Source organism: Mobula birostris, chromosome 5, assembly GCF_030028105.1.
Source record: "Mobula birostris isolate sMobBir1 chromosome 5, sMobBir1.hap1, whole genome shotgun sequence".
NCBI lineage: Eukaryota > Metazoa > Chordata > Chondrichthyes > Myliobatiformes > Myliobatidae > Mobula > Mobula birostris.
Window position 1 is genome coordinate 176936873 of NC_092374.1, and position 58121 is coordinate 176994993.

Here is a 58121-nt window from a genome sequence, read left to right on the forward strand (position 1 = left end):
GACATCATTATCTATTCCCACTCTCATCAGGAGCACATCCAGCATGTCCAGAGAGTACTCAGATGCCTTCTTGAAAACGACCCGTATGCCAAGCCTGAAAAATGTGAATTCCATAAAGACTAGGTGTCATTTTTAGGCTATATACTTACCCCATCCAGTGTTCAAATGGACCCTAATAAAGTTCAGGCTGTTGCAGAATGGCCCAAACCGTCTACAGAGAAACAGGTACAGCCAACAGAAATGCAAGCACAGGTGACAGCCGTACAAGTGCCCATGCTACACCTTTTACTTGAAGGGAGGAGCCGAAGGAGAAGTTATTGAGAGAGAGGAACAGTTTCACTAGGTGGAGGAGAGTGGTGATGGAGGGGAACTGGTTGGGTCTGGTGTCCAGAAAGAAATAGAGAACTTTGAGGCCATTCTAGTGGGATGTGGAGGTGTATAGGGTTGGGTATCTACAGTGAAAATAAGATGATCAGGTCCAGTGAACTTGAAATTATTGAAAAGATCAAGAGGGTGTGAAGTGTCAAGGATGTAGGCGGTTAGGGACTGAATGGGGGTGGGGGTGGGGGGATAAAACTGAGTAGAGGTCTGCAGACATACGTTCAGTGGAGCAGGGACTAGCAGAAACAATAGGTCTACCTGGAGAGGCAGGGTTCTGGATCTTGGGCAGTTGGTAGAAACGGGCTGTACGGGGGCAGGAACTATGAGGTTGGTGGCAGTGGATGGGAGATCCCCAGAGTTAATAAGGTCAGTGATGGTATAGGAGACTGTTGACAATCTTCTGAGACCCTGGAGTGGGGGACTGTACTACAACAATTGAGGGGCTCTCTCAGTGAACCTGGCCACTCCCTGTCCAGTAGCGGAAGAACACTATTCTGTGATCATTCCCTAACCAGCCCTGTTTCATGAAGTATGACTGAATCAGCGGGTCAGGCTGCAGCTGTGGAGGGATCTGGACAGTGGACGTTTTGTGTCAACACTGCATTTCATAGGAAAAAAAACATAGAAAATAGGTGCAGGAGTAGGTCATTCAGCCCTTCGAGCCTGCACCGCCATTCAGTATAATCATGGCTGATCATCAACCTCAGAACCCTGTACCTACCTTCCCCCCATACCACCGATCCCTTTAGCCACAAGGGCCATATCTAACTCCCTCTTAAATATAGCCAATGAACTGGCCTTAACTGTTTCCTGTGGCAGAGAATTCCACCGATTAACCACTCTCTGTGTGAAGAAGTTTTTCCTCATCTCGGTCCTAAAAGGCGTCCCCTTTATCCTTAAACTGTGACCCCTCGTTCTGGACTTCCCCAACATTGGGAACAATCTTCCTGCATCTAGCCTGTCCAATCCCTTTAGAATTTTATACATTTCAATAAGATCCCCACTCAATCTTCTAAATTCCAGTGAGTATACGCCTAGTCGATCCCATCTTTCTTCATATGAAAGTCCTGCCATCCCAGGAATCAACCTGGTGAACCTTCTTTTTACTCCCGCTATGGCAAAATGTCTTTCCTCAGATTCGGGGACCAAAACTTCACCCAATAGTCCAGGTGTGGTGTCACCAAGGCCTTGTACAACTGCAGTAGAACCTCCCTGCTCCTGTACTCAAATCCTCTTGCTATGAATGCCAACATACCATTCGCCTTTTTCACCGCCTGCTGTACCTGCATGCCCACTTTCAATGACTCGTGTACAATGACACGCAGGTCTCGTTGCACCTTCCCTTTCCCTAATTGGCCACCAGTCAGATAATAATCTGTGTTCCTGTTCTTGCCACCAAAGTGGATAACCTCACATTTATCCACGTTAAATTGCATCTGCCATGAATTTGCCCACTCACCTAACCTATCCAAGTCACCCTGCATCCTCTTTGCATCCTCCTCACAGCTAACACTGCTGCCCAGCTTCGTGTCATCTGCAAACTTGAAGATGCTGCACTTAATTCCCTCTTCTAAATCATTAATATATATTGTAAACAACTGGGGTCCCAGTACTGAGCCTTGCGGTACCCCACTAGTCACTGCCTGCCATTCTGAAAAGCTCCTGTTTATTCCCACTCTTTGCTTCCTGTCTGCCAACCAATTCTCTATCCACATCAATACCATACTCCCAATACCATGTGCTTTAAGTTTGCATACTAATCTCCTGTGTGGGACCTTGTCAAAAGCCTTTTGAAAGTTCAAATATACCACATCCACTGGTTCTCCCCTATCCACTCTACTAATTACATCCTCAAAAAATTCTATAAGATTAGTCAGACATGATATTCCTTTCACAAATCCATGCTGACTTTGTCCGATGATTTCACTGCTTTCCAAATGTGCTGTTATCACATCTTTGATAACTGACTCTAGCATTTTCCCCACCTCCGATGCCAGGATAACCGGTCTATAATTCCCCAGTTTCTCTCTCCCTCCCTTTTTAAAAAGTGGGGTTACATTAGCCACCCTCCAATGCTCAGAAACTAATCCAGAATCTAAAGAGTTTTGAAAAATAATCACTAATGCATCCATTATCTCTTGGGCTACTTCCTTAAGCGCTCTGGGATGCAGACCATCCGGCCATGGGGATTTATCTGCCTTCAATCCCTTCAATTTACCTAACACCACTTCCCTACTAACATGTATTTCCCTCAGTTCCTCCATCTCACTTGACCCTCAGTCCCCCACAATTTCTGGAAGATTATTTATGTCCTCGTTAGTGAAGACAGAACGAAAGTAGTTATTCAATTGGTCTGCCATATCCTTGTTCCCCATGATCAATTCACCTGTTTCTGACTGTAAGGAACCTACATTTGTCTTAACCAATCTTTTTCTTTTCACATATCAATAAAAGTTTTTACAGTCAGTTTTTATGTTCCCTGCCAGCTTTCTCTCATATTCTTTTTTCCCTTTCCTAATTAAGCCCTTTGTCCACCTCTGCTGGACTCTGAATTTCTCCCAGTCCTCAGGTGTGCCGTTTTTTCTGGCTAATTTGTATGTTTCTTCTTTGGAATTGATACTATCCCTAATTTCCTTTGTCAGCCACGGGTGCACTACATTGCCTGGTTTATTCTTTTGTCAAACTGGGATGAACAATTGTTGTAGTTCATCCATGCAATCGTTAAATGCTTGCCATTGCATATCCACCGTCAACCCTTTAAGTATCATTTGCCAGTCTATCTTAGTTAATACACATCTTATACCTTCAAAGTTACCCTTCTTTAAGTTCAGAATCTTTGTTTCTGAATTAACTATGGCACTCTCCATCTTAATGAAGAATTCTACCATATTATGGTCACCCTTAACCAAGGGGCCTCGCACGACAAGATTGCTAACTAACTCTTCCTCATTGCTTAATACCCAGTCTAGAATGGCCTGCTCTCTAGTTGGTTCCTCGACATGTTGGTTCAGAAAACCATCCTGCATGCATTCCAAGAAATCCTCTTCCTCAGCACCCTTACCAATTTGGTTCACCCAACCTATATGTAGATTGAAGTCACCCATTATTACTTCTTTTCCTTTATTGCAATCATTTATAATTTCCTGTTATTGCCATCCTCAACCTCACTACTACTGTTAGGTGGCCTGTACACAACTCCCACCAGCGTTTTCTGCCCCTTAGTGTTATGCAGCTCTACCCATATTGATTCTGCATCCTCCAGGTTAAGGTCCTTTCTTTCTATTGCGTTAATCTCCTTTCTAACCAGCAACGATACCCCACTTCCTTTTCTTTCATGTCTATCCCTCCTGAATATTGAATATCCCTGAATGTTGAGCTCCCATCCTTGGTCACCCTCAAGCCATGTCTCTGTGATCCCAACTATATCATATTCATTAATAAATATCTGCACATTCAATTCATCCACCTTGTTATGAATGCTCCTTGCATTGACACACAAAGCCTTTAGGCTCTTTTTACAACACTCTTAGGCCTTACAACTATGTTGAAAAGTGGCCCTTTTTGATTTTTGCCCTGGATTTGCCTGCCTTTTCACCTTACTACTTTTTGCTTCTACCCTCATTTTACACCCCTCTGTCTCTCTGCACTTGTTCCCACCTCCCGCCACGTAAGTTTAAATCCTCCTGAAAAACAGTAGCAAACGCTCCCCCAGGACATTGGTTCCAGCCCAGCCCAGGTGCAGACCGTCCTGTTTGTACTGATCCCACCTCCTCCAGAGCTGGTTCCAATGCCCCAGAAATTTGAATCCCTCCCCCTTGCACCATTTTTCAATCCACGTATTCATCTGATATATTCTCCTATTTCTACTCTGACTAGCACGTGGCACTGGTAGTAATCCAGAGATTATTACCTTTGTAGTCCTACTTTTTAGTTTATCTCCTAACTTCCTAAATTCACCTTGTAGGACCCCAACAGAGCAGGCGATGTTGTAGTGGGCAACGGAGTAGAGGGAGACAGAGAAGGAAGGCTTTGCCTTGAGAGGCTTCGGCGAGCAGAGGCTGAGGACGAGCTTCACTCCAAGTGAGGTAAGGCTGGGTAAGTTCCTTTAAAAGGAGAACAGTCTGCAGTGGTATTTTATTTGAAGTAAGGAAGGTGGTGAGGCTGTAGCTCATTAAGTGAGCTAGGGTAGTAGCAATAGTTGTTTTAACAACTCTGAGGGAAAGAGTGGCACCACTGCGCAGATGCGTGATGTCAGCCGGGTGAGCACCGAGTGTTTTAAAAAAGAGGGCCTCCCTATCCTCCTCTACAGTAAAGTTGAAGCCACACTCAGGTTGGAGGAACAACGCCTTATATTCCATCTGGGTAGCCTCCAACCTGATGGCATGAACATTGACTTCTCAAACTTCCGCTAATGCCCCACCTCCTCCTCGTACCCCATCCGTTATTTATTTATATACACACATTCTTTCTCTCTCTCTCCTTTTTCTCCCTCTGTCCCTCTGCCCATACTCCTTGCCCATCCTCTGGGTTTCCCCCCCCACCCCCTTTTCCTTCTCCCTGGGCCTCCTGTCCCATGATCCTCTCATATCCCTTTTGCCATTCAGCTGTCCAGCTAAAACTCACAACACGCTGGAGGAACTCAGCAGGTCGGGCAGCATCCGTGGAAAAGATCGGTTGACGTTTTGGGCCGGAACTCTTCGTCAGGACTGTGGGGGGAAGGGGCAGAGGCCCTATAAAGAAGGTGGGGGGAGGGTGGGAAGGAGAAGGCTGGTAGGTTCCAGGTGAAAAACCAGTAAGGGGAAAGATAAAGGGGTGGGGGAAGGGAGGCAGGGAGGTGATAGGCAGGAAAGGTGAAGAAGGAATAGGGGAAAACACAATAGGTAGTAGAAGGAGGCGGAACCATCAGGGAGGTGGTAGGCAGCTGGGGGAGGGGGCAGGGTGACATAGGGATAGGGGAAGTGGGGGGAAGGAATTACAGGAAGTTGGAGAATTCTATGTTCATACCAAGGGGCTGGAGACTACCTAGATGGTATATGAGGTGTTGCTCCTACAACCTGAGTTTAGCCTCATCATGGCAGTAGAGAAGGCCATGTATGGACATATCTGAATGGGAATGGGAAGCAGAGTTGCAGTGGGTGGCTACTGGGAGATCCTGTCTGTTGTGGCGGACGGAGTGGTGGTGCTCGACGAAGCGGTCCCCGAATCTGCGTCGGGTTTCACCGATGTAGAGCAGGCCACACCGGGAGCACTGGATGCAATAGATGACCTCAACAGACTCACAAGTGAAGTGTTGTCTCACCTGGAAGTACTGTTTGGGGCCCTGAATGGTGGCAAGAGAGGAGGTGTAGGGACAGGTGTAGCACTTGCGCTTACAGGTCCAGCTCTTGGCTCCAATCCTCCCCCTCCTGTCTTATCCTATCATTTTGGATCTCCCCCTCCCACTTTCAAATCTCTTACTAGCTCTTCCTTCAGTTAGTCCTGACAAAGGATCTCGGCCCGAAACGTCGACTGTACCTCTTCCTATAGATGCTGCCTGGCCTGCTGCGTTCACCAGCAACTCTGATGTGTGTTGCTTGAATTTCCAGCATCTGCAGAATTCCTTGTGTTTGCGACCTCCCTATCTAGCGGGCAGCGGAGTGAGTGGTATCAGAGTGAAAGGGTTTTGGCTGAAGTGAGCAGACACTGAGGAGGAGCTTGCTTCCAGTGAGGCCAATACCACTCCCGAGGCAGTCGGCAATGTTCCACGTCCACATTTCAAAAGTTGAGGCAACGTAATGGGTAGGTCATGATAGCTGTGATCGGCCCCGTGGTTTGTTCATCCTGCAGCATGTGGGAAATCAGGGATACCTCCAGTGTCCCTGACGACTATGTGTGCAGGAAATGTGTCCAGCTGCAGCTTCTGGCTGACGGCATTGAGCGGCTGGAGCTGCGACTGGATTCATACTGGAGCATCCGCGATGCTGAGAAAGTCGTGAATAGCACGTTCAATGAGCTGGTCACACCGCAGGTAAAGGCTACACAGGCAGAAAGGGAATGGGTGGCCATTAGACAGCGTAGCAGCAGGTAGGTTGTGCAGGAGTCCCCTTGGGTCATCTTCCTCCTAAACAGATACAGTATACTGTTTTGGATACTGTTGGGGGAGATGTCTCATCAACTTCATTTCCCTTCACATTTGCTGCCTGGCCCGCCCAGTTCTTCCAGAAGTTTTGTCTTACCCAGTGATTGGAGAAGGTTTGTGCTGAGCAGCTTCCCTCGGGCTATTGGGAGGTTTCTGAAATTTACATTCGCCGGATTTGATGCAACACGACTGGAAGTGGTTTGGCTCCACTCCCACCCGCGATCAGCCGACACTCCGCTGCCCCCACAGTCCATTTCTGTAGAAGGATTTTCAGTTACTGGCTGCACCTGCACCTACTGGCCGCGTCTGTGAATCTGACTCCACCCTCAGCAGTTCACTGACTAACGATCAGTGTTCAGTCGATGCGAGGAGTCGTCGCAATGGAGAGCTGGACCGGACCGGTATCGCTCCTTGTCACCGCGTTATCTCTCTGCTCTGTCGCGGGAGACCAGGCAGGTGAGGCGAGGGTATGTGACGGCGATGGTCGGGGGTTGTGTCGGGAAATTCACCTTTAAATCTTTTGGAGTTCCTGGCTGTCGCTCCATTAGACGGCAGGACGAACTCATCGCACTCCTATGTTCTCATTTCACTCTTATCAAATTTCTGGAGTTGATGAACTCGGGGCAAAATGATCCTTGAATATGTTTCACAGGTGGATAGGAATTGTCGCCAGCTCCCAGAGGAAAGTCCCACAATCTTAACAGAGGCATCACATTAAAGCAATTAATCTGAGTTTAACTATCCCGTAACTGCCATATTACGTCAGTCTGTTTCACAATACCAGAGAAATGCCCCTGTTCTACCCATTCCTCTAGGGTCTGCACACACATAGCGGTCCGAGTGGCCTCTTTCTGTGCTTTATGTGTGAATGACTTCTCTGCTAACAAAAACTAACTTGATTTCTCTCATTCCAAGTTCTGACTCAGGCTCCCGAATCTGAAACATTCATTCTTTGTCTCCCGGCAGATGCTACCCGAACTATTGCAAGATTTCCATCTTGGCCATTAAACATTAGCCCTGTTTCTCTGTCCTTGCATGCTATCGGAACTGCGGAGCTTTCCGTCTTTATCTTGAGATATTAACAGTTCCTCTTTTCCCCCGATACTGCCTGGCCTGTTGACTATTGTCAGAACTTTTTCTTTCTATTTTCAAAGTGCAACAAGAGTTGGCTCTAAGTTTTGGCGATTGCTGTGGTAATAGATTGGCAGAACATTGATGCATGCTATGTACAAAGACTTCTGGGAGGTTTTGTAAAATCGCCAGGTTAACACCGCTCATGCCAAATGATGCAGCGGGAAGTGGAGGCAGTTGCCAGTGGACATGAGTGGCGATTTCATCAAAGCTCTGGTGTTGGGGTGGTTGGTCAGTATGTTTACACATGGCAGACTAAGGGAGAGTGTTCTGTGTCTGCACTGGCTGCTTACAGAAAATACAATGAAAAAGGAAGCAGAAGAAATAGAAGCCATAAATCACTAAGAACAATATTGCTCAGTTTCAGTTAATTTAGGTAGCCGGGAATTTAGGACGCTCAGGGAGGTTTTAGGTACGTTCAGTCCAATTCATCGTTATATGCATAAGAATGTTTTTTTTCTCAGTGCCATACTCTGCGACCACTTTTTCAAGTGGTTGTCTTTGGAGGAAAGATTCTATGAGTGGCCCCCCAAGTCCTTCTCACAGCGCAGTGTTCTTCTTACGAGGCCGAGTTGCGTACTCGACACACAACCCGGCACGGATGGAAAGTTCGAATGGCTCCGGAGTCCAGAGCTGATGTCACTGCGCCACCAGCCGGCCGATAAGAATGGTAAGATACAGATAAAATGAAAATCTCGCTTGCAGCAGCATTACATCAGGCATATTCAGGGAACACACAGAATGACAGTTACGCAAAGCTTATGCAAGTCAATGAACAAAAATAACTGCCGATTGAAACAGCAGAGCTAAAAAAAACACACACACACAATCAGAGATGGCCAGCTGCAACAGTACACGGGGAAGCAACAGTGGTTGTGCCTCTGGCACTGAGTCTGGCCCTGTGGCTCAGAAGGGTAGGGAATTAAGAGGACGGCAGCAGTAATAGGAGATTCTGTAGGCAGGGGGACAGATGGGTGATTCTGTAGAAGCAGAAAGGAAACACATGTAGGGTTCTCAGCAATACTAGATGGACTATTAACTGTTAATTGCTTATTACCAAAATGGCTTCTCTGAAGTGTTATACTAAAATGGCTTCTCGTACTGTAAACTGCTGAGACAGGGGTTCTCTGTAACCGCAAGTGTTGCTTAGTGAAAATGGAAATTGTATTCATTTGCTAGCCAATGGAAGTCATGTTATGTTATCTTGCATGTGTGTGCTGAGTTGAGGAGCGCGGGCTTTTTCGGGAGGCGAGAAGAGAGGACGGACGTGCGGGGAACGGACAGCGGTTCCAGGACGGCAGATACCGGACCTCGGGGGTTCGGATGGTGGCCGGAGTCTCGGAAGGAAGTTGTGAATGGAATCGGAGGTGTGAGCTCCAACGTATTAAAATATTATGTGCACAAGACTGACAAGTTACTTATGTGGCGCCTTTTCTTTTAGTTGTTGCCAAAACTTGCTATATAGTATAATTCGTTCCTCGCACTCGGTATATTGTTTGGTATTTGTGTCGTGGCTGATCATTGGGTGGCGGGGTCGACGCCTATTGACCCTAGGCAACGGGAGTCAGCTGGGGCAAAGACCATTACATTGTGGGGGCTCGACCCGCGGATTTCAATGCCGTCGGATAGTGTAAATCGCCCGAGTTAAATTAGAAGAGATGGATGCGTATAAGATTGAACCTTGGTGTGAGATCTAGGATGTCCCGGTTAATCATGCCTGCGTATTAAGTGGGGTGGATATACATACCCCGGACGATGTGTTAATTCGATATTTGAATATGGTCAGAGCTATCGGTAAGGTAGAGATTGTAAGCAGAAAGGTTGGTAAAACGGGAGACTCAGCTTTTGTGCTGATACGGGCTGGTGTTGAAGTCAAGGAATTGGGACTGTCCCAGTCTATCGGTGAGGTAGGTGAGGCGGGGCCATGGGGCGTGCAAACTGTCACGGAGGAAGGGTTTGAAGAGACACCAGAGAAGTTGCCCGAGGCTAGAGGCGGAGATTTTAGAGAGCGGGTCCATTGGTTTTTGAAGGATGAAGGAAGGGAGTGATCGGATTTGGAGAATGTAATTAGTTCTCATTCCCCAGGGAAGGCGGAGGGCTCTGAGTTGGCCTCAGCCATTAACTCTTTGGTGAACCGGGTGATGGGTCCGCGACCGAAGTTAAGAATTTTCTCAGGGAAGACCCCATCCCCGACGGGGAAGAGGATTATGAGTCCTGGATAGAACATACCTCTCAGCTGCTGGGTGAGTGGCAGTGTTCTGAGGAGGAGAAGCGACAAACATTGGGGGACAGTTTGAGAGGGGCGGCAGCTGAGGTGGTAAAAGGGGTGAGAGTTAACCAGCCCCTGGCTTCTTGGAAGGAGTGTCTAGCCGCCCTAGAGGAGGCGTTTGGGCTGACGGGAAGCACGGTGGAGCTTTTCGGTGGGGGTTGCGGGGGGCGGAATTCAGAATTTGCTTCAGGAGAAAGGGGAAAAGCCTTCTGAGCATCTTCTCCGACGAGAGCGTAGGCTAAATTGCTTGAGGCGACGGGGGGTCATTTGGGGAATGAGGTGGATCGGATAAGGATCGACCAGGTAGCCAGGGGCGCGCAGAGACATGATGTGATCATTACGACCCTCCGGCAGTCCCGTAAAGCGCGTCCCCACCTCCCCACGCCCCCCGCCCCGCTTTGGTTCAGTTGCTCAGAGAAGTAAGGGAGGAGGAGGACGAATTGGAAGCGGAACTGGGATCCGTTAACAAGGTACAAACCTCGGTAGTAGCTCCATGTGGTGTAATGACCGGGGTCAGCTCTACGCAGGAGATACAAAAGGAGGTCGCGGCAGGTGGGGACCCTCCGCAGGAGGAGACTAGCGGAGAAGGCCCCTCCCTGAAGGGACGGACGGCGCTGAGGCCAGGCGAAGGCCGGGGTCCCGCGAGGCGAGGCATGTGCTATAACTGCGGGGAAGAGGGGCACTTCAGGCGTGAATGTGAACGGCAGGGAGCCCCTCCGAGGGAGAGCCCCCGGGTGTCCCAGCAGGAAGGGGGGGGGTCGGGAAACTTAGAAGAGACGCAGTGAGGGAACGGACTGGAGTCTCTGGAAAAATACGTTCCCAACAATGTGCAGCGGGACCATCGAAAGGAAAAGACCTTATCCCATAGAACATAGAATAGTACAGCACAGTACAGGCCCTTCGGCCCACAATGTTGTGCTGACCTTCAAACCCTGCCTCCCATATAAGCCCCTACCTTAAATTCCTCCATATACCTGTCTGGTAGTCTCTTAAACTTCACCAGTGTATCTGCCTCCACCACTGACTCAGGCAGTGCATTCCAGTCACCAACCATTCTCTGAGTAAAAAACCTTCCTCTAATATCACCCTTGAACTTCCCACCCCTTACCTTAAAGCCATGCCCTCTTGTATTGAGCAGCGGTGCCCTGGGGAAGAGGTGCTGGCTATCCACTCTATCTATTCCTCTTATTATCTTGTACACCTCTATCATGTCTCCTCTCATTCTCCTTCTCTCCAAAGAGTAAAGCCCTAGCTCCCTTAATCTCTGATCATAATGCATACTCTCTAAACTAGGCAGCATCCTGGTAAATCTCTTCTGTACCATTTCCAGTGCTCCCACATCCTTCCTATAGTGAGGCAACCAGAAATGGACACGGTACTCCAAGTGTGGCCTAACCAGAGTTTTATAGAGTTGCATCATTACATCGTGACTCTTAAACTCTATCCCTCGACGTATGAAAGCTAACACCCCATAAGCTTTCTTAACTACCCTATCCACCTGTGAGGCAACTTTCAGGGATCTATGTACATGTACCCCCAGATCCCTCTGCTCCTCCACACTACCAAGTATCCTACCGTTTACTTTGTACTCTGCCTTGGAGTTTGTCCTTCCAAAGTGTACCACCTCACACTTCTCCAGGTTGAACTCCATCAGCCACTTCTCAGCCCACTTCTGCATCCTGTCGATGTCTCTCTGCAATCTTTGCCAATCCTCTGCACTATCTACAACACCACCAACCTTAGTGTTATCTGCAAACTTGCCAACCCACCCTTCTACTCCCATATCCAGGTCGTTTATAAAAATCACGAAAAGTAGAGGTCCCAGAACAGATCCTTGTGGGACACCACTAGTCACAATCCTCCAATCTGAATGTACTCCCTCCACCATGATCCTCTGCCTTCTGCAGGCAAGCCAATTCTAAATCCACCTGGCCAAACTTCCCTGGATCCCATGCCGTCTGACTTTCTGAATAAGTCTACTGTGTGGAACCTTGTCAAATACCTTACAAAAATCCACATAGATCACATCCATCGCACTACCCTCATCTATATGCCTGGTCACCTTCTCAAAGAACTCTATCAGGCTTGTTAGACATGATCTACCCTTCACAAAACCATGCTGACTGTCCCTGATCAGACCATGATTCTCTAAATGCCCAGAGATCCTATCTCTATGAATCTTTTCCAACAGCTTTCCCACCACAAACGTAAGGCTCACTGGTCTATAATTACCCAGACTATCCCTACTACGTTTTCTGAACAAGGGGACAACATTCGCCTCCCTCCAATCCCCCAGTACCATTCCTGTGGACAATGAGGACATAAAGATCTTAGCCAGAGGCTCAGCAATCTCTTCCCTTGCCTCGTGGAGCAGCCTGGGGAATATTCCGTCAGGCCCCGGGGACTTATCCATCCTAATGTATTTTAACAACTCCAACACCTCATCTTCCTTAATATCAACATGCTCCAGAACATCAACCCCACTCATATTGTCCTCACCATCAAGTTCCCTATCATTGGTGAATACCGAAGAGAAGTGTTCATTGAGGACCTCGCTCACTTCCACAGCCTCCAGGCACATCTTCCCACCTTTAGCTCTAATCAGTCCTACCTTCACTCCTCTCATCCTTTTTTTCTTCACATAATTGAAGAATGCCTTGGGGTTTTCCTTTACCCTACTTGCCAAGGCCTTCTCATGCCCCCTTCTTGCTCTTCTCAACCCCTCCTTTAGCTCCTTTCTTGCTTCCCTATATTCCTCAATAGACCCATCTGATCCTTGCTTCCTAAACCTCATGTATGCTGCCTTCTTCCACCTGACTAGATTTTCCACCTCACTTGACACCCATGGTTCCTTCACCCTACCATTCTTTATCTTCCTCACCGGGACAAGTTTATCCCTTACATCCTGCAAGAGATCTCTAAACATCGACCACATGTCCATAGTATATTTCCCTGCAAAAACATCATCCCAATTCACACCCGCAAGTTCTAGCCTTATAGCCTCATAATTTGCCCTTCCCCAATTAAAAATTTTCTTGTCCCCTCTGATCCTATCGTTTTCCATGATAATGCTAGAGGCCAGGGAGTGGTGGTCACTGTCCCCCAGATGCTCACCCACTGAGTGGTCTGTGAGCTGACCCGGTTCATTACCTAGTACTAGATCTAGTATGGCATTCCTCCTAGTCGGCCTGTCCACATACTGTGACAGGAATCCATCCTGGACACTCTTAACAATCTCTGCCCCATCTGAACCCTTGGAACTAATCAGGTGTCAATCAATATTAGGGAAGTTAAAGTCACCCATGATAACAACCCTGTTATTTTTGCACCTTTCCAAAATCTTCCTCCCAATCTGCTCCTCTGTATCTCTGCTGTTACCATGGGGCCTATAGTATACCCCCAATAGAGTAACTGCTCCCTTCCTGTTCCTGACTTCCACCCCTACTGACTCAAAAGAGGATCCTGCTACAGTACCCACCCTTTCTGTAGCTGTAATAGTATCCCTGACCAGTAATGCCACACCTCCTCCTCTTTTTCCACCCTCTCTATCCCTTATAAAGCACTGAAATCCAGGAATATTGAGAATCCATTCCTGCCCGGAAGGTTTGGTGGGACCCCGATCCAGCGTGTCGATCTGGATAGAAGGGATAGGTGCAAAAGCCATACTCGACACCGGGTCACAGGTCACATTACTGTACCGTCATTCTACAATCAGTATCTGGCGCATTTACCCCTGACACCTTTCAGTGCACTGGAAATTTGGGGTATCCGCGATGGTGATTACCCGTACGATGGCTATTTGTCTGTGAAATTGGAGTTCCTGGAAGCTGAGCTGGGGTGTCTGAGGCTCATGAGGCCCTGGTACTGGTTTGCCCAGATCCCAGTGAGACGCTAGGGGGGGGCTATCAATTCTGGTGGGGACCAATAGCCCTATTGTGTGGAGACTCCTGGAAGCCTAGAAGGAGAAGGCGGGTGAAGACTTTTTGGAGACCCTGTCAGTGCACCCAGTGTTCTGAGCTGCTTTTGAGGAAGTGTGGGGTCACCCTGGGCTGGACGCAGCGTGTGAACAAGGCACTGTGTGGTGTGCCCAGTCGAAGCCCAGGGTGGTGTGGCCGGGTGAAGTAGCAAGAGTGATGGGGATCCCTAGATTCCCAGGAGTGCTTGAGGGTGAAGCCCTTTTAGTGGACACCCCGGAAGATCTGAAGGGGGAGTCGAGATTCCCTGCTGGGGTGCTGTTGAAACACAAGTTGCAGAAGCTCTCGGTGGTACAGGCACGCAGGCTAGTGTGATCATCAGGAACACAACGGCACGGGAGGTCACCTTCAAGCGAGGAATGCCTCTGGTGCATTTGTTCCAGGTGACGGTGATGCACAGCGCCCCCGTGAAGCCAGTTGGGGGAGAGCTGTCGGGAAAAAGGTGTAAGTTAACCGCTGAAGCTTTTAACTTTGGGGCATCACCTGTGCCGGAGAGTTGGAAGCGGAGGCTGGTGGAGAAGATGTTGACGATGGCAGATGTTATTTCCCTTGACGAGTTTGATGTGGGTTGATCCAGGAGCACTCGCCACACCATATGGGTGACTGAGGATAGTCGTTTAGGGAACGATCACGGCGCCTGGCCCCTGCAGACGTGGAAGACGTGCGGCAGTATTTGTGTAAATTGAAGGAGGCTGGGATCATCACGGATTCCCGAAGCCCTTATGCGTCTCCTATCGTAGTGGCCCGAAAGAAGAATGGAAAGGTTCGTATGTGTGTGGACTATAGAATACTGAACAGGCGCACGGTCCCTGATCAGTACACAGTCAATAGACAATAGACAATAGGTGCAGGAGTAGGCCATTCAGCCCTTCGAGCCAGCACCACCATTCACTGTGATCATGGCTGATCATCCACAATCAGTACCTTTTCCCTGCCTTCTCCCCATATCCCTTCACTCCGCTATCTTTGAGAGCTCTATCTAACTCTTTTTTGAAAGAATCCAGGGAATTGGCCTCCACTGACTTCTGAGGCAAAGCATTCCACAGAACCACAACCCTCTGTGTGAAAAAGTTTTTCCTCTACTCCGTTCTAAATTGTCTGCCCCTTATTCTTAAACTGTGGCCTCTGGTTCTGGACTCCCCCAACATCAGGAACATGTTTCCTGCCTCTAACATACAAATCTTATATGTTTCAATCAGATCCCCTCTCATCCTTCTAAATTCCAGTGTATACAAACCCAGTTGCTCCAAGTCGCTTTCACAGTGTTGGACTTGAGGAGTGGGTATCACCAGATCCCGATGAGTGAGGCCAATAAGGAGAAGACGGCCTTTATATGCCCTCTGGGATTTTATCAGTTCGAAAGGATGCCCCAGGGCATATCGGGGGCCGCTGCCACTTTCCAGAAGGGTTACGGAGAAGACAGTTGGGGATATGCACCAACTCGAAGTGCTGGTATATTTGGATGACCTCATAGATTTGGATCCACCTTGGAAGAACATGAAGCGAGACTGATGAAGGTGCTCAACTGGCTGAAGCAGGAAGGGTTAAAACTTTCCCTGGACAAGTAACAGTTCTACCAGACATCTATTGGCTATGTTGGACACATCGTCTCGCAGAATTGGAGTAGCTGCAGACCCAGCTAAGAGCGAAGCGGTGACCTCCTGGTTGAGGCCCCAGACCATGAGTGCTCTGCTCTCGTTCCTGGAGTTCTGTGGGCACTATCGGAGGTTCGTGAAGGGCTACGCCAAGGTGAGTCATGTCTTGAATCAGCTTCTGCGTGGCTACCCACCACCCCCCCCCCCCGGGATAGAGGGGGAAAGGGAGGAAAGGACGGGAGTTTGGAGAATATTTCAACCAGTCAAAGCCCTTCGGACAGAGATGGGATGGCCAATGTGAAGCGGCTTTCCAGTCACTGAAGGAGATGCTGGCTCAGGCGCCAGTACTGGCTTCTGCGGACCCACGATTGCCCTACGTGCTACACACTGACACCAGACATGGGGGGTTAGGGGCTGTTTTATACCAGGATCAGGGAGCTGGCCTGAGGTTTGTGGCTTTTGTCAGTCAGGGTTTGTCACTCTGGGAGAGAAACTATCCCACTCAGAAGTTGGAGTTCCTGGCGTTGAAGTGGGTGGTGGTGGATAAGCTGAGAGACTATCTCTATGGGGCCAAGTTTGAGATGAGGACAGACAACAACCCACCTACATCCTGACCTCGGCGAAACTGGATGCCACAGACCATCGGTGGCTGGCTGCTTTGTCTGTATATGATTTCAGCCTGAAGTACCGGCTGGGGAGCTGGAATGCCAATGTGGGGCCATGAGGACCCGCGGAAGGACGAGGAGTGGGATAGTATCCCTGCATCTGGGGTGAAGGCAATGAGCCAGTTTGCTATCACCGTGCAGGCTGAGGAGAAGGAGAGGCCGGATCGAGCAGTGGACTCACTGGGGGCATCTGATGACACCCTGCCCCCAGATTACTGTGACCTGACTGCTCTGAAGACCATGCAGCTGCTGGGGTTGAGCCCTGGGGAAGTGGCTGCTGCTCAGCGAGATGACCCGGACATTAGCCCTGTCTGGCATGCCGTGGAAGAGGGGGATGTGACACGGGCGGAGAAGTCTAAGCACGACTCAGGGTCTCTGTTACTGAGTGAATGGCTTCCGTTGAGGTTGAAGAACCAAATGTTATACTGTACCGGGTAACGTCACCCCCGGATCGACCTCGGTGTTGGCAGCTGGTCCTGACGGAGAAGTATCGGAAGGTTGTTTTGAAGTCCCTCCATGATGACTCTGGACGTTGGGGATGGAAAAAACCTATGGTTTGCTCAAGGATCGATTTTACTGGCCCCGGATGAGGATGGAGGTTGAAGAGTACTGCAAGTCCTGCATTCGTTGCAAACGGCGGGAAGACGCTGCCCGGGCAGCTGCCCCTTTGTCCCAATTGCAGAGTGCGGGGCTTTTGGACCTGGTGTGTATGGATTTCCTGGCCATAGAACCCGATGCCAGCAACACAGAGAATGTCTTGGTCATCACGGGCCACTACACCAGGTATGCTCAAGCTTTTCCTACGGAGGATCAGAGGGCGATCACAGTGGCAAAAGTGCTATGGGAGAAGTATTTTGTGCATTATGGCCTTCCTCGGCAGACACATAGTGATCGGGACGAGATTTTCAGATTAAGCTCATCTATGAGTTACTGGGCATGCTGGGGGTTGAGAGATCGAGGACCACGCCCTATCATCTGCAGGGCGATCCCCAGCCGGAAAGATTCAATCGGACGCTGCTAGACATGCTCGGGACTCTGGAGATCAGCAAAAAGAATTGTTGGAGTCGACATATTGGGCATGTAGTTCACTGTTACAACTGTATACGTAATGAAGCTACTGGTTACTCTCCCTATTATCTTATGTTTGGGCGCGAGGCAAGGTTGCCCATTGACCTTTGTTTCGGGACTGATGCAGGTGAGGAATCACCGAAGCCTTACCTGAAGTTTGAGTCTGATATGAGGAAAGAGCGGAAAGGAGTTTACGATTTGGCCAAGGAGGCGGCCGCCCGGTAGAATCAGGGAAATAAGAGGAGGTATGACCAGAAAGTAAAGTTCTCTCAACTTCTACCGGGAGACCGAGTCCTCATCAGGAATCTGGGATTACCGGGAAAACGCAAATTGGCTGATCGCTGGGCACCCACGCCCTATGTTGTGCAGAGTCAGATGCCAAACCTACCGGTTGTCTGGGTGCAGCCCAAGCATGAAAAAGGGCCTGTCAAGATCCTCCATCTGAATCACCTGTTGCCCTTGGGGCAAGATTACAGGTAGAGCGAGAGCCTGATGGGCCGACTGCACCCAATACCAGGACTCTGCGTCCCCACAAGGTTGAGGACCGTGCCTACCCCGGGAGAGACAGGCCTGAGACCAGGTCCTGTGAGGGATACCAATTCGGAGGATGATGACTGGGATGGTTGGTACATTCTGCCATTCGCTGATGCTCCTGTGATGGAGGAAGAGACTCCTGGCCTTTCCCCCACTGGGTTAGACGGGGCTAGTGAGGGGCAGTCCGTGGTATGCAGGGCGCTGAACCAGAGATAGAGGGTTACGAGGTGTAGAGGGGCTTGGGTGACCGCACGGGGGAGGATTCGCCTCGTAGTTTTAAAGGGTCCCCTGTAGTGCCCGAAGCGGAAGGGTTAGAAGAGGGGGTACGTAGGTCTCGGAGAAGTCGGAAACCCCTAGAGAGGTTGGCCTATGTAGCACCCAGGGAACAAGGTGTGATCGCTACCGTTTTGGGGAGTCAGATCACTGCTTTCTGCACGTGGATTGGGCTGTGTGTTCTGCAGGAAGGGATGGTGAATTATCTGAGCGTCATGAGGGCATGAAATATTTCGGTGGGGGGAGAATGTAGGGTTCTCAGTAATACTAGACGGACAGTTAACTGTTAATTGCTTATTACCAAAGCGGCTTCTCTGAAGTGTGATGCTGAAATGGTTTCTCGTACTGTTAACTGCTGAGCCGGGGGTTCTCTGTAACCGCATGTTTGGGTTATACTTGGTGATAATGGAAATTGTATTCATTTGTTAGCCAATGGAAGTCATGTAATGTTAGCTTGTATGTTTGTACTGAGTTGAGGAGCGCGGGATTTTTCGGGAGGCGAGCAGAGAGGACGGACGTGTGGGGTACGGACAGCGGTTCCAGGGCGGCAGATACCGGACCTCGGGGGTTCGGATGGTGGCCGAAGTCTCGGAAGGAAGTTGTGGATGGAATCGGAGGCGTGAGCTCCAACGTATTAAAATATTATGTGCACTAGACTGATAAATTACTTATGTGGCGCCTTTTCTTTCAGTTGTTGCTACTAACCCATCACCAAAACTTGCTATAAAGTATATTTCTTTACTCGCACTTGGTATATTGTTTGATATTTGTGTCGTGGCTGATCATTGGGTGCCTTACACCGTATCCGCACCAAAGCATTTGCACTGTATGGCGGGGTCGATGGTTATTCACCCAGTTGGGGAGTCAGTTTAAGGCCGTTACACACAGATGGCTCCCAGGTGCCAGGGTCTGAGATGTTTCTGGGCGCGTCCACAATATCCTCAAAAGGGAGGGTGAGCAGAGAGAAGCCGTGGTACATATTGGTGTCAATGATTTAGGAAGGAAAAGGGACGAAGTCCTGAGAAAAGAATACAGGAGAAAGGAAAGAAGCTGAGGAGCAGGACCTCAGGAGTAGTAAAATCTCAGGATTGCTGCCTGTTCCACGTGGCAGTGAGGATAGGAATAGAATGAGGAGGGTTCCGGTGACGTCATCGTTCAGAATGGCAGCTGAAATCAACAGCTCCTCCGGAAAAACGGATATTTTGCCCCGTTAATGCATCAAATCTAAGATCTTTCGAACATATCTGAATTGATAAGGGGGGGGGGGGCAAGAATGGGGAGAAAGAATGGAGATTAAAAAGAAAGCCCCACTGCGGAGCCTATGGAAGAGAGAGGTACAGCCGGGCCTCGTGCAGGCGAAGCGGCAAATATGATGAAGATTCTGGAAGAGATAAGGGAAGTCCAAAATGATATAAAGCAGCAACTCAATGATATAAAGTCAGAGCTCGCCAACGTCAATCAGAAAATAGCGATGACAGAGACTCGAATTGAGAAGGTGGAAGATCGCGTGCAAAACGTGGAACAGATACGAAGTAAGACGATAAAAATATTAAATCATCAGGAAAGCAAATTACTTGACCAGGAGGGAAGATCGCGACGGAAAAATATCAGGATTTATAATGTTCCCGAAGGAGCGGACGGATTATCAATGATAGACTTTGTAGACCAGCTGCTGCGGAAAGCGCTGGAGATTCCCCCGCATATGGAGACGGAAATAGAAAGGGCACATCGTTCTCTCTCCCAGCGGCCTGCCGGAGACAGACAAAGCAAACCGCGATCCATTGTACTTAAATTTCTCCGAATCGAGAGCAAGGTGGAGATTCTACGAAGGGCCTGGGGTAAGAAGAGGGTTTTTTGGAACGGGAAGTTAACATACTTCGATCATGATTACCCCCTGGCGGTCCTATAGAAACGGAAGGAGTATTCCGAAGGGAAACGAATATTAAAGGCAGAAAAGATTGAGTTTCAAACCCCGTACCCTGCTAAACTGAGAGTATTTTACCAAGAAGGGATACGACTGTACCAGACGGTGGAAGAGGCGTCTACAGACGTGAACAACCGATGACTGTCTATTAGCGTGGTCAAACCAAGAGAAAGTCTGGCTGAGCAGTTGTCCCGAACTGCTTAGGAAATAGTAAGAGAACCAAGAAAGCAGGGGACAGGAACAGGACGAGAGAACGATATTAGGACAAGACTGTGAGTTCTCCGAAGACAACCCTCACCTCCTCCAGAAGAGCCATAAGGTTTGGCTAACATTGAAAGTGCTGATAAACTAAACAGAAGCAAAAATAGACGGTGATATACCTATCTCGAGAAATACGTGTTATAATGTGGTTTTTATATTACTCAATTTTTTAAAAAAATCATTTATTCATTCCTTTTTCCCCACCTAAATGAGAATATATACATGGGAGGGATACACAGGCAGATCATATCTGTGTAATGGACGTAGTTTTTTTTTGCTTACTATTATAGGTACTGCAGCAGGGCCCTCAACCCACAGGTAGGAGGGACTATACCCCACGGCTAGACTTTTCTTCTAGCCCAACCCAGAGTCATCTAGAGACCCCAGCCTTGGAAGCACAGCTTCGTTACCTTTTTATTATTCGCGTTTCTTGGCTCTTATTTGTTCAGGGAGTAGATCGATTAAGTTATATTCTGCAAATTTCAATTATACACTAACAGATAATTACACATGGCTAAGGACAAAGTAAAATTCATTTCTTTTAATGTCAATGGGCTGTTGAATCCAGTCAAGCACAGTAAAATTCTATCAAAAATGAAAAAAGAACAACCCCATGTAGTATATTTACAGGAAATTCACTTAAGTGATAATGAGCATGGAAAATTAAAGAGAGTGGGCTTCACTAATTTGTTTTTCTCCTCATATAAATCAGGACATAGAAGAAGAGTTGCTATTCTCATCTCAAGTAAGCTAAATTTCGAAGAAGTATTCAAAATGGGAGATAAGGAGGGCAGATATATTCTGGTAAGGGGAATATAGGTGGAAATCCAGTTACTTTATTGAATATATACACACCCTCAGGAATTGATACTAGTTTCTTCCAGAAAATTACTAATATTATGGTAACAGAAACAGAAGATCTCTTGATATGTGGGGGAGACTTAAATTTACAATTACAACCAAAGCTAGACTCTTCCAATAGGAAAACTTATGAAACAAAGTCCTTACATAAGAAAGTTAACACTGTTTTTGAGGATGTTGGACTAATTGATATATGGAGGGACCTTTTTGCCGCCAGAAGGGATTACATTCAATATTCTGCCCCCCCCCCCCAATTCCGTATATACAAGAATATACTATTTCATAACATTTGGAAAAGACAGAGACAAAATAATCACCTGTGGAATTGGGACAATAGATGTAAGTGACCATGCACCTATATATTTATCTGTTGATTTTGACCTACAACCAAAGAATACCATTTGGAAACTAAATTCAAGTCTACTCAATGATCCCTATTTTAAGGAACAAATTAAAAAAGAAATTGGTCTTTACTTAGAATTCAATGATAATGGAAAGGTTTCACCTCCCATTCTATGGGATACTCTGAAGGCTGTCTTAAGAGGGAAAATTATAGCGATATCTTCATATAAGAAAAAACAGGAATAGAACATTAGAGGAATTACAAAATAAGCTGAAGGAGCTAGAAAAAAACACAAATTGAGTTTGGCACAGGATATACTAGAGGCAATTAAGACATTAGGAATGAAATTAATAGTTTGGCTGCACAAGAAATTAGAAAAAAAATCTAATGTTTCTGAAACAGAGACACTACGAAAGTGGATCCAGATCTATGAAAATACTGGCGTGGAAACTGAAAAAACAGGGAGCAGAAAATACAATTCATAGAAGTAGGGAGTCAAGAACAAAAGTGATAAAAAAAAATAAGCTAAGTGAAATTCATGAAGCTTTTGAAATGTTTTACAAAACTCTATATTCCAAAGTTACAGGGGGAAACTTAACCCAAATTGACACCTTCCTGAATTCTTTAGAGTTATCCACTTTAAGCAAAGAACAAAATAGAAAGATGACTACTGACATAACTGAAGCTGAACTAAAAACTGCAATTAGTAGGCTTAAATTAAGCAAGGCACTGGGATCAGATGGATATACAGCAGAATGGTATGAAGAGTTTAGAAGTGAGTTAACCCCTGTTTTACTCCCCACGCTGAACTAGGCCCCAAGAAAAGCACAAATGCCACCCAGCTGGAAGAAGGCGATAAGCTCAACTATACAGAAAGAAGGCAAGGATAAAATAGAATGTGGGTCATTTAGACCAATACCTGTTCTTAATGTGGATTATAGAATATTTACCTCCATCACTGCCAAATGATTAGAAGAATTTCTACCCACACTGATACAAAATGATCAGACAGGTTTCATACAACAACGCCAAACACAAGACAATATACGAAGGACACTTCACATTATGAATCACGTAAAAAAATGAAATTGAAGCAATAGTGATAAGCATGGATGCTGAAAAGGCATTTGATTTGGTTAATTGGAATTTTCTCTATAGAGTTTTACATGGATTTGGTCTACATGACACAATTATTAAAACTATACAGGCACTATACAACAATCCTACTGCCAGGATTAAAATCGATGGATATTTATCTAATAGTTTTACCCAGAAAGGGGCACGAGACAGGGTTGTGCATAGTCACCGCTACTCTTTGCATTATATCTGGAACCATTAGCTCAATACATCAGACAAAATGAAGATATCAGGGGAATTACTATTAAAGGGACAGAGCATAAATTGGCCTGTTACATGTGTAGCCCCCCTGACCAACCTCATGTTCGCTTGGTTCGCTGTCGTCTAGGGAAACAGCCCTCTGCCCTGCCAATCTGGGTAATTAGTTTGTGTGGATGTTGTGTGATGTACCCAACCCCGCCCAAATAACAGACAAATATACCAGATACGATTAAATGATTTACAGTTTATAGATATTACTGGAACTATATAATTAATAGAGAATAAAATACAAAAGGAAAATAAAAGGCGCCACACTTATCAATGTTCAATCTCTTTGTGCACAAACAGTTGGAGCTCAGGACCCTTCTTCTTTACCCTGAAACCCCTCGGACCACCTCGACCGGCCGCCTGGGACCAACAATGGTGGTCAACCAAATGCTCCTCCACGAGTCCGTCTGGGTCTCCTCTCCTCTCCAAATGCCCCGCTCGGGGTCCGACCCCGTTAGCGGACATCACAGCACCTGGTCCATCCTCTGTCTCCCGCCTTCTCCTTCCAAAACCCCGCGCATACAAATCTTACAGATACCAAAAGCCTAACAACTATCCCAATTGTTTCGTAGCATCTTCTTATCACAATCTAACCCAAAACAAGCTGCTAGCGCAACAACTTGCTCAGTCTTTAACATAACAAAGAAGCATTCCCAAGTATAACATAACAAAGAAGCCATTTTAATTAGCCTACACAGTAACATAAAAGACGAAACCCCCATACACGTGGATGACATTTTGATCTATCTTGGGCAACCAACAGACTCTTTACCTAAATTGATGCAATCCTTTGAACAATATGGCCAATTATCAGGATACAAGATCAATATAGATAAAACCGAACTACTTTCATATAACTATAGTCCACCAAGGGAAATTGAAAGTAGATATACTTGGGCATGGCAAACAGAGTCCATCAAATATTTGGGCATCATTATGCCAAAAGGTTTGGCAAAAGTATCAGAATGCAATTATCAGCCAATATATAAAAAATTAAGGAAGATATAACAAGGTTGAACCTAATCCCTTTTCTTGGTCTCAGTTCAAGGATTGAATCTATTAAAATGAATATACTGCCCAGACTACTATATCTCTTTCAGACCCTACCAATAGAGATTAACCAAAATCAATTCAATGAGTGGAACAAGATGCTATTAAGATATATATGGCAAGGTAAAAGGCCTAGGGTTTGTCTCAAAACTTCGTAATTAGCCAAGGAAAAGGGGGACTGTGGCCTGCCTCTCATAGAGATTATTATTTTGCAGCACATTTGAGAGCTGCGATATGCTGGTGCAACCCATCATATGACACTCAAAGGAAAAACATTGAGGAGAGTATTCTTTCCATCTCCATACAGGCAATTTTGACTGACAACAACCTACAGTTACATAAATAATATTGACAACCCGTGGGTGAAATTGACTCTTAAAATATGGAAAACTATTATAAAAGAATGTAAACCGGATAGAGACATTGCAATCCTTAAATGGTGTGCATATGATTCGGATTTTACACCGAATAAACTGGATGCTAGATTTAAGGACTGGACAGCTAAAGGAATAACAGCTATTTGCAATATAATGAAAGAAGGAACACTGTTCAGTTTTGAAATGCTCAAAGAGAAACACGCGTTAGAAAAACAAGACTTTTACAGATGTGACAGCATGTTAATATGTTAATAAGATGGTTAAAAATGTAACCAAGGCAGGTGCATGTCTGATAGAGCTGTTTAGAAAAGCATATAATTCAGACAATGGTAGTATGATCATTTCAACCATGTATAAGGATTTGTCAAATCTTAAAACGCATTCAACTTCATACATTAAAACAAAATGGGAGAAGGAAGGAGGAATGATAGTATCTGAGGAAGACTGGACAATAATATGGAGGTATCAATGGAAGTGTACCAGTTCACAGAAATGGAGGGAGTCCGGGTGGAAAAACTTGATAAGATATTTTATTACACCCTCACAGAAACCCCATTATGATAACAACCTCCCTGTTTGCTGCAGAAATTGTGGAAATTAAAATGCAAGCCATTATCATATTTTCTGGGAATGCCCCGTTATCAAAGACTACTAGATTGGGATACATAATGCCCTGCAGGACATCTTTAAATGTGAAATACCCTTAGAGAGTAAGACCATATACTTTGGGTATATACCTCAAGAATGTTTGAAAAGAGATAAATATTTAATGAATGTACTGCTGGTAGCTGGTAAAAAGACTCTTACCAGGAAATGATTATCACAGGACAGCCCAACTCTAAATGTATGGATGGAAATTACAATGGACATTTACAAAATGGAGAAGATAACAGCATCTGTTAATCATAAGTTGGAACAATTTTATTCATGCTGGAAAAATTGGTTTAACTACATAACACATCATAAGCCTGGTATTATTCTCACGTTAATGAATATGTTGTAAAAAAAAAGATCACTCCCTACTATGTACATAGTTTTCTTCTTTCGATTATTCTTTCTTTCCTCTCTTTTCTGTAAGTGTATACCTCAGATAATTACTATGCGGAGATTTGTGACAAATATGATTATATGATATATATGTACAGTATCTGAAATACATCTTATAGAAATATTTGATGATGAAATTCAATAAAAAATAAATTACAAAAAAAAGGAGTAGAATGAGGAGGCAGGTAAAGATGTGGCTGAAGAATTGGAGCAGGGGAGAGGGATTCAGATTTCTGGATAATTGGGCCCTCTTCTGGGGCAGGTGAGACCTGTACAAAAAGGCCATGTTGCACTTGAATCCAAGGGGGACCAATATTCTTGCGGGCAAATTTACTGGATCTGTTGGGAGTGGTTTAAACGAATACTTTATACTTTTTGCTTTATTGTCGCCTAACAATTGGTACTAGAACATACAATCATCACAGCAATATTTGATTCTGCGCTTCATGCTCCCTAGATTACAAATATTAAATATTATAAATATTAAGATTTAAATTATAAATCATAAATAGAAAAATGGGAAGTAATGTAGTGCAAAAATACCGAGAGGCAGGTCCGGATATTTGGAGGGTACGGCCCAGATCCAGTCAGGATCCGTTCAGCAGTCTTATCACAGTTAGAAAGAAGCTGTTCCCAAATCTGGCCGTACGAGTCTTCAAGCTCCCGAACCTTCTCCCGGAGGGAAGAGGGACAAAAAGTGTGTTGGCTGGGTGGGTCGTGTCCTTGATTATCCTGGTAGCACTGCTCTGATGGCGTGCGGTACAAATTGAGTCCACAGACGGAAGATTGGTCTGTGTGATGTGCTGCGCTGTGTTCACAATCTTCTGCAGCTTCTTTCGGTCTTGCACAGGACAACTTCCATACCAGGTTGTGATGCACCTTGCTTTCTAAGGTGCATCTATAAAAATTAGTGAGGGTTTTAGGGGACAGGCCAAATTTCTTTAGTTTTCTCAGGAGGTAAAGGCACTGGTGGGCCTTCTTGGCAGTGAACTCTGCTTGGTTGGACCAAGTCAGGTCATTTGTGATATTGACCCCAAGGAACTTAAAGCTTTTGACCTGTTCCACTTGCGCACCACCGATGTAAATTGGGTCGTGCGGTCCGCTACTCCTTCTGAAGTCAACAACCAATTCCTTCGTCTTGCTGACGTTGAGGGATAGGTTATTGTCTTCGCACCATGCCACCAGGTTCTTAATTTCCTCTCAGTACTCAAACTCATCATTACCCGAGATATGGCCTACAATTGTTGTGTCATCAGCAAACTTATATATTGTGTTTGATGGAAACTTGGCTACACAATCATGGGTGTACAGTGAGTACAGCAGGGGGCTGAGTACACAGCCTTGTGGGGCACCGGTGCTCAGAGTGATTGTAGAGGAGAGCTTGTCCCCTATTTTTACAGCCTGGGTCCTGTGTGTGAGGAAGTTGAAGATCCAGCTGCAGATCTGAGTGCTAAAGCCCAGGTTCCGGAGCTTAGGAATCAGTTTATTTGGAATGATGGTATTAGAGGCAGAGCTGTAGTCAATGAAAATGAGCCTTACGTATGCGTCTTTATTCTCCAGGTGTTCTAAGGAGGAATGTAGGGCCAGAGAGATGACATCTGCCGTTGACCTGTTGCTCCGGTAGCTGGGATTATCCAGTATGGTCAGAGTGGAGCAACAAACATCAAATTTGCTGGTGAACGCAGCAGGCCAGGCAGCATCTCTAAGAAGAGGTATAGTCGATGTTTCAGGCGAGACCCTTCATCAGCAACTTTGATGTGCGTTGCTTGAATTTCCAGCATCTGCAGAATTCCTCTTGTTTGCATGGTTAGAGTGGAATTTGTTTAGATGTCACTGTTAGTAGGGGAAGTGCCCCTCATCTGGAGAGGGAAGCACTTCACGTCCTACCATTTGCTGTCTGGCAAATATGGTGGGTTCTGGTTAATTAGGGAGGGAGGGAGGGATCTGCACCTTGTAAGGCATGAAAATGCCCGATGCAGGCCTCAAGGTGTGAGTCAACGTTCACTCCCTGGTTAATTAGACCACCGGTTAATTGGGGCAGCCACGTACATGGGATAACTCTTAAAAGACAAAAATGCGTTGAGAAAATAGCTGGGATTCCCTTCATTTATTTGTGATATATCAGAGGGGAAGAGAACCGAGTAAAAATTTTGAATCACAAACCCTTCTTTCGGAACAGCCTCTCCACTTTATTAGTGGTGCAGCTAATTAATTCAGTACAGAACATAGAGGAAATTTGTATCTTATTGCTCATTAAGACTCATTATAACCCTGGGCTGTTATACCTTAATCCTGAACTATCTTCCAAGCCTTGTCAGCAGGTTACTGAACGTTAATAAAGTTCAAAAACAATCATAGGTCTTGGCAAAAGGTCTACAGTATATCTATTGTATCTCTGCCTTGCATAATTTCATACACCTCTGTCAGGCCGCCCCTCAACATCCGAGGCTCCAGAACAAAAAAAAAACTGGACTCTAACTTCTGTTTATAACCAGCAATTGCCGCGCCGCTCTGTTAGTTTCTATTTCTCAAACAGCAGGCGTCAAGACTGCCTGGTAACTGGTGATCAGACTTCCTTAAGCTTCTAATTGACTGCCTGTATAGGAAAAGCTTTTTTTTTTTTTTAACAGGCTTAGCACCGAGTACCCGGAAATGAAGCCGTAGAGTTGTGTGGATAAATTTGTTGGTTTTCATTTTATTTTTTATATAATTTTATTCTGTGTCCCGGCCGAGCATTAAGTTTGGGGAATGTTGCTGATACTCTGTGCCTTGTGTCTTTCCATTCGTCCGGTTTGCCCAGGTAACTGGTGATTTCATCAACCCAGCCTCCACTGTCGTCCCGGGAGACACACTTCGTTGATAATTTTAGACTATGATTAGGGTTTGAAAGGGGTGATATTTAATCCTTGCCCGATAAAGGACTCCAGTGAAGGATTCCTGTGTAACTTCCCTGACTAACAATAGGGCGTATGATTACAGAACCGGGGAGGTCATAAACGGGGAACAGACAACATTAAAATGATCCGTTTTAAATTGATTTCGGAACTACAGGAATAGGGGTGATCTGCACTCCTCCAGTATGGCTGAGCTCTACTGTTGTTGAGCCATGGCCCATCAGACATGCAGCGCACAGTGTGCTCTATGTGCCCCCTATTGCGGAGGATTGTCCCTCTCTATACTCTTTCCCGGAAGGGTGGAATCCCCCCGCCCCTCTAACTCCACAACTTTATAGAACTCCGTGTTTGGATCACTCCAGTCGATTTGCCTCAGGGCAAAATCATTAAAAAAAACTGTGGCTTGAAGGACTTAGAGGTGGTGCATCTGGTGGCATTGCTGTTTCCCTGCGCCGTCGGTCCAGTGATTGTACAGTTTTTATTTTATCAGCCTAATCCACCCAAGTTGTTGATTCTGTCCCAGATCTAATGTCTCAGCCCCCTGATATTTTTTCTGCTTCCTTTTAAGTTCTTCTCATCTGTAGACCTCCAAAAATGATTGTCAGATGTTCAAAGTTCAAAGTAAAATTTATTACTGTATCAGAGTACGTACATGGCACCACATACAACCCGGAGATTCTTTTTCTACGGGCATACAGAGCAAATCTATAAAACTGTAACTGTAAACGGGATCAATGAACAACAAACTCTGCAAATACAAACATAAATAGATAGCAGTAAATAACAAGCATGAAATAACAAGTTTAAGAATCCTTAAAGTGAGATCATCTGTTGTGGGAACAGCAGAGATAGAATGAGTGTAGTTATCCCCTTTTGTTCAAGAGTCTGATGATTGAGGGGTAATAATGGTAGTAACTGTTCTTGAACAGGGTGGTGTGAGTCCTGAGGCACTTATACCTTCTACCTGATGGCAGCAGCTAGAAAAGAGCACGGCCTGGGTGGTGAGGATGATGTTGATAGACGCAGCTTTTGTATGGCAATGTTTCATGATTTAGTGTGTTTTACTTGCAATGTAAAGGACCAAATCCACCTTTTGTAGATTTTCTGCTGAAAGGCATTGGTGTTCTCACACCAGGCCATAATGCCGCCAGTCAGCACAATTTCCACCACACATCTATAGAAGTTTGCCAAGGTTTTTGATGACATGCTGAATCTTCGCAGACTCCTGAGGAAGTGCTTTCTTCACAATAATACTTATATGATGGTTCCAGGACAGGTCCCCTGATATAGTGATTCACAGGAATTTAAAGTTACTGACCATCTTCACCTCTGGTCCTCCATGATTGCTGGCTCGTGGAGCTCTGGTTTCCCTCTCCTGACGTCCACGATCAGTGCCTCAGTACTGTTGACATTGAGTGAAAGGTTGTTGTTATTACACCACTCAGCCAAATTTTCAATCTCCCTCCTGTATGCAGATTCATCACCAGCTTTGATACAGCCCACAATAGTGGTATGATCAGCAAACTTGTATGTGGTATTGGAACTATACCAAGATACAGTGGGAAACTTTGTTTTGTATGTTATTATTTTAGATAATTTCAAAACATAAGTACATCAAAGTAGAACAAAGAGAAGAGGAATAAAATAATGCAGATTATAGTATTACGTTTTCAGAGAATAAGGTGCAAGTGCCATAACAAGGTAGGCTGTAAGGTTGATGGTTCAAATTTATTTTACTGCAGGTCTATTCAAGAGCTTTATGACAGCTGGACCAAAGCAGTCCTTAAAGCAGCTGGTTCCTGTTTTCAAGTTTTGAATCCTCTCCCAGTAGGAGTGGGGCGAACCAAAAATGATTTCGGTGCAAAGAGTTTGTTGTCTTCTTTCCTGAGGTAGGGGGAAATGTAGACAGAGTGATGGACTGTGCTGTGTACTCAGCTCCCTGCAATTTAGAACATAGAACATTCCTGGAGTAGATCCTTCGGCCTACAATGTTGTGTAAAATAATTAAATTGGCAATTAAATGCCTTACTAAATTCATCCCTACTGTGTAAATAAATTTGCCTTACACATCTCTTTTGAATTTACCCTCACTCCCATCTTAAATGTATGCCCTCTAGTATTAGACGTTTTAACAATGAAGATACTGGGTGCTTTCTGTATCTATGCCCCTGATAATTTTATCAGAATCAGGTTTAATATCATGGGCATATGTCATGAAATTTGTTATTTTGCAGCAGCAATACATTGCAATACATAATAAAAGAACTAAAAATTACAATAGTAAGTGTATAAGTATAAAATAAGTCATGGAAGAAGTTAGGGAAGAATGACTGTGGTAGTGTTTGTGGGCTGAGTGTCCATTCAGAAATCTGATGGCAGAGGAGAAGAAGCTGATCTGGAAACATTGGGTGTGTGCCTTCAGGCTGCTGTACCTCATCCTTGATGGTAGCCATGAGAAGAGGGCATGTGATGGCATAACGATGGATGCCACCTCCTTGAGTCATCTCTCTTTGAAGGTATTCTGGATACAGGGGAGGCTGGTGACCACAGTGGAGCTGGCTGAGTTGACAACTTCCTGCAGCTTTTATCGATCCTGCGCAGTGGAGCCGCCGTACCAGATGATGAGGCAACAGGTTAGAATGCTCTCCACGGTACATCTGTAGAAATTTGTGAGTGTCTTTGGTGACATACCAATGCCATCATTAAGCACGCCCACCAGCCATCACATGTCCTCTTCTCATTGTACAGAAGCCTGAAGGCACACACTCAATGATTGAGGAACAGCTTCTTCCCCTCTGTCATCCAATTTCTGAATGGATATTGAACCCATGAACACTATCTCACCACTTTTTTGTTTCTATTTCTGCACTATTTATTTAATATAACTATATATATATATATATATAAATTTGTATTGTAGTCTGCAGCAAAGTTAACAATTTCATGACACATGCCAGAAGTGTTAAACCTGATTTTGATTCTGATTCTCCTCAATCTCCTAATGAAATATAACCACTGCTGTGCCTTTGTAATTACATCAATATTTTAGGCCTAGGATAGATCCTCAAAGATGTTAACACTCAGGAACTTGAAACTGTTCGTCCCTTCCACTTCTAATCCCTCACAGAGAAATGGTGTTTGTTCCCTCAATTTCCCCTCCGGAAGTTCACAGTTAGTTCCTTGGTCTTATTAGCTTCGAGTGCAAGTTTGTTGCCATGACACCACTCAATCGGCTGATCTGTCTCACCCCTATACACCTTCTCGTCACCAGCTGAAATTCTTCCAACAATATTTGTATTGTCAGCATATTTATAGATGGGTTTGAGCTGTGCCTCAGCACACAATCATGGGTGAGAAGATGTTACTTCTGATCCTCACAGGAACTCAAGGATACAGATGCAGAAGGAGGTACAGAGGCCCAGGTTTTGTAACTTGTTGGTTAGAACTGATTGTGTTGAACGCTGAGCTGTAGTCAAGTCCAAGCAGAGAGCCGGTGAGATTGCACCACTGTGGACATATTGCAGCAGGTCCAGGTCCTTGCAAAGGCAGGAGTTGATTTTAGCCATGACCAATCTCAAAAAGCACTTTATCACAGTAGATGTGAGTGCCAGTGGCTGATAGCTTTTGGGGCAGCTCACCCTGCTGTTCTTGAGCACTGGTATGATTGTCACCCTTTTGAAACTGGTGTGAACCTCTGACTGCAGTAATGAGAGATTGAAAATGTCTTTGAATACTCCCACCAATTGGTTGGCACAAGTTTTCAGAACTCTACCAGGTACACCACCAGGTCCTTGTGAGAGTTCACCCTCTTGAAAGATGTTCTAACACCGATCTCCAAGACAGGGATCACAGGGTCATCAGATGCTGCAGGGATCCACACAGGTGTAGTTTTATTCTTCCATTCAAAGCATGAATAAAAGCATTGATCTCATCTGGGAGTGAAATTCACAGCCATACATGATATTAGGTTTCGCTTTTTAGGAAGTAATGGTCTGCAAGCCCTACCAGATTCCATCTCCAACTCCATCTCTAACCACAATGGAAATTGGGGTTTTTTTTGCCCTTAAAATATTCTTCCATAAGTCATACCTGGACATTTTTTTATAGTTATGGACACACCACAGCCTCTGCAACTCCAGAGAATAAAACAGCACAAGTTTGACCAACCTCTCCATACAACAGATGCCCTCTGATACAGGCAGCAGCTCGGTGAACCTCTACTGCACTCTCTCTAAAGCTTTCTCATCCTTCTTGTAATGGGGCAGCCAGGACCGAATGAAATATTCCAAATAACCAGAGTTTTATAAAGCTGCAACATAACTTCCTGACTCTTGACCTCAGAAATTCCACTAATGAAGGCAAGCATGAATATACTTTACTTACCAACATATCAACCTGTGTTGCCACTTTCTGGGAGCTATAGACATGGACCCCAACTCCCTCTGTACATCAATACTGCTAAGAGTCTTGCCATTAATAGTGTAATTACTCTTGTGGTCTTCGGCAGAGTGGTTACAATCTGTGATCACACACAAAATGCTGAAGGAACTCAGCAGGCCAGGCCGCATCTATGGAAAAGAATACAGTCAATGTTTTGGGCCGAGACCCTTCAGCAGGACTGGAGTGAAAAAGCTGAGGATAAGATTTAAGAAGTGTCGGGAGGGGAGAGAGAAACACAAGGTGATAGGTGAAAGTAAAGAGCTGGCAATTTGATGGTGAAAGAGATACGGGGCTGGAGGAGGTGGAAGTAGGATAGATGAAGACAGAAGGCCATAGAAGAAAGAAAAGGTGGGGGGTGGGGAGGTGAACCAGAGGGAGGTGATAGGTGGACAAGTAGATAAGGTGACAGATGGAAAAGAGAAAGGGGATGGGGAATGGTGAAGGCGGGGCAGTACTGTAAGTTCAAGAAATCGATGTTTATGCCATCAGGTTGGAGGCCATGCAGATGGAATATAAGGTGTTGTTCCTCCAACCTAAGTGTGGCCTCATCATGAATTATGGGAATGGGAATGGGAAGTGGAATGAAAATGGGTGGCCACTGGGAGATCCTGCTTTTTCTGGCGCACGGAGCACAGGTACTCAGCGAAGCGGTCTCCCAATCTACGTCAGGTCACCAATATACAGGATTTCTCAACCTTCCAGTAATGCCCCCCCTTCACCATCCCCCATCCCCTTTTCCCTCCCTCACCTTACCTCCTTGCCCACCCAGCGCCTCACTCTGGATCTCCTTCCCTTTTCTGTTCTTCTGTTGCTCACTATCTCTTTCACCAATTAACTTCCCAGATCTTTACTCTTCAGTTTTCACCTATCATCTTGTGTTTTTCTCTCCCCTCCCCTCCCCCCACCTTTTAAATCTACTCCTCAGCTTTTTCTCGCCAGTCCTGCTGAAGGGTCTCGGCCCAAAACTTCAACTGCACTCTTTTCGATAGACGCTGCCTGGCCTGCTGAGTTCCTCCAGCATTTTGTGTGTGTTGCTCAGATTTCCAGCATCTGCAGATTTTCTCTTGTTTGTGTCTGAATAGGATGCAACTTTACAATAGCACAATGATTCAGCAAGGAGAACAGTGCAACCATGAAGTGGCCTGGATTCCGTGTAGCGACTGGTATTCCCGGACCTACAAGCCACAGTTCTAGCCTTTAAGAGGGACTTGACCTCATAATTCATCCGCGGGGGGATGGGAACCAGGATGATAGAGCTGAGGATGAGCCAGCAGGTTTACAAGAAGATGATGGGTGTAACATGTATGTAAGGAAGGACAAGCCAATGCAGACAGAGCAAAGAGTTAAATTGTACCACAGAGGCAAAATTCAAAAGGGCGAAGAATGGAGGACTGAAGGTGCTGTATTTGGAATAAGGTGGATGAACTCATGGCGCAGTTAAAGATTGGTCTGTATGACATTGTGGGGATCACAGAGCTGTGGCTGAAGAAAGTCCAAAGCTGGGAGCTTCACATCAAGGGTGTTGTAGATTGAATTGAATTGAATTGACTATTACTTACATCCTTCATAATCTTTACGTTACGTCTCCATGTAAGTGTGCAATGTGTAATTTATAGTAACTTGTAATAAATATTATGTACAACAGGATAGACAATATTATCATAGAAATTCAGTTGTGTCAGCATGAATTAAGCAGTCTGATGGCCGAGTGCAAGAAGCTGTCCCTCTTGGTCCTGGCTTTTATGTTGTGGTACCATTTCCCAAATGGTAGCAGCTGGAACATTTTGTAGTTGGGGTGACTCAGGTCCCTAATGATCCTTCGGGCCCTTTTTACACACCTGTCTTTGTAACTGTCCTGATTAGTGGGAAGTTGGCATCTACAGGTATACTGTAATAACCCAGATCTTATTAGGGAGCTGAACATAAAGGATTCCTTAGGAGACAGTGATCAAAATATGATTGAATTCATTCTGCAATTTGAGAGGGAGAAGCATAACTCACATGTATCGGTATCACAATGGAATAAAGGGAATGACAGAGGCATGAGAGAGGAGCTTGAAGGAGATTGGAGGATTGAAGGAGAATACTAGTGGGGATGACATCAGAGCTGAAGTTTCTGGAATAGTTCACAAGGCGCAGGATAGATATGCGCCAAAGAGGAAGAAGTTCTCAAATGGCAGGGCTGGACAACCGTGGCTGGCAAAGAAAGTTAAGGACTGCATAAAAGTCAAGGAAACAGCATATAAGGTAACAAATGTGAGTGGGAAGTTGGATGATTGGGCAGCTTTTAAAATCCAACAAAAACTAACTAAAAAGGCTATAAGAAGGGAAAAGATGAAACATGAGGGCTGACTAGCCAATAATATGAAGCAGGACACCAAAAGTTTTTTCAGTTATATAAAGAGTAAAAGGGAAGTGAGAGTTGATATTAGACCACTAGAGGATGATGCTGGTGAGGTAGTAATGCGGGACAAAGAATTGTCAAAGGAACTTAATGGGTACTTTGCAGCTGTCTTCACTGTGGAAGACACTAGCAGTGTGCCAGAGGTCCGTGAGTGTCAGAGAGCAGGAGTGGGTGCTTTGCTGTTACAAAGGAAAAAGTGCTAGCCAACTTCAAAGGTCTTAAGGTGGATAAGTCACCTGAGCCAGATGGACTACGTCCCAGAGACTTGAGAGAGGTTGCTGAAGAGATAACAGATGCATTGGACATGATCTTTCAAGAAAAGCCTGGAAATAATAATAAGACACTAATCAGTCCACACTTAAAGCATTGTGAACAGCTTTGAGCCCCATATCTCAGAAAGGATGTGTTATCATCGGAGATAATACAGAGGAGGTTCAGGAGGATGATTCTGGGAATGAAAGGTTTAATGTATGAGGAGTGTTTGGCAGCTTTGGACCTGTAACCATATAACCATATAACAATTATAGCATGGAAACAGGCCATCTCGGCCCTTCTAGTCCATGCCAAACTTCTACACTCACCTAGTCCCACCGACCTGCACTCGGTCCATAACCCTCCATTCCCTTCCTGTCCATATATCTATCCAATTTAACTTTAAACATCAACATCGAACCTGCCTCAACCACTTCTGCTGGATGCTCGTTCCACACAGCTACCACTCTCTGAGTAAAAAAGATCCCCCTCATGTTACCCCTAAACTTTTGCCCTCTAACTCTCAACTCATGTCCTCTTGTTTGAATCTCCCCCACTGTCAATGGAAAAACCCTATCCACATCAACTCTATCAATCCCCCTCGTAATTTTAAACACCTCTATCAAGTCCCCTCTCAACCTTCTATGCTCCAAAGAATAAAGACCTAACTTGTTCAACCTTTCTCTGTAACTTAGGAGATGAAACCCAGGCAACATTTTAGTAACCCTCCTCTGTACTCTCTCAATTTTATTGACATCTTTCCTATAATTCGGTGACCAGAACTGCACACAATACTCCAAATTTGGCCTTACTAATGCTTTATATAATTTCAACATTACATCCCAACTCCTATACTCAATGCTCTGATTAATAAAGGCCAGCATACAAACAGCTTTCTTCACCACCCTAACAACATGAGATTCCACCTTCAGGGAACTATGCACCATTATTCCTAGATCCCTCTGTTCTACAGCATTCTTCAATGCCCTACCATTTACCACGTATGTCCTATTTTGATTAGTCCTACCAAAATGTAGCACTTCACATTTTTCAGTCTTAAACTCCATCGGCTATCTTTCAGACCACTCTTCTAACTGGCCTAAATCTCTCTGCAAGCTTTGAAAACCTACTTCCTTATCCACAACGCCACCTATCTTAGTATCATCTGCATACTTACTAATCCAATTTACCACCCCATCATCCAGATCATTAGTATATATGACAAACAACACTGGACCCAGTACAGATCCCTGAGGCACACTGCTACACACCGTCCTCCAATCTGACACACAGTTATACACCACTACTCTCTGGCGTCTTCCACCCAGCCACTGCTGAATCCATTTTACTACTTCGATATTAGTGCCTAAAGATTCAACCTTCCTAACTAACCTTCCCTGTGGATCCTTGTCAAAGGCCTTACTGAAGTCCATATAGACAACATCCACCGCTTTACCCTCGTCAACTTTCCTAGTAACGTCATCAGAAAATTCAATGAGATTTGTCAAACATGCATAAATCCATGTTGACTGTTCTTAATCAGACCCTGTCTATCCAGATAATTATATATACCATCTCTAAGAATACTTTCCATCAATTTACCCACCACTGATGTCAAACTCACAGGCCGATAATTGCTAGGTTTACTCTTAGAACCCTGTTTAAATAATGGAGCCACATGAGCAATACGCCAATCCTCCGTCACCATCCCCGTTTCTAATGACATTTGAAATATTTCTGTCAGAGCCCCTGCTATTTCCACACTAACTTCTCTCAAGGTCCTAGGGAATACTCGGAGACTTATCCACTTTTATATTCCTTAAAAGCACCAGTACTTCCTCTTCTTTAATCATCATACTTTCCATAACTACCTTTCTTGTTTCCTTTACCTTAACACAATTCAATATCCTTCTCCTTAGTGAATACCGAAGAAAAGAAATTGTTCAAAATCTCCCCCATCTCTTTTGGCTCCGTACATAGCCATCCACTCTGATTCTCTAAGGGACCAATCTTATCCCTCACTATCCTTTTACTATTTATATAACTGTAGAAACCCTTAGGATTTATTTTCACCTTACTTGCTAAAGCTGCCTCATATCTTCTTTTAGCTTTTCTAATTTCTTTCTTAAGATTCTTTTTACATTCTTTATATTCCTTGAGCACCTCATTAACTCCAAGCTGCCTATATTTATTGTAAATCCCTCTCTTTTTCCAAACCAAGTTTCCTATATCCCTTGAAAACCATGGCTCTCTCAAACTTTTAACCTTTCCTTCCAACCTAACAGGAACATAAAGATCCTGTACTCTCAAAATTTCAACTTTAACTGACCTCCATTCCTCTATTACATACTTCCCATAAAACAAATTGTCCCAATCCACTCCTTCTAAATCCCTTCACATCTCTTCAAAGTTAGCCTTTCTCCAATCAAAAATCTCAACTCTGGGTCCAGTACTATCCTTCTCCATAATTATATGGTCCAGTACTATCCTTCTCCATAATTATATGGTCCAGTACTATCCTTCTCCATAATTATATTGAAACTAATGGTATTGTGATCACTGGACCCGAAGTGCTCCCCAACACATACCTCTGTCACCTGCCCTATCTCATTCCCTAGCAGGAGATCCAACACTTCCCCTTCTCTAGATGGTACCTCTATGTATTGCTGCAAAAAACTATCTTGCACACATTTGACAAACTCCAAACCATCCAGCCCTTTTACAGAATGGGCTTCCCAGTCTATGTGTGTAAAATTAAAATCTCCCACAATCACAACCTTGTGCTTACTACAAATATCTGCCACCTCCTTACAAATTTGCTCCTCCAGTTCTCGGTCCCCATTAGGTGGTCTATAATACACCCCTATAAGCCTCACTACACCTTTCCCATTCCTCAATTCCACCCAAATAGCCTCCCTGGATGAGTCCACTAATCAATCCTGCCAGAGCACCGCTGTTATATTTTCTCTGACAAGCAATGCAACACCTTCCCCTCTTGCCCCTCCTATTCTATCACACCTGAAGCAACAAAATCCTGGAATATTTAGTTGCCAATCACACCCCTCCTGCAACCACGTTTCACTAATAGCTACAACATCGTATTTCCAGGTATCAATCCATGCTCTACACTCATCCACCTTTCTTACAATGCTCCTAGCATTAAAATAGATGCATTTAAGAAACTCTCCACCTCTTACTCTCTTTTTATCATTAATGGAGCAAACAGATTTGTTTCCTTTTTCTTCCTTGTCCCCTACATCTTTGGTCTGAGTGCTCCTGATCTCTGTCCCCTGCCTATCCTCCCTCACACACTGTCTACTAGCTTTCTCTATTTGTGAACTAACCTCTTCTCTCCTAGTCTCTTTAATTTGATTCCTACCCACCAACCATTCCAGTTTAAAGTCAACCCATAGCCCTCGCAAATCTCCCCGCCAGGATATTGGTCCCCCTAGGATTCAAGTGTAACCCGTCCTTTTTGTACAGGTCACACCTGTGCCAAAAGAGGTCCCAATGATCCAAAAACTTGAATCCCTACCCCTTGCTCCAATCCCTCAGCCACACATTTATCCTCCACCTCATTGCATTCCTACTCTCACTGTCACGTAGCAGAGGCAGTAATCCCGAGATTACTAGCTTTGCGGTCCTTTTTCTCAACTCCCTATATTCTCCTTTCAGGACCTCTCCCCTTTTCCTACCTATGTCATTGGTACCTATATGTACCACGACCTCTGGCTCACTGGAGTTTAGAAAAATGTGGAGTGATCTCATTAAAACCTGCTGAAGGTTGAGAGGACTTGTTGGGGTGGATGTGGAGAGGATGTTTCCAACAGTGGAGTATCCAGAACTAGAGAGCTCAGCCTCGAAATTGAGGGGTGGCCCTTCAGAACAGAGGTAAGGAGGAATTTTTTTTCACCAGAGAGAATTAAATCTGTAGAATGCTCTGCCACAGACTGCCAAGTCAGTGCATATATTTAAGGCGGAAGTTGATCGTGATATGACCAGAATGCAGGTGTATGGGGTTGAGTGGGATCTGGATTCAGCCATGATGGAATGCGTAACAGTCTCGACAGGCTGATTAGCCTAATTCTGCTCCTATGTCTTATGGTCTGAAAGGTGCAAGAGGCAGTCTGTAGTGGTTCATTGCTGTTGCAGGGTTAGGATTGTGCAGGTTGGTTCAAGAACTGATGTCTGTAGGAAAGCAGCTGTTGCTGAACCTGATGTTGTGGGATGTCAGTCTTCCGTCCCTCCTGCCCGACAGTAGCAGCAAGAAGACTGCACGATGCGAATGATGGGAATCCTTGATGGTAGATGCTGCGTTCTTGAAGCAGTGCCTCCTGTAGATACTGCTAGTGTTGGAGTAGGATGTGCCCATGGTGGATCAGGCTGTGTCCACCATTCTCTGAGCTCTTGTATTGCCGTCTATTGTAGATTCTGTCCCAGGTTTTGATGTAGCTAGTCAGTAATGTTAAGATTTTAAAGAAAGTGATTCTCCTGCAGAGTCAGTACTGTCCTCCTGGGTCCATCAACCACCCATTTACACTCATCTAATCTTATTCTTCCCTCATTCGCATCAACACCTTCCCAGATGCCACCACTCACACACACCTCAGGGGTGATTTACAGCAGCCAATTAGCCCACCAATCCACCCATCTCTGGGGTGTGTGAGGAAATCAGAGCAACCAGGGGAATCCTATGATATCTTTCTCTGAGATGACAACACCGGGCAGTGCAGAACTGGGATATGCCCTTCAGCCCAAGATGTTGTATCAAATTAATTAAACCGGTAACTAAATGCGTAACTAATCTAAACCCTTCTGCCAATGTCCATATCCTTCCATTCTCTGCAATTCATGAGCCTTTCTAAGTGTTTCTTAAATACCTCTATTGTATTTGCCTCCACCACCAGCCCTCACAGCTGATTCCAGACACTGACCACTCTGTAAAATAAACATTGGCCTACAAATATCCTCTGAATTTATTCCCTTTCACTTGAAATATATGCCCTCTACTGTTAGATATTTTGACCTGGGATGCTCTTGTAATCTTATAAACGTTTATCAGATCTTCCCTCAGTCTCTGTCACCCCAGAGAACAACTCCTCCTCCGCATACACATCACCGAGGATCTCAAATGGTTTGCACATACCAGCTGTGTGGTGAAAAAGGCATAACAGCATCTCCTTCACCTCAGACGGTTGAAGAAGTTTGGTATGGCCCCCCTCCAAATTCTAAGAACTTTCTACAGGGGCACGAATGAGAGCATCATGACTAGCTGCATCACTGCCTGGTACGGGAACCGTACCTCCCTTAATCGCAGGACTCGGCAGAGAGTGGTGAGGACAGCCCTGCTCATTTGTAGATGTGATCTTCCCACTATTCAGGATATTTACAAGGACAGATGTGTAAAAATGGCCTGAAGGATCATTGGAGACCCAAGTCAATCCAACTACAGACTGTTCCAGCTGCTATCATCTGGGAAATGGTACCGCAGCATAAAAGCCAGGACCAACAGGCTCCGGGACAGCTTCTTCCATCAGACTGTTTAGTTCATGCTGATGCAACTGTATTTCTATATTATATTGACTATCCTGTTGTACATAATATTTATTATAAATTACTATAATTCTACATTGCACACTTGAACGGAGACATAATGTAAAGATTTTTACTCCTCTTGTATATGAAGAATGTAAGTAATAAAATCAATTCAATTCAATTCAGTTCAATTCTTATGTCCTCTAATCCAGGACTCATTCTGGAAAATCTCTTCTGCACTTGGATACCTGGAACAGTCTTGTTACCATAAGACCATAAGATATAGGAGCAGAATTAGGCCATTTGGCCTATCAAGTCGGCTCTGCCATTTCATCCAATTTTACTCTCAGCTCCAATCTGTTGCCTTCTCCCTGTATCCCTCCATGTCCTGACCAGTCAAGAATCTATCAGCCTCTGCCGTAAATATACATAACGGCTTTGCCTCCACTGCTGCTAAGTTGCCTGTGGCAAAGGATCCCACAGATTCACCATTCTCTGGCTAAAAAAAATTCCTCCTCATCTCTGTTCTAAAAGGACACCTCTCTATTCTGAAACTGTGTCCTCTGGTCTTCGACTCTCCCACCATAGAAAACATCCTCTCCACATTCACTCTATCAAGGGCTTTCACCATGTGACCGGTTTCAATTAGGTCCCACCTCATCCTTCTGAATTCTAGTGAACACTGGCCTAGAACCATCAAATGCTCTTTATGTGACAAACCTTTCAATCCCGGAATCATTTCCATGAACCTTCTTTGAACCCACTCCAGTTTCAGCACATCCTTCCTAAGGGGCCCAGAATTGCTCACAATACTCCACATGAGGTCTCACCAGTGCTTTATGAAATCTTAACATCACACCTTTGCTTTTATATTCTAGTCCTCTTGAAATGACTGCTAACTTTCAATCCCACTTGGGCTACATCACTCAGCTTCTTTCCTTTGACATTGATCACTGCATTGGTGCTTCTCCCCACATTCAGACAGAACTGGAAATTATTATTTTCCTTGCTCCCAATTCTTAGCCTGTTCTCCTCATACAAGGCATATCTAAGTCCTTCCTACCTTCACTGCATTCACAAATGTTCTTTCAACCTACAGACTCCAACAACTATCTTTACTTTTAATCTTCCCACTCTGCATCTTGTGGCACTCCACTACCTCTTTTCCATCCTCTTTCTCTGTCACCTTTGCTGCGATGATCAGAATTTCTGCACAGGTGCCCCGGAAATGTCTTCTGCTTCTCCTTGAATCTTGGCTTCCTCTCTATCATGGTGGACTTATGTTCCAGTATGTTTGCCTCTGATTTAGAAGCAACCCTATAGTGGGAGTTGGTGCTCCTGTTTGCCTGCTGCCCTTGACCTCCTTTGTGTTGGGGTTTGGGTCATTCTGTTGGATTGGCTTCGGTGAGTATTTGCTTCAGATTTTGTTAACAGCCAGAGCAGTGAAGCAAGTTTTCGTAATGTTGGTTGCTCGTGTTTGGGGAGCTAATAAAGAGGGGTGGAAGTGCTGCCTGATCCAATAGGATGTCTGTTTGGATGTGTATTAATCCATTCAAGTGGCGAGTATGTCATCAAACTCCTGAGTTGTGCCTTATAAATTGTGAGCATCCTTTGTTGTTTTCTGACACTCCTCTCTCTCTGTCCTTTTACTCAGGCTCACACAGCTTGATGTATTACTACTTCCAATCCATCAGCATTCCTGAAATGCCAGCTTTCTTCAGGATTGGGATGCTCGATGACTTGCAGATAAACTACTACGACAGCACACTCCATGAAGTAGGAGTCAAGTACCAGTGGATCACAGATGGCTTACCGATCGACTACTGGAAAAAACAGAAAGAAATAACCGATCAGCTTCATGAGCTCCTCTCGATATATCTGAACCCACTCTCCTCATTGATTAGTGAGTGTCTTTGATCTGCACTACCCTTTGAGTATCACAGTAACTTGCATATTGCCAATACCTTGATCTTCTATTAGATCCGATTCTGCTGTATCAAGTTTAAAGCCCTTCACTCTTTCAAATCTCTCAAATCTCCATTCTGCTCTCTACCTTCCTTAACTCCAATTACAAGAATTCCACCCTAATCAACTGGGTAAGTTCTGACCCTTCAAAATAAACTGATTATCCAGTCCTCATTCCCCACGGACCTCTTCAGAGAACTAGTGAAAATCAAACCCACTGTCCATCCAGGCTATGTCTGGCTCAAACCCTAATCCTAAGCCTACTCCCCAACTCCAGACTTGGGGATGCTTCAGTCTAGGATGGTTGGAACTAAGGCATCCATGGTTCTTATCTAGTCACCTGCCACAATGATGCTTTCCAGATCTAATTCGGTGCAGGGACTCCGTGCATTAGAACATAGAACACTACAACACAGGAACAGGCTCTTTGGCCCACAATGTTCTGTTGAACTAATTATGTTAATAATCAAATGCCAAACTAATCTCATCCTTTCTGCCTATACAATGTCCATGTCCTGCTCCCCTAAGCTTCTTGAACACCCTCTTTGTAGCTGCTACTACCACAACCCCTGGAAGCACAATTTAGGAACCCGCCATTCTGCAAAAGACTTACCCTGCACATCTCCATTGAACATATCCCCTTTTCCATGCCCTCTTGTATTAGACATTTCAACAGAGGGAAAAATGATGCCAGCTGTCAACTTTAAAACAGAGAAAACAGCCCAAGTTGGTCAAATCTCTTGTTATTGCACATGCTGTCCAATCCAGGCAGCATCTGGTAAGCATCTTCTGCACCTTCTCCAAAGCCTCACCGTCACAGAGTGACCAGAACTGCTGTGTTGCACACTCTGTGCTTATTGACACTGAATACAAACACGTTGCTTTCACAATTCTCCGCCGTAACTCTCTGCAGTGGACGTGGTTCAGCGCAGACTGTACAGCGCAGTCTCTCACTGTGAGCCCCTGCTCCGACCCACATGTTGACAGAGTACTTCAATGTGCCCCCTGCTTTGTATGTAGAGTACTGTGCACTGCACAGTGTTTCAACGTGATCTCTGTACTGTGCACTCCGCATAAGTTCAAGCTCAAGTTCATTTCTGAACATAGGCTGATATACACAGGGTACAAATGCCATAAAATTACTGTCTTACAGCAGCAGCATGGTATATTACAGGACATGTTAGCATGGAGTCAATTTTAAATAAATATGTACAACCTGCACATGTACAAAGTAGTAGTAGTCGTAGCAGTAGTAGTAGTAGTAGTCGTAGTTCTAGTAGTAGTAATCATACTTTATTGATCCCGGGGGAAATTGGTTAATTGGAAATTGGAAAAAGGTATACAACAAAATAAATGTAACAATATCTGTGCAAGATTAAGAGCGAAGAATATAATCTAGGGTCTCGTTAAGGCTTTTCTGGTTGGTTAAAGAACCTGGTGGTATTGGGCATGGAGCTCTTGTTGGAGCCTGGGGTGTTGGTCCTTAGGCCTCTGTCCCTCCTTCCTAGTGGTAGCATCAAGAAGAGAGTATGTCCTGGATGATAGGGAGGGTGTGGCTCCTGATGATGGATGTTGTCTTTTTGGGAAATTGCCTTCCGCAGATGTCCTCAAAGATGGGGAGAGCTGTACCTGTGATGGGCCTGGTTGAGCCCAGCACCCCCGCAGCCTTTTGTCTTTCAGAGCTTTGGAGTTTACCTACCAGCTGTGATGTAACCAATCCGAATGCTTTTCACTGCACGTTTGAAAATGTTGTCATTCTTTGATGACAAATTGAATCTCTTTAAACTTTCCCCTCCCACCTTGCTGTGTAGACAGTTGCTCACATTGATTACTGATTCCACCAGACCTTGTGATCTGTGCCACACACTGACAAATGTTCTATATAGTACACTTCACCCCAAGCTCTTGGCCTTAACTGTACACAGTCGCTCGCCGTGACCCACCACTTTGTGCACCTCTTAGTCACGTAGCATTTACGTATTTACCAGACCATTATCTAGTATTGGAAGCTTCAGCCATTAATGTTAATTAATCTGTTGGTAATTTACAGGCATCAGCTACATACAGGCATGCTGGGGCTGCACACAATCTGGAGATACGGTCAACGCGATTCTAAAAATCAACTTCCCGGATATCGGAGAGTTGAGCTGTGATTTGAACACATTGAAATGCACTGGCACTGGTTTCCTAGCAATGTTAAATAATCACTTGAGCCAACTCAGTTTCACTGACATGACTGCATTGAAGAGTAACTGCACTTGGTATTTGCAAAGGGCTGTTCAGCTTGGAAAAGAAGCATTGGAAAGGCAAGGCAAGTGGAACATCCTGCGATGGTGAAGGAACTCCCAATTCAGCAACATAAAGGATACCCCAGTCTGAGACGATTATGGGGCTCTGAGACCGAGATGGTGTGGGCTGTCATGATTCAGGATACTGAAGGATTTGATGATCTAACAAATTTATGGTGTTCCCAATCTGGGACAGAGAAGGATCTCCAGATCTGGATAGTAAGGAAGCTTCCAATCAGAGATGCAGAGGGATCTCCTCATACGGGAAAGAGAGAGAGCTCCCAAAACAAAATGGTTAGGGGTTTCCCAATCTGCAGTAATGAGGGATCTCCTAATTTGAAACAATGAGTTGGTTGGAGTGTACGGCCTACAGGCCTGGAGGTGGACTGTGAGCCCATGATTGGCTCCATTGCTTCTCTCTGACTGAGGCGTTGAGCAAGGTTGAAGTGGACGAGGCCAAGTGCGGAAGCCAGGCTGGTGTTTGGCACCATCTGCCGCGTTTGCCTGGTATTGCTCTCCCTTTTACTAGCTGCTGTTGGAGGAAAGTGCAGGAGGCTTGGGTTCCACATTGCAGGGATTGATCGGTGAGGCTCGTGGTTGTGACTCTTTTTGGGGGACTTTAGGGTTCATGTATTTCTGGATTCTGGTTACCCTTTGTTTGCTGTTTCTAAGTGGTTTGATCAGCGTGCATCAGTGCGCACTGGGCACTTCAGCAAAGACTGATTCTGCAGCCTGCATTTGGCTAGTGGCAAGGCACTGAACTAAACTGAGTACATCTAGACTTGATAAAACCATAAGATATAGAAGCAGAATGGGGCCATTTGGCCCATTGAGTCTGCTCCGCCATTTCATCATGCTGGTCCATTATCCCTCACAGCTCCAATGTCCTGCCTTCTCCCTGTATCCCTTCATGTCGTGACTATACAGAATCTATCAATCTCTGCTTTAAATATACTAAAGATGTGGCCTCCACAGCTACCAAGTTGCCTGTAACAACAAATTCCACAGATGTACTGCTCTCTGGCTAAAGAAATACTTCCTGATCTCCATCTTAAGAGGATGCTCCTCTACCCGGAGTGTCACAGAAATTTACTATTGCTGATTAAACAAGGACACAGACCCCAGTATTCAGTTTAATTACTTACTTACATGACCATGGAGAGCCCACTAAAAGGCTCTGCTAAAGTGAGCACAAGCATGGTCTTTTACACCTTAAAATACATGCAATTCAGCAGTTCTCAGGAGTCAGGAGTTCCTGCATAGACCTTATTGACAAGATTCAGGATGCTTCCATACCTTACACAAACTTAGATACTCTACACTCAGCCCCCTTCTTCCAGATCGTTAACATATATCGTAAACAGTTGCAGGCCCAGCACAGACTCCAGTGGCACATCACTCACCACTGACTGCCAACCAGGGAAACACCCAGGCATCCCAACTCTCTTCTTTCTATTAGTCAACCAATCCTCTATCCCTATTGTTCTATTTTGGTAAATTATCACCAAAGCCTCTGCTATAACTTCTGCCATTTCTTTCAGTACCCTGGGACTTATCTATCTTCCGGCCCACACGTTTGCTCAGCACTACCTCTTTAGTGATAGCTATTGTATCAGGTTCTTGCCTCCCATTGCATCCATAACATCTGTCTTTGGCATGTTAGACGTGTCCTCCACCTCCACTGTGAAGACCGACACAACGTAGATCTAAAGCCTCTGCCATTTCCTCATTCCCCAATATTAATTCCCCTTCTCGTCTTCCAAGGGACTGATGTTCACTTAAGCCACCCTTTTCTGCTTTATATAATTATAACTTTCACAATCTGTTTTTATATTTTGTACTAGTTTATTTTCATAGTCTATCTTCCCTTCCTCCAATGCTCGTTCAGTGGTTCTATGTTGCTTTTTAATGTTTTCTCAATCTTGCATTTTCCCACTTCTCTTGGCAAATTTGTACAAACGAGCTTTTAGTTTGATGCTTTCTTTCATTTCCCACCCTTGCTTACTTACTTGCTCCCCACTTTTAACTGGAACATACTTCTGTTGAACACCGTGAAAAATCTCTTTTAAAGTCTTCCACTGTTCCTCAACCGTCCCGCCATGTGGTCTGTGTTCCCAGTCTACACAAGCCAAGTCCTCCCTCATCCCATTGTAGTCTCCACTGTTTAGGCATACAGTAATACACTAGTTTTCTATCGAACTATTGCACCCTCCATTTGTACGAGAAACTCAATCACACTGTGATCACTCTTTCCAAGAGGATCCCTAACTACAAGATCACTTATTTTACCTGATCATTGCACAGGACCGGATCTAAGATTTGTAGGTTTAGTGACATGCTGTTCAAGAAAGCCATCATGGATGCATTCTATGAAATCCTCCTTAAGACTGCCTTCATCAACTTGATTCACCCAATCTATACCCAAGTTAAAGTCCCCCACGATAACCTCTGTTCCATTCTTACATGCCACAGATATTTGTCTGTTGATTGCCTGTGCCACCATAATGTTATAATTCAGTGGTCGATAGACAACTTCTACCAGTGATTTTTTCCCTTTTCTATTCCTGATCTCTACCCAGATGGATTCAAAATTCTGCTCATTAGATCTTATATCGTCTTTCACGATCACCCTGATCTCATCCTTAATTAAGACCGCTAACCCACCTCCCTTACATTCTTGTCTATCCTTCCATATTACTTGATATTCTTGGATATTCACTTCCCAATCCTCTCCACCCTGCAACCACAATTCTGTAATGCCCTTGAAATCATACATCTTTGTAGTGATTTGTGCCAAAAGTTCACTGACCTTATTTTGAATACTACGGGCATTCAGATAAAGTGCCATTTCACTCATTGTGCTTTTAAAATCTTGTAATCTTTTTCTCTTTTGCACTTGTCTTTTCTTTACTCCACCCTTACTTTTCTCTTTTTTATCTTTTGATTTTTCATTATCTTTTTCCACAGTTTTCTCTTTTACTTTATCTATACATTTCTAATCTGTTGAACGCATTTCCCCTACTAAACCCATCCCCTACAATTTAGTTTAAAGCCCTATGCACAGACCTGGTTATGCGATTCACGAGCATCCAGGTCCCATCACAGTTCAGCTGGAGCCTGTCCCATTGGTACAGCTCCCTCCTTCCCCAACATTGGTGCCAATTTCCTATGAAATCAAGCCTACTCCTCCCACACCAATCCTTCAGCCATGCATATAACTCTCTAATCTTCTAAACCCCATGCCAGTTTGCTCATGGCTCAGTAGTAATCCAGAGATTACCACCTTTTCTGTTCTGCTTTTTAATTTGGTCCCTAGTTGCTCAAATTCACTCAGTAGAACCTCTCTCCTTGTTCTACCTATGTCACAACTTGTCAAAGGCCTTCTGAAAGTCCAAGTACACAACATCCACTGATTCTCCTTTGTCTATCCAGCTTGTTATTTTTTCAAAGAATTCCAACATGCCGACTACGTCCTATTTTATCATGTGCCTCCAAGTACCCCAAAATCCCATGTTGAACAATCAACTCCAAACAACTGAGGTCAGACGAAATGGCCTATGATTTCCTTGCTTCTGTGTCTCTCCCTGCTTGAAGACTGGAGAGATATTTGCAATTTTCCAATATTCCAGAACCATTCCAGAATCTAAAGATTCTTGAAAGATTATCACTAATGCCTCCATAATCTTTTCAGCCACCTCTTGCAGAATCTTAGCAGGTACACCATCTGTCCAGGTGACCTAAAGACCCTTCATTTTCCCAAGAAACATCTGTCTAGTAATGGCAACTTAACACACACCTGCTCCCCTGACACTCTCAAGCTTCCAGCATACTGCTAGTGCCTTCCTCATTTCATCCACTATTTCGTTGCCCCCGTTACTACATCTCCAGCATCATTTTACAGCAGTCCGAAATCCAATCTCACCTCTCTTTGACACTTCATCTATCCGTACAAACTTTTTGCATCCTCTTTATTATTGGCTAGCTTACTCTCATATTCCATCTTATCCTTCTTAATGATTTTTTCAGTTGCCTTCTGCTGGGTTTTAAAAGTTTCCCAATTCTCTAACTTCCCACTAATTTTTGCTCCATTATATGCCATCTCTTTGGCTTTTATGTTGGGTTTGACTTCTCGTTAGCCACCCACCTTGTGTCATCTCACCTTTAGAATACATCTTCCTCTATTGGTTGTACATACCCTGCGCCTTCTGAATTGCTTCCAGAAACTCCATCCATTTATGTTCTGCCACCATCCCTTTCAGTGTTATTTTCAAATCAATTCTGGCCAGCTCCTCTCTCATGCCTCTGTAATTATCTTTACTCCACTGTAATCCTGATACATCTGACTTTAGCTCTCCTTCTCAAATTGCATGGTGAATTCTATTATATTATGATCACTTACCCCTAAGAATACCTTTATCTTAAGCTCTCTAAACAATTCTGGTTCATTGCACAACACTCAATCCAGAATAGCTGATACCCCAGTGGACTCAACCATGAGCTGCTTTAAAAAGCCATCCCGCAAGCATTATAGTAATTCCACTTCTTGGGATCCAACACAAAACTGATTTTTCCAATCTACCTGCATATTTAAATTCCCCACGACTATTGTAACATTACCCATTTGGCATGCATTTTCTATCTCCCATTGTAATTTGTAGACCACATCCTTACTACAGTTTAGGGGTCTGTATATAACTCACATCAGTGTCTTTTTACCCTTGAAGTTCCTTAGCTCTACCCACAATGATTCAATATCCTCTGACCCTACATCACCTTTCTAATAATTTGATTTCATTTTTTACCAACAGAGCAATGCCTCCACATCTCCCTACCCTTTTGATACAATGTGTATCCTCAAATGCAAATACAAACAAAATCATAAATGCCAGTCTGTAATTGTGCTACAAGTTCATCAACCTTATTCTGTATACTGCACACATTCAAATATAACATCTTTAGTCCGGTATTCACCATTTTTGATTTTGTCCACTTTTTACATTGCAACTCATCCTGTTGATTACAATTGTGCTCTATCATCAGCCTCTCCTTGCTAGGAGTCCCATTACACACTGCCTCCATTTGTAAACCAACTACCTCATCCTCAGCACTATCACTCAGGCTCCTATCCCCATGTCAAATTAGTTTAATCCCTCCTGAACAACTCTAGCAAACCTGCATGCAAGGATATTGTGCCCCCTTGGGTTCAGGTGTAACCTGTCCCTTTTGTACAGGCCATACCCAGAAGAGAACCCCTGCCCTCTCCACTAATTCGTTGGCCACACATACACCTGCCAAATCATACTATTCTTACCCTCACTGGCACGTGGCACGGGCAGAAATCCAGTGATTACTACACTGGGGTCCTGTTTTACAGCTTTCTACACAGCTCCCTCAAATCTCTCTTCAGGACCTCCTCAACTTATCAACCCATCTCATTGGTGCCAAGATGCACCAAGATTTCTGACTGCTCACCCTCCCTCCTGAAAATGCAATGGACCTGATCCGAGACATCCGTGATCCAGGCAACTGGGAGGCAACATACCACCTGGGTGTCTCCATCGTGCCCACAGAATCTTGTCTCTGTTCTTCTGCCTATGGAATCTCCTAACAACACTGCAGTCTTCTTCACCTCTCTGCTCTTCTGAGCCACAGCATCAGATTCAGTGCCAGAGAGGAGGTCACTGTGGTTACCCCCGGTAGGTTGTCCCCCTCAACAGTATCTAAAGTGGTACATTTATATTGAGGGGTATGACCACAGGTGTACTCTGCACTGGCTGAGCATCTCCCCTCCTTCTCCTGACAGTCACCTATTTACCAATCTCCTGCAACCTACGGTGACTACTTCCCTGTAGCTCCTATCTATCACTTCCTCTTTCTCCCATATGAAGCTAAGGTCAGTGAGCTGCAGCTCCAGTTCCTTAACACATTCTCTGAGGAGCCGCAGCTTGACGAACCTGGTGCAGATGTGTTTATCCGAGAGACTGGATGTCTCCCAGAATACTCACATCTCACACACAGTATGAGACACTGCCCCTGGAGTCATTCTCACTACACTATGATGCCCTAACAGATAAGGAATGGACAATTAAGAACAAAAATACCCCTGCTTGGATGTTTGATATTCTCTGTGTTGCTAGCTCACTTTTTGCTGTTTGTTCAATCTGTTCTCTCTCTGCATGTTGGGTGTTTGATATTTTCTTTGAACGAGTTCCTTGGTGCCTCTTTGTTCCTTTGCTGCATCAGAGGATAAACCTCAGAGTTGTATTTTGTATAAACAATTTGGAAATTAATCTACTTTGAATCTTTGAGTGAGGGCGCTCCCAAATGGAGACATTGACTGATCTCCCGGTCTGGGGCAGTGAGGGACCTTCTGATCACCGCTGCTGTGCTGAGGTCATTCTCCATCTTGCAGTTTGAGGATGATCTAAATTTGGGATATTGCATGACAGTTGGACTGGGAACAGTGCCTGTGACCTTGATATGGACCTGTCCGATGAATGAACGTATTCTCTGTCTGTAGTCTGCATGAGCTTAGGCTGGGGAGGCTGATTTGAGATTAGATGGTGAGTGTAATAGTGAGGCAGATCAGGTTCTGAGGCAGTGAAGGATGTGAGAGTAATCCCAACATTGAACACTGTAACTTCAGTCTGTAACGATAAGGTAACATCAGCCTGTGTTGAGGTGGTGACATAATTTTTCATTCTTCCCCAGTTACTCCAGAGGTTCAGGTGTTGACAAGGAGGCCAACAGCTACTGAAGGCGAGAGTCTCTCGTGCATCATCAGTCCCTTCTACCCTCGTGCTATCAACGCCACTTGGCTGAAGAATGGGCAGGTTGTCTCTGAGGGCTACAAGGTGACGGTGCTACCAAACTACAATGATACATACTGGATGGAACTAGTCATTGAGCTGCAGGGCAACGACCCAAACATCTGTACTTGTCATGTCGAATACAGCAGCCTGCCAAAGGCCCTGATGGTGAAGGGAGGTAGGTCATCGTACTGTACAGAATTTGCTTCATTCTGCCTGTGGTGGCTCATGGACTCATGCAGCAGAGAAGGAGGCTCTTCAGCCTGTCTGATTCATGCAAACCCTCTAGTTCTGAAAAACACTTGGCCCGTCCCCTTCGTTAACTTGATGATTCAACTGCTCATCTAGGAACGTCTTGAAAATTATGACGGTTTCTGCCTCCACTATCTCCTCAGGCAGTCTATTCCCAACTCCAACACCCCCTTGATGAAAGTATGCTTCTGTAGATTCCCTATAAACCTCTTAGTCATTATCTTAAACCTACCTCGAGTTATAGGCACCTTTATCATGGGGAAGGGTTTACTACTGTTCAGGCAAACACATGAAGTGAAAGCATAAACTGCAGCAAGTAAAACCTGTAGCACTCTTCAGAATCAGAATCAGGTTTATTGTTGCTGGCATCTGTTGTGAAATTTGTTAACTTAGCAGCAGCAGAACAATGCAATGCATGATAATATAGAAAAAATATAAAACAAGTAAGTAAATCAACTACAGTAATTATATATATGTATATTGAACAGATTTTTAAGTAGTGCAAAAACAGAAATAATATATATTTTAAAAAAATCTTCCAACATTTTCTTTGTATTTCCTATCTACACCCCTAATAATTCTGTATAACTCCATCAGGTCCACCCTCAGTCTCCTCCCATCTAAAGAAAACAAAACCAGCGTATCCATTCTCTCTTCCCATTTCATCTGAGCCACATTCCGGCGAATCTCCTCTGCACTCTGTCCAATGCAATCACATCTCTCCTCTGCTCTGGTGACCAGAACTGTAAACAATACTCAGAACGTAGCCTCACTGATGTTTTATAAAGCTGTACCATAATTTCCATGCCCTTGTATTCTATGCACTGATAATTGGCATCTCATACACTTCCTTCACCACCCTATTTACCTCTTTGAAAGACCTAATCAAGAATCTCCACCATAAAGCTGCACCATAAGTTCCCTTCTCTTGAATTCTGTGCCTTGATCAATGAAATCCAGCATCCTGTAGGCTATCTTCACCACCTTGTGCTCTACTTTGAACGACTTGCTCAAGTAGCCCCACTCCTTTTCACACACCTCTGAAAATTTCTTAATTCCAAGAACATATCCCATTTCCATTTTGGAAGTTATTATTTACCGTGCTCTTTTATCACTCGAATTAAATCTGTTCCTTCTGCTCACCAGATGTTACAGAAGCAGTTGAGCTGTTGGTCAAAGAAATATAGTAAGAACTCAACAGAAAGAACAACTAAGAAGCAATTGGGACTGTGGGGAAGACCTGACTGTCAAGTGGTCACTGTCTGGCTGTTGGGTGTTTGATTGTCATAGATTCGTAGAATAATGCAGCAGAGAAATAGACCCTTCAGCCCAACACGCCTTTGTCAATCAAGATTTGCATTCAAAGAAGTCCCATTTATCCTGGCCCATATATCCCTAAACCCTTTAGACTCATGTACTGGTGGATGTATCTTTTAAAAGATGGTAACTTGTCTGCCTCAACCACTTCATCTGGCACCCATAAATTGACCACCATGTTGCCATTCAGGTTCCTGTTACATTTTTTCTCTCTTAACTTAAACCTATACCATCAGGGGCCTAGAAAAATTATTGTGCACTCTCTCTATGCCCCTCAAAATTTTATATACCTCTCTCTATAACTCAGCTCCCTACACTCCAGCGAAAATAATCCCAGCCTAAATTGTCTCTCCTTATTTCTCAAGTATTCCATTCCTGGCACCATCCTTGTGAATCTCCTCTGCATCCTTTCCATCCTAATGACATCCTTCCTTCCTCAAAACACTTTCCATTCTCTTATCCTCCAAAATATAAGATACTACCCACCCAGGACTACCCTCCCCCGCACCACCCCCCCCCCCCCGCCCCCACCCCTCCGCTTCTCCCAGCTCCCCAGCTCCCATCAGGCACAGATACAAAAGCCTGAAAGCGTGTACTACTATGATCAATGAACTCTTCTGTCTTTCTCCTGTGAGAAAATTGAGTGGTCCCCAAACATAGTAAGATAGGCATCTGACCTCACAATCTAACTTTTAATGGTCTTGCACCTTATTGCCAGCTAGCACCACACATCCTCTGTAAAATTAATACATTACTCTGCATTCTGTTATTGTTTTCCCTTGTACAACCTTAATATCCTGATTTAGTGATTTGTATGGACAGAATGCAAAACATGTATTTCCACTGTACCTGGTAACTGGTGACAATAATAAAATAATTTATACATTTACCGATCTTTACTTGGTGGACAGGAGTTGGTGAGCCCCATGGTGCAGGTCCTATGTTGGGGCTGATGACTGTGTTTGCGATAATCTCTGGAGTGATGTAGAGGTGCAGCAAGGAGAGAACCAAGGCATCACTGGAGGTGGGTAAACATACAGATGCCTTTGTTAAACCTGCTTGCTGTGACAGTATTAGACTGTACATTCAATCTCCTCTCTTTTCTCCTTTGCAGATCAGCATTTGGCTCTAACTCAAGCACAGTTCTGAACACAGGGTGCAGCTTCAAACAGGTTTTTTTGATGAGTGACCACACACCTCAGCAAGCTTAGTCAGGATCAGAATCAGATTTAATATCACTGGCATAGATTGGGAGATTTGTTAATTTTACGGCAGCAGTACAATGAAATTTACAATAAATTAAAAACTGGGTTATATAAAGTATATATATATGGCTGTTAATTTAAAATAAGTAGTGCAAAATAACAAATAAAAAAAGTAGGAAGTGGTGTTCATGGGTTCAATGTCCATTGATAAATCGGCTGGCAGAGGGGAAGAAGCTGTGCCTTCAGGCTTCTGTACCTCCTCCCTGATGGCTCCAGTGTGAAGGGGGCATGTCCTGGGTGGTGGTGGATGTAGCCTTCCTAAGGCATCGCTCCTTGAAGATATTTTGGATAGTATGGAGGCTGGTACCCCTGATAGATCTGACTAATTTTACAAGTTTCTGCAATTTATTTCAATCTTGTCCAGTTGTCCCTCAAAACAGATGGTGATGAAAGCAGTCAGAATGCTCTCCATCGTACATTTGTTAAAGTTTTCGAGTGTTTTAGTTGACCTACAAAATCACCTCAACCTCCCAATGAAATACAGCCGCTGTCTTGGCTTCTTTATAGCTGCATCCTCAGAGATGTTGACACCCAGGAACTTGAAATTGCTCATTCTCTCCACTTCTGAACCCTCTATGAAGATAGGTTTAGTGTTGCATCCACTGTGGGAACTTGCTGGCTGAATCTTCTGCTGCTTTGACCAACTCCCGTTTAGCTATGTTTTAAATTTTTTCTTTCATCTGAGAAAGATTTCAAGTTTCAGTCTTGCAGTGCACTGACATTTGACACTCATTTGTAAGGTCCCTCTCCAGTCCTAATTCCACCACAAATGCCATATGTCAAATCATTGCCCTGAAGTATGAATGCCTGTTTTGAACACTGGACAGCCAAGAGTAATTCTTTTCTTCATTGGAGATTGGCAGGGTCCAACATTTAGTTTATAATATGAGCAGAAACTCTGGGATACTGTGGCAATTTGGTGAATGAGAGAGTACAAAATTTGAGGATTATACAATGGAATGAATATGGTTACTTTCCCTGTTGTATGGTTGGGCAAACTCATATTGTTTTCTCTGGATTAAAGGTTGAGGGCAGACCTGATAGAGATTTATATAATCCTGAGAGACAAAAAGAGATGGGATAGTCAGTTTCTTCCACAGACTAGAAATGTCAGATATTAAATTCACCAATCACACAGTAAAAAAAAAACTTACTTCTGACATCCCTCTATAGTTTCTTCTAATCATCGTCAAATTATTCCCCCTCATATTGGCCATTTCCACCATGGGAAAACTCTGGCTATCCACTCAATCTATTTTTCTTATGCTTCTTACAGTCTTTATATCTCTGTCAAGTCACCTCTCATCCTCCTTTGCTCCAAAGAGAAAAGCCCTAGCTCACTGAACATATCTTCATAAGACATACTCACTAATCCAGGCAGCATCCTGGTTATTCTCCACTGCACCCTATCTAAAGCTTCTACATCCTTCCTATAATGAAGTGGCCGAAAATGAACACAATAATGAGATTATAATCCATGATCAGCACAGCCCCTCCAAAGATGCAGACATGTGATCCCGCAGCGTTTTCCCAAGACTGAGTCTCTAAACATGCACCCTCCAGGGGCACAATGCTCCCAAGCATTGCACCTTCGACACTATAGCAGCCCCTCAGCAATGGTCCTTCTTCAGATAATCCACTTCTTAAAGTGAATCAGAACCTTAGTTACAACAGTGGAGAGTGGCACAACCTCTCCAGTTGCACAGTGCTCCCCTTGCACTGTCTCTCAACAGAACAGTTCTCCCTCAATATTCCTCTTTGAGTGCTTCCTTAAAATTAATCTTTGCAGTAGCACAGTCCCTCAGTATCTCCCTTTAACTGTCTCAGTGCACACCTCTGCTGTTACAGCACTTCCTTGGAATGTCCTGTTACAGTGGAGCACTTGCTTAGTATTACGCTTTCAAATGGTATAATGTTTCCTCAGTCCTGCCCCCCTGACAGGGTAATATTGCCAGCTGACAATGCAACACTCCCTCAACAGTGGCCTCTGCGTGCAGCATTCTTAGGACTGAGCCCAGCAGTGCAGCACTTATTGGAAAATGTAAATGTATGCATTGTATTTTCTATGTATTACAGTATTTACTCAATAGTATTTCAGTATTTACTCAAATGCACACATTGTATTTTCTATATTTACTATGTAACCACTGCTAGCTCAATAGAAGGTATTCACTACGTAGCCATGACTTTTGACCTGTTCACTATTAATTCATGAAGAGAACTAGAATGAAAGATAACAGTGGCAAGTAAGGTAATGAAATATGTGGCAGTATGTCAACACAAGACTAATTAAGAAATAACTGTGGTTAGGGATGAGAGGACACATGGTCTAAAATGTAAACTAGGCCATAATTAAGTTGGGGAGCAAAACAATAGTGGAAAGTCGAGAGCGGATATATTGATGATATGTAATCACAGGCCGATTGGATATGATAATGTAGCTAAGATAGGAAATTGCTATTAAAAAATGCTGTGTACAAGCCTCTATGGGCAGTCAGCTACTAGCTTTCTGATTGTCTCAGCTTTGATTTGCAAATTAAAGTTTAAAACATCTTGACGAGTTTTCTGCGTCTCCTTGTCATTTGTGAGAAACGAGAAACCACGACACACTCCGGCTGTTGCCCTCTGTCCGTACATTGATGACTCAGCACAGAAGATGCTGCATTCCATACTATTGTTCCTCCTATGTTGCACAGCTTCACGACAAAGATACCACACGGATCATGAATGAATTCCATTCCTGAGAAGTGCACATGAAGAGGGTCACAGACCTGCTGTGAGAGTATTCATCAGGAAGTTGAACCCACAAGAGAGCATCCAGCCCCGATAGGATACCTGGCCAAGTACTGAAGACCTCTGGTGATCATGTCACTGGAGTGTTCACTTAAAGCTTTTAATCTCTCACTTCAGCAGTCTAAGGTACCCATCTGCTTCAAGCAGGCTTCAATCTCACTGGTGCCAAAGAAGAATGTGGTAACCTACCCCAGTGACCATCATTCTGCAGCACCTACATCAACTGTGATGATATATTCCAAGAGGTTAGTGATGAAACATATCAACTTATGTCTGAGAAACATCTTGGATCCATTCCAATTTGCACACCTTCACAACAGGTCCACAGCAGATGCCATTTCATTGGCTCTTCACTCAACCCTGGAACATCAGGACAGCAAAGGTGCATACATCACAATACTCTTTATAGGCATTTAATAGTATCACCCCCTCCAAAGTAATCAATAAGCTTCAAAACCTTGGCCTTAATATCTCCATGTGCAATTGGATCCTCAATTTCCTCGCATGTAAACACCAGTCAGTTCAGATTGCCAGCAACATGTCCATCAGCACAGATACACCACAAGGCTATGTGCAGGGCACCCTGCTGTACTTGCTTTATGCTTTTGGCTGTGCGGCTATGCACAGCTCCAATGCCATATGTAAGTTTG

The 58121-nt window shown here is 44.5% G+C and overlaps 1 protein-coding gene across 3 annotated transcripts; it reads left to right on the top strand.

Moving 5' to 3' along the window:
• The first annotated feature begins 6769 nt into the window (after positions 1 to 6769).
• LOC140197377 (RT1 class I histocompatibility antigen, AA alpha chain-like) lies at positions 6770 to 54409 on the top strand. 3 transcript variants are annotated; one of them, XM_072257334.1, is made up of 5 exons: positions 6770 to 6955; positions 42437 to 42685; positions 44798 to 45058; positions 51747 to 52022; positions 54325 to 54409. In XM_072257334.1, exons 1-5 carry the CDS (start codon positions 6862 to 6864, stop codon positions 54399 to 54401), a joined length of 957 nt encoding a protein of 318 aa, XP_072113435.1. In that variant the 5' UTR covers positions 6770 to 6861; the 3' UTR covers positions 54402 to 54409. The 3 variants fall into 3 exon arrangements, 1 of the variants encoding a protein (XP_072113435.1); XR_011885933.1 differs by lacking the exons at positions 42437 to 42685; positions 44798 to 45058; positions 51747 to 52022; positions 54325 to 54409 and adding exons at positions 8095 to 8300; positions 8853 to 9024 and having other exon boundaries at positions 6865 to 6955; XR_011885934.1 differs by lacking the exons at positions 42437 to 42685; positions 44798 to 45058; positions 51747 to 52022; positions 54325 to 54409 and adding exons at positions 8095 to 8300; positions 8858 to 9024 and having other exon boundaries at positions 6865 to 6955.
• The last annotated feature ends 3712 nt before the right edge of the window (positions 54410 to 58121 follow it).

Bases quoted from the DNA above. Each gene is read 5' to 3' on its own strand.
- LOC140197377 (XM_072257334.1), top strand. From the start codon at position 6,862: ATGCGAGGAGTCGTCGCAATGGAGAGCTGGACCGGACCGGTATCGCTC. The intron at 6,956-42,436 runs GTGAGGCGAGGG...CCTTTTACTCAG, and splicing joins TGTCGCGGGAGACCAGGCAG to GCTCACACAGCTTGATGTAT. The intron at 42,686-44,797 runs GTGAGTGTCTTT...GGTAATTTACAG, and splicing joins CCCACTCTCCTCATTGATTA to GCATCAGCTACATACAGGCA.